This window comes from Folsomia candida, unplaced genomic scaffold (genome assembly GCF_002217175.1).
Source record: "Folsomia candida strain VU population unplaced genomic scaffold, ASM221717v1 Fcan01_Sc041, whole genome shotgun sequence".
Lineage (NCBI taxonomy): Eukaryota > Metazoa > Arthropoda > Collembola > Entomobryomorpha > Isotomidae > Folsomia > Folsomia candida.
In genome coordinates, this window is record NW_019091233.1 from 62,635 (window position 1) to 134,723 (window position 72,089).

General features: G+C 38.2%; 4 protein-coding genes and 2 long non-coding RNA genes across 8 annotated transcripts; 4 read left to right on the forward strand and 2 right to left on the reverse strand.

Moving 5' to 3' along the window:
- The first annotated feature begins 1,493 nt into the window (after positions 1-1,493).
- Positions 1,494-11,080, forward strand: LOC110861366 (myosin heavy chain, muscle-like). Its single transcript, XM_022110470.2, is given in 23 exon segments — positions 1,494-1,524; positions 1,762-1,886; positions 1,965-2,102; positions 2,177-2,320; positions 3,871-4,132; positions 4,135-4,244; positions 4,323-4,386; positions 4,450-4,761; positions 4,820-5,211; positions 5,276-5,495; positions 5,561-5,767; positions 5,876-5,928; positions 6,339-6,544; positions 6,607-6,738; positions 6,798-6,923; positions 7,000-8,223; positions 8,289-8,743; positions 8,811-8,877; positions 8,959-9,334; positions 9,392-9,419; positions 9,494-10,134; positions 10,197-10,637; positions 10,705-11,080. Coding segments are annotated over 22 exon segments (5,820 nt in total). The 5' UTR covers positions 1,494-1,524; positions 1,762-1,817; the 3' UTR covers positions 10,858-11,080.
- Positions 11,081-30,224: 19,144 nt separating this feature from the next.
- Positions 30,225-32,285, forward strand: LOC110861425. Of its 3 annotated transcripts, none has more exons than XR_004833182.1 (6): positions 30,225-30,433; positions 30,703-31,302; positions 31,370-31,579; positions 31,649-31,789; positions 31,906-32,076; positions 32,136-32,285. It is a non-coding gene; the product is annotated as an uncharacterized LOC110861425 (long non-coding RNA). The 3 variants fall into 3 exon arrangements; XR_004833181.1 differs by having other exon boundaries at positions 30,230-30,626; positions 31,652-31,789; XR_002549053.2 differs by having other exon boundaries at positions 30,232-30,433; positions 31,652-31,789.
- A 1,125-nt stretch (positions 32,286-33,410) lies between these two features.
- On the reverse strand, positions 33,411-35,087 carry LOC118433115. The gene is made up of 4 exons (XM_035844716.1): positions 34,813-35,087; positions 34,627-34,734; positions 34,453-34,578; positions 33,411-34,387 (listed from the first exon to the last, which is right to left on the reverse strand). Exons 1-4 carry the CDS (start codon positions 35,075-35,077, stop codon positions 33,429-33,431), a joined length of 1,458 nt encoding a protein of 485 aa, XP_035700609.1. The 5' UTR covers positions 35,078-35,087; the 3' UTR covers positions 33,411-33,428.
- Positions 35,088-41,555: 6,468 nt separating this feature from the next.
- Positions 41,556-43,236, forward strand: LOC118433102 (protein Shroom4-like). Its single transcript, XM_035844702.1, has 5 exons — positions 41,556-41,832; positions 41,974-42,056; positions 42,384-42,821; positions 42,897-43,026; positions 43,126-43,236. The coding sequence occupies exons 2-5, from the start codon at positions 42,054-42,056 to the stop codon at positions 43,200-43,202; spliced, it is 648 nt and encodes a 215-aa protein (XP_035700595.1). The 5' UTR covers positions 41,556-41,832; positions 41,974-42,053; the 3' UTR covers positions 43,203-43,236.
- An 18,866-nt stretch (positions 43,237-62,102) lies between these two features.
- On the forward strand, positions 62,103-62,829 carry LOC118433092. The gene is made up of 2 exons (XR_004833173.1): positions 62,103-62,276; positions 62,341-62,829. It is a non-coding gene; the product is annotated as an uncharacterized LOC118433092 (long non-coding RNA).
- Positions 62,830-64,674: 1,845 nt separating this feature from the next.
- On the reverse strand, positions 64,675-65,503 carry LOC118433093. The gene is made up of 3 exons (XM_035844689.1): positions 65,360-65,503; positions 64,946-65,279; positions 64,675-64,840 (listed from the first exon to the last, which is right to left on the reverse strand). Exons 1-3 carry the CDS (start codon positions 65,455-65,457, stop codon positions 64,709-64,711), a joined length of 564 nt encoding a protein of 187 aa, XP_035700582.1. The 5' UTR covers positions 65,458-65,503; the 3' UTR covers positions 64,675-64,708.
- Positions 65,504-72,089: the final 6,586 nt, after the last annotated feature.

Genomic DNA, 72,089 nt, shown 5'->3' on the forward strand with positions numbered 1-72,089 from the left:
CCCGATAGTTCCCAGCCAATTGAGCAAAAACGAAAAGATTTGAAATTTTTTAAATATCTCGCCTGATTTAGGCATTAAAAATGCTTGAGAGAGGCCAGCCCCATGAGAAAACGGTCACTCAACCTCCGTGCCGCTTCTGGGGGCGCAGGGACCTCCCCTCTACACGATTTGAATCGTGGGTGGTCCTTCCCGGTCAGCACAGGTCGAAAAACCACCAGAAACGGAAGAAAAAGGGCCTTAGCAACCGTTGCGAAGGGGGTCGGGGCGACGTGATCCGTGTTGGGAAGTACGGGCACACAAAAAAAATTGCCGAAAAATCCCGGGTGTGGTTCCCGGCGACGAAAGACACTTCACTACCCACTAGGGGCCTAAAGGGACTAGCTCGGTGAAAATTTTAAAATGGGGGTGACCCTGGTCGTCAGATTTTTTTAAAATTTCAAAATATTATAAATGGAGGAGAAGCAGATGATGTGTGCTCTCCTCGAGCGCCCTCTCTCGATTACGAATGAAACCATCGTAACCATGGCAACCAAAAATATAAAATAATCAATATAAAATTGTAGATAAATTAAAAAAATCTGGAGAAAATCAAAATTATCATCAAATGAGGTAAAGATTGCACAAAAGATGGCACAAAAGGCGGATATTGCGTGAAAGACAATCACATTCCTTGTCTCGTCAATATTACGCCACGACTTACTACCTTGAAAACCCAAAGATTATAGCCACGATTTAAAATATTTTAGCTGCCATAATAGAAAAACATAATGACTACAATTTATCTCCCTTTGGAAGAAAGGACAGCTCTACTTGAATTGAGACTTATCCTCTCTGCCAATTTTAGCCTCAAGGCAGTAGCATGCCATAATTTGAAAATTACATCTTTTTGTGACCTCTGTTCTCCTCAGTTATGGATTTTGTGTATATTCAGTACGCATTGCTTTCTGAATATAAAACTAGTAAATGTCTACTCGTGTGCAAAGTTGGATGCACATCCACAAAATTCAAGCACAGATTTGTACAATTTAATGAATTTAAATGTGAGTTTAATGTGGAAAGATATTTGATGGAAATAAGTATGTCTTTATATAAACTCTAATCTAAATATAATTAATTGGAGACTCATTAGAGCACTTTACAACTTTTATTCATTCTCACTCTCATTAAGTTACCCAGTTTTACTTGAGTATATGTACAGACTTTTAGTTCCCTATGACATGGTCGGATGCGAGTTCCCCTTATGTAGAAGATGTGCTCAAAGTGGAAACGAATGAGACATTTTCTCCATACATGCACCGCGTTCATAGTTATCAGTTCCAGATCAAGATTTTATTGTGCTTCGAGCTAATTAAAGAACAAAGCTCCATAGTCAAATTAAACTCGGGATTTTTATTCGGGAAGAGTTAATTTTAACTCAGATTAACTGTAAGAAAACCGACCCAGGCCAAAACCCGGATCAATCTTATCATTCCATGCAGTAGCTAATTCTACGAGCCCAGTCTGCAGGTCAGCTTCAGCCCGAAGGTTTGATTCCACTCTTCTTCTCCTTCCAATTTTTCTAAATTTCTGCAGGATTGTTTTTTTTAGTTTCTGCAGAAATTTAAAATAATAATTTACTCTCCTTTTTACGTGATCGTGTTCTCCCATCCTAATTTTGTAATCTAGTTTGGTTTCTCAAAATATATTTTGCTGCGCAAATTTACATTTACATAATTGAGTAAAATTCCACAATGTGTTTTAATTATTGAATTTTTGCAGCAGTTGTCCACGGCAAAAGAAAAGTTCCGCAGCTCCAGTTCAGCGAGAAGTCGAGCAAAATGGTTGTTGAGAAGAAATTTGCGATCGGGCAGGAGCCCGATCCCTCCGAATTTCTTTTTATTTCTATGGTAATTAATTAACTGATAATTTAATTATGAAATAAATAAATACAATTCTAGCCAATTTAAAAACTTTCTCTTTAACAGGAAATGAGAATGAAGGACGAGTCGGTCCCTTACGATGCCAAAACGTCCTGCTGGGTCCCCGATCCGGCGGATTGTTACACGAGAGGAGATATTCGCAGTACTGAGGGAGACTTTGTCATGGTTTGGACTGGGTCAGAGGTAACATTTGTTGCGAAATAGTTGATATTTTTTATTTATATCATCATCATCATTTATATTTTTGCAAATGATAGGAGAAGAAATTCAAGAAGGACCTAGTAGGTCAGGTGAACCCCCCAAAGTACGAGAAATGCGAGGACATGTCCAACCTAACCTTTTTGAATGACGCATCCGTCCTTTGGAATTTGAAGAACCGGTATCAAGCCAAGCTGATTTATGTACGTGAGAGTTGGGGAGATTTGAGGAGAAATTATTATCCTCGTCTCCCCAAATTAAGGATAAATTGTTTGGGTTTTTTATCCCGTTCCATCGAGGAAAATGAGCCCAGGGCATTCCCTACCCGGGTTGATAGGATTTAACTGAAGTCAGGATATGAAATAATTAGGACAGGATTGAACTCAATCAATGAAAGTAGGTTGGTTTGGTTTTGGCCACGGCTCAATTTTGTTTGGCTGATGAGAAGAGAAGGATGAGGAAATGGCATAAGAAACCAAGTCATAGTACAATAGTTATGCAAATCATGATCAAAATGAGTTTCGGAAAATTAACCGTTTCAATTAATGATTCAGTAGTGAGGAATATTGCATAATAATAATAACTAGCTAATCCAACCCCCTCGTTGGGCCCGCATAGTTTACTGTTACCGAGGCTTTAAGAGTAGGAAAAACCTGCGTCTTGTGAACTATAACTTTTGAACCGGAGGTCACACGGTCATGGTTGAGGGCTCATTAGAAAGCCTAGGGTATTTGGCGTACACCCCGGCACAACCAAATGACCTACGCCACACCCCCTCGGCACCACACCCCCTCAAAATCTAAGTTCGCGTCTGGGAGCGTCACCCCATCGAGTGGGGTGGCGTTTTAAAGCTCTTAAGATAGACCAACCAGCCCCGCTGACAGTAATTAAAATGGTCCCCAGCCACACCTACCGGGAATCACACCCCCCCAAGATCGGCATTTTTTTGTTTATTTTTTACCCCATCGAGTGGGGTGTGGTTAGAAAGCTATTGAGACGGGCAACCCAACCTCGTTGACATCAGTGACCTCCAACCACACCCACTATGAACTATAATGGAAATCTTCTTAAACTCAGAACATTGGTAAATACTTATCGCTTCAAATAAACAATCCACAATTTACCTATCATGTCGCCACACATTACACCTCCCCCACGTGTTGGGGGTGTGGGTTTCGGCGCTTTTCCTATTTCTAATGCGAAATACGGCATGCTGCACCAATTTTTAACCAGCGGAGCAAGACATTTTCAAGTGTTGTTAAAAGTCATCTAAAACCCCACCCATTGTGGGTGTGGCCATCGACGCTTTTGCCCGTTTTCAAGCAAACTATGACAAATCATACATATTTCTTGTCAGAAATCAAGGCAAATTTAATTACAATTTCGAAATTTCGACCACTCCCCTAGTGAGTGTGACCCTCAGCGGTTTTGCTAATTTTCGAGAAAAGTAAGACATGTTTCTTCTCAGGAAGGGGAGCCTAGTTGAATAGAAATTATGATATTGCGACCACGCCCGATTAAATTGTTATCAATTATTTACTCTTAAGTATAAGTAAGGGTAAATAATTAACAAACTTAACTCAATCGCCCCAGCTGCTTATGGGTGATAAATATGGTCGTTCTGACACTGTTTTGGGGCAACCAAGAATGTGGTCGTTCACGAAGCTTTAGTGCTTAATATATTATTATTATAAACTATTATTATTTGTGATGATGAATTATTCTAATTGGTGTTTTTTCCAAATTTATTCAGACCTACTCCGGCCTCTTCTGCATCGCCGTTAACCCCTATGTCCGTTACCCAATCTACACGGTCCGGGCCATGAAAATCTACACCAACAAGCGGCGTAACGAGTGCCCTCCCCACATCTTCGCCATTGCGGAGGGTGCCTACCAAAACATGATTCAGGACCACGAAAATCAATCCATCCTAATCACTGGAGAGTCCGGGGCTGGAAAGACGGAAAACACAAAGAAAGTTATCGCTTACTTTGCCAACGTGGGTGCCTCATCTAAAGCTCTGAAACGAAGAAGGTTTCCCTTGAGGATCAGATCGTCCAAACTAATCCCGTCCTCGAGTCTTTCGGAAATGCCAAGACTACCAGGAATGACAATTCGTCGCGATTCGTGAGTGGAATTTCAGAAATATATTTAGGATTGCAAGATATTCATAATATTGGAAATTGATGATGGTAAATTTATTAGGGTAAATTCATCCGCATCCATTTTGGACCAACGGGAAAATTGGCTGGTGCTGATATCGAGTCTTGTACGTAGTAATAATTTTGCCCTCCGAGAAATTTTAATCCAACTGTATCCGTCCTCTTCCTAGATCTGCTGGAGAAGGCTCGTGTCATCTCCCAAATGCCGCTGGAGCGATGCTACCACATCTTTTATCAGGTGATGGGAACGGCGGCTAAAGAGCTCGGGATTAAAGACATGTGCTTGCTCGGCGACGACATCTACTACTACCATTACGTCTCCCAAGGAAAAATTACCGTGCCCAGTATCGACGACAATGAAGAAATGCACGCCACCCATGAAGCCTTCGAAATCCTCCTCTTCACCAAAACGGAGCGGGAAGACTGCTACAAGGTCACGGCAGCCGTCATGCACATGGGAGAGATGAAGTTTGAGCAGAAAGGTGTTTATTTATTTTCTCGAAATAGTAGCTCATTAATAATATTGAACTTACTACTCAGGTCGGGAAGAGCAAGCCGAGCCGGACGGTCTCGTTGATGGAACCAACTGCGCCAAATTGCTCGGTGTGGATGGGGAACAGATGTACACAAACATTTGCAAGCCACGCATCAAGGTCGGAACCGAGTTCGTGACCAAGGGAATGAATGTGAACCAGTGCTCCTACACTTTGGGGGCCATGGCGAAATCCATTTTCGACAGGATGTTCAAATGGCTCGTGAAAAAGTGTAACGACACGTTGGACACAAAACAGAAACGACAATCGTTTTCGGGAGTGTTGGACATTGCCGGGTTCGAGATTTTCGACGAGAACGGTTTCGATCAGCTCTGTATCAACTTTACGAACGAGAAACTGCAACAATTCTTCAACCATCACATGTTCGTCCTGGAACAGGTGAGAAATATCTCGTTATTTATTTATTCCAGTTAACCGTCCTGAACTAATTTTGGAACTGTAGGAAGAATACAAGAAGGAAGGTCTTGATTGGATTTTTGAGGACTTCGGGATGGATTTGCAAGCTTGTATCGAACTCTTTGAGAAACCTATGGGGATCTTTGCCATTCTGGAAGAGCAGACCATGTTCCCCAAATCCACCGATAAATCCTTTGAAGACATGTTGAAGGCCAATTTGCTGGGAAAGTATAACTGCTTAATGAAGCCCAAACCCCCAAAGCCCGGTTAGGTACGCAAATCTACGCCCATTACGTCGTTACCAAATTTCAAAAACTTTGTGAATACACAGGACAAAAAGAAGCACATTTCACTGTTGGTCATTACGCGGGCAATGTGGCGTACAACATTGCTGGATGGTTGGAGAAGAACAAGGATCCCTTGAACGACTCTGTGGTCGATCAATGGAAAAAGGGAAGCAACGATTTGGTAGTTTACTTGTATCTTGACAACCCGGGGCAATCCGCCGAAGTTAGCAAGGATGCCGGTGGCGGAAAAGGTAAATGAGAACGGTTCACTTAAAAAGTAGGAAATTTGTCAAAATTTACAATTGATTTGATGTACTGCCCATTATGCAATGTTTTCCTTTAATCAACTCCTTCATTAGGTGGAGGCAAAAAGAAGGGTGGTGGAATGAGCAGTGTATCTTCGTCGTACAGAGTTAATTCCATTATGTGTTAAATCGGGTGCCACCTTTTGAATTTTCTAGCCCTACCCAAATATTGCCCTTATACGGGTACTGGATTTATTTTCCCTCTAAAGTTGGCAAACCTGTAAAATATTGTCTGTGCACGCACAACTGCAGTGCACAGTAACTGACCATCCTACTATCACCCTATATTCAATCCACAACGTTACTGTTTCAAATACTCGTTTTAAACGTGGAGACAATTCGCATCCGTCAAGTGTCTGTAAACTATCCCTGCATTGTTTGAACCCGATTTCACTTGATGGATGATTGCAGCACGAAAAAAAAAAACCTGACTTGCTCTGACTGAACGTGTTCCCCTGAAAGTGAAAATATGTTTTTTTTGTTCAAATTCTAAAATGAAATTCACCCCTCCATTCAGGAGCAACTGAACAATTTGATGACCACTTTGAAAGCGACACATCCCCATTTCATCCGATGTATTGTGCCGAACGAGGTCAAGACACCGGGACTCGTGGACGCTCACTTGGTCATGCACCAGCTGACCTGTAATGGTGTACTTGAAGGAATCCGTATTTGCCGAAAGGGATTCCCCAACAGGACCAATTACCCGGATTTCATGCACAGGTGAGCCCATCACGAGAGAAAAAAATTTTCAGCACACTCTCCTACCCTAGACATTGTTTTAGGTATGTCATCTTAGCGGCGGAAGCGATGAAGGCGGCAGGGTCAGATGACAAAAAGATGGCTATTGCTTGTTTTGATGCAATCAAACTGGATCCTGACCGATACCGGGTTGGGCACACTAAAGTCTTCTTCCGGTTAGTTACATATTTCCCGCACATGGAATTTAAATAATTGAGCCTTATTTATTTGATAGTGCCGGAACTTTGGGTTTTCTGGAGGAGGTGCGTGACGAAAAGGTCGGCCAAGTCATCACATGGATGCAAAGTAGAATCCGAACATTCCTACAGCTGAAGGAATTCAAGCGCCTCCAGGAGCAGCGGTACATTTAAAATTTGTGCAAGGATAGTCAAATGATTAAAAGGGTTTATTTAACTATGTATTTTTTTTGGTTTCAGTATTGCTCTCCAAGTCGTCCAGAGAAACTTGAGGACTTACGTGAAAATGAAGAAATGGCCGTGGTTCGACGTAATGCTAAAGCTCAAACCCATGATTGCTGCCTCCAAAATCGGTGACGAGCTCAATAAGCTTGAAGAGAAAGCTGAGAAGCTCGAAGCTCATGTTAAAAACGAACAAAAACTGAGGGCTGAAGCCATCGAGCGTGAAGCCAAGGCGGCCGCTGAGCGAGACGAAGTTCAAAAGACGCTTGAAGCCGAGCGCGGGAAAGGCGGCGACTACGGTGTTCGTCTCACAAAGATGCAGACCCAGAAGGAGGATTTAGAAAGGCAAATTAAGGACGCCCAGGAAAAACTCGTCCGTGAGGAGGAGGCTCGTGCAAAACTTGCCCAAGAAAAGAAAAGGATGGAGCAGGAAGTCCTCGGCATGCGGAAGGATTTTGAAGATTTGGCCATAGCTGTGAACAAGGTGGAAGGGGACAAGAACACGCGGGACCACCAGATGAGGACTCTCAATGACGAAATCTCTCGCCAAGACGATCTGATCAATAAGCTCAACAAGGAGAAGAAGCACATGCAGGAGCTCACTTCAAAGACTGGGGAAGAGCTGCAAGGTGCCGAGGACAGGGTGAACCATCTCAACAAGGTCAAGTCCAAACTGGAACAAACCCTGAATGAACTGGAGGAAAATCTCGATCGGGAGAAGAAGATGAGGGCCGATTTTGAAAAAACTAAAAGGAAGGTTGAAGGAGATCTTAAGTTGACCCAGGAATCTGTCCACGATCTTGAACGAAACAAGCGTGAGCTGGAACAATGTATTCAGCGCAAGGATAAGGAGGTTCAAGCCTTGACCGCGAAGCTAGAGGACGAGCAGAGTGTTGTTTGCAAGCTCCAAAAACAGATTAAGGAACTTCAAGGAAGAATTGAAGAGTTGGAAGAGGAGCTTGAGTCTGAGCGTCAAGCCCGCGCCAAGGCTGAGAAACAACGAGCCGATCTCGCCCGAGACTTGGAAGAGCTCACGGAACGCTTATATGAAGCTGGAGGTGCTACTGCGGCACAGATCGAGTTGAACAGAAAGAGGGAAAGTGAGCTTACCAAGTTGCGGAACGACGTCGAGGAGGCCAACATTCACCACGAGGCTGCCATGGCGGGTGTAAGGAAGAAGCATAATGACGCCGTTGCTGAGATGGGAGAGCAAATTGATACTTTAAACAAGCTAAAGGCTAGGTAAGATCTGCTTATAATAGGTGCACAGTTTGTTGCAGACAAATACATTAATTTGCAACACTCAGGGCCGAAAAGGACCGTCAATCCATGTCCTCTGAATTGAACGACATTCGTTCGGCCATGGACCGAGTCGGCAATGAGAAAGCTGGTCAGGAAAAACTTAATAAGCAATGGCAAGCGCAGCTGGGAGATATCCAGACAAAATATGAGGAGGCTGCCCGAACCTTTGAGGAAATGGAGGGATCCAAGAAGAAACTGGCTATTGAGAATTCAGAACTTTCCCGCCAATTGGAGGACGCTGACACACAAATTTCTACCCTTAACAAACTCAAAATCTCTCTAGCTCAACAGCTCGAGGATATTAAGCGGGTGGCGGATGAAGAAAGTCGGGAGAGGGCGGTTCTCTTGGCCAAGTTCAGGACGGTGGAGCATGACCAGGATGGGCTGAGGGAACAGTTGGATGGCGAAGGACAAGGGAAGGCCGACCTTGTGAGGCAGTTGGCTAAGGGCAATGCGGAAGGTAGAAACTTAATTTAGATAACTAGTATACATAAATATTATAACTGACCATTCAATTCCTATTTTAGCGCAACTTTGGCGTGCAAAGTTTGAGTCTGAAAGAGTTGCTCGAGCTGAGGAGTTGGAGGAAACCAAGTAAGAAGGTTTCCTAAATGTGCAAAACTTGTGTTGCAAAAAACAATACTAAATTGCAAAATTATTCTGGTCCTTCTCCAGGCGCAAATTGCAAGCTCGTCTCTCGGAATCTGAAGAAGCAATTGAGTCAATGAACCAGAAAGTGATGGGCTTGGATAAAAGCAAGCAGCGCCTCTCAACCGAGCTGGAAGATATGCAGCTGGAAGTCGAGCGGTCAAAGAGCATGGCCAGCGCGATGGAGAAGCGGGCAAAGGCTTTCGACAAATCGGTTGCGGAATGGAAGACACGTGTCGACGAATTGGCTGGCGAATTGGACAATTCTCAAAAGGAATGTAGGAACTATTCAACGGAACTCTTCCGTCTGAGATCTGTGTATGATGAGAGTCACGAACAGTTGGACTCAGTCCGAAGGGAGAATAAGAGCCTTGTCGAGGAGATTAAGGACCTCATGGATCAGGTAAAAAGTTTGACACAATTTACTGCGAAATTACTCATTAAACGGTATGATTCACAGATTGGAGACGGAGGACGCGCGATTCACGGTATGCTTAATTATAATCAAAACTGAAGGTAGAGCAGGTTAAACTTATTGGAATTTTATATTTCTTCCGTTTAGAATTGGACAAAGCTCGCCGACGTCTCGAAGTTGAGAAGGATGAACTCCAAGCCGCTTGTGAAGAAGCGGAGTCAGCTCTCGAACAAGAGGAAAGCAAACTTCTCCGTGGACAACTCGAGCTTTCCACTGTTCGACAAGAAATCGACCGCCGCATTCAAGAGAAAGAGGACGAATTCGAGAATACGCGCAAGAACCATATGCGTGCCCTTGACTCGCTCCAATCCAGTCTTGAAGCCGAAGCCAAGGCCAAGGCTGAGGCCCTCAGACAAAAAAAGAAATTGGAAACCGACATCAACGAGCTGGAGATTGGACTTGACCAAGCTTCCAAAGCGGCTCAGGAGGCGCAAAAGAATATCAAGCGGTACCAACAGACCCTGAAGGATACGCAGATGACGCTTGAGGAGGAACAAAGGATGCGGGATGAGGCGAGAGAGGCCCTGGGAAGTGCGGAGCGGCGATCAAACGCACTGTTCAATGAATTGGAGAATTCTCGAAACCTTCTTGAACAGGCGGACCATGCCCGACGTAGCGCTGAGCAGGAACTGACGGACGCTAATGAAGAAATTAGCAATCTTGACAGTCAAGCTGCTAGTCTGGCCAGTGCCAGGAGGAAGTTGGAAAGCGAGCTAGGAACTCTTCATGTAAGAAGGCAATTCACAGTTGGCAAAAAAACTCACTGTTTTAACACTTTCAAATATTTCAGACCGACTTGGAGGAGATTCTCAACGAAGCCAAGATGTCTGACGAGAAGGCAAAGAAAGCCATGATTGATGCTGCCCGCCTCGCCGACGAACTCCGGGCCGAACAGGAGCACGCCCATGGCCAAGAGAAGCTCCGCAAACAGCTTGAGCTCCAAGCTAAGGACCTCCAGAACCGGTTGAATGAGGCCGAAGCTTTAGCCCTTAAGGGTGGAAAGAAGGCCATCGCCAAGTTGGAAGAACGTATCCGACAAGCCGAAGGCGAACTTGATGGTGAACAACGACGACATGCCGAAGCGCAGAAGTCTAGTCGCAAAAATGAACGCCGTATCAAAGAAATGAGTTTCCAGGCTGACGAAGACCGCAAGAATCATGAGCGCATGCAAGACCTTGTAGACGCGCTGCAACAGAAAATTAAGACGTTCAAGAGGCAGATTGAAGAGGCAGTAAGGCTGTCTTATTCAATAAGGTACCATTAATTTATTTCTAAACTAATCATTCCTTTACTCACAGGAGGAGATTGCCGCCCTCAACCTTGCCAAATACAGAAAGGCCCAAACGGACTTGGAGGATGCCGAAGAGCGAGCCGAAGTCAATTCGGGCGCTCTCACCAAGCTTCGTGGGCGACGAGCCGGATCCATGGCCCGTCTTGCCGCTCAGCAATAATTGGGGTCACCTATGCTCTATTGATTTCGTAGTTTCTTTTACCTCTTTCCCTTCACGGAGTGTCGCCTCGGCCTCTTATTTATCCTATACATTTCTTGACGTCTGTTGTCATTTTTCCCGCCTTTTTTGACACTTGTCCACTGATCTGATCGTTGGTGCTGTGCAAAAGTAGAGTAATTAAATAAACCCGCAAATCATAGAACCGGTGGAGACTTTCATTTTCTTTACAATTCAGCATATCCTATTTTTTTAATTTCTTCGCATCTTTGGATTAAAGCCAAAAGGTTAGAAATCATTCCATACCACACAGGAAAACAGGGACTTCACATAAGCTTTTGAATAAAATCGGCAATAAATATAAATATTACCAAAACTGCTTCGACATGCAATCAATGTGCAAAAATGTTGATGTAATTTTTAATCAGGCCCACTATCAATGTGACAAATTATTACCGTTTAAGACACTTTGTTGTCAGTTGAATCCTGCCTATATAAAGTTGAACCTATCTCATTCGTACAAGTCACCATGGAAATAATTCTTTGAAAAAATTCCCATGCTCTTCTTCTCCTATCAAGTAACAATTGTCCTCAACCTTGCCAAGTTTTAGAATAATTAGCGTTAGTTGTTTGCTTCCACGTTTCATACGACAAGTCCGGTCCAGAGTCGTAATGTCATGGCCTGTGACGTAATTTTTAAATTTTTTGATTCGTAATAAAATTTCTTAGCCAATAAAAAAATTTTAAAAATAAATACGTCACAGGGCATGCCATTACGACTCTGCGGCAGGCTACATGGCACAAATCATCACACAGGCGCTTTTGCAGTAGAGAGTTGTTAAGTGCTTAGACATGCGAAAAGTACATACTATTATACATTACTGCTTTGCTATTACAACATGTGAATGAACTGTTTGTGATTGTGACATGGTCAACGTAGGACATGGTTGAGATTAAAACTTAATTTATTCGATTACAACAATTATTATTACTTATTTATTTATGTATTATTACAACGTGATGTCGTTGCATCACAAGGTTCATTACATATTCATATAAAAATACATTTTAAAAATAATAGTGGAGTATTAAAAATAGTATTTTATATAAAATAAATTTACTTATTATTAAATTGGGAAAATTGTTTAGTACTAAAAATCATAGGAACACCTTACATATTATCACATTCATCACTCATATATAAATTGTTTAAGCTCACCTCCTTTTGCACATTATAAAGATCAATCTGCATTTTTAATAAATGGTCATGTACGTTTCTTTTAAATATTACAAAACTCGTTAATTTCCTAAGTTGTTCTGGTAGTTCTAGCCATAATTTCCAACCATTATATTTTATTGATTTATTTACCTTAGATTTATCATGACATACCATAAACACTGAGTCTCTTGTTTGCTTTTTGACAAACATTGCATCTGTAAAGTATTCCATGAAATATTTAGGGGCAGTGTTATTTACAACAGAGAATACAAATTTTAATTCTTCAAATTTTAACTTATTTTCAACACTAAGCCATTTAAGTTCAGGATAAGTAAATCATATTCGTAATTGATTCACCATACTTTTTACCGTAAATAAATCTCGCTCCTTTTTTTATAACCCATTAATACTTTCAGTGTTAGATTTAGACGACCCCATCCAGCCCGATGAAGCATAGTTTATGGTTGATAAGATAAAGTCATTTACAAACATTTTCTTCGATATACAGTTAAATATGTCCTTAATTGGAAACAAATTTGCTAATATTGCATTACATTTTCTTCTTACATTGACATATAAATATTATTATTATTATTATTTACATGAATTCCAAGTTGGACTTCCCAACGAACAATCTTATCATTTACAAGTAACGGCAAGTGCCGTCCATACATCAACAATGTATGGGACGTACACATATTTAAATTGATATTGTCGATAGCGTGGGAATTGAGTTAGTAAAGTTTGCAGAGGGACAGAGGCTAAAAAGCATTGTGTTCTTTTTGACACCACACCAAACTCCACAAGTATTATTACATGAAAGAATCAGACCACTTCTTTGTCTCTACAAACCTACAATCTTTCTTTACAACTTTTGCTAGTCTTGATTATGTGGCAAAGATCACAATTATTGTGATTTCCCACCACAACCGCATAAATAATAAACCACTGTCTGATCCATACGAGGAAAGCAAGACGAGAAAGCTACCAGAATATTTAGTAGGATTTCAAGTCCTACCCGTCACACACGACCAATTGCACCTGCCAAAGACGACTACCACACTTCAAAAATATGAAGGTAGACAAAAGAAAATAATTCATAAAATTTCAACTAACTTCAAAAAGTACAATATTCTTGTGACAGGTTGATTCAAGTGAAATTGATCAAGATTCGTCATCCCCCACCAGTCAGGGAGAAATGATACTATTTTACCGCATCCTATCCGTATCTGGGATAACCCTGTGCCTATACCTTGTCCAATATCTCTCCCTATATATTGCAAATCGTCCCAGCAAGAAGAAGAGCAAGAATATAATATACTGGGATTCATTTAAATACGGACAAATCTCTTCGTCACATGTGTCCGATCACTACTCTATTTTCAACCTACTGGCCGGTATTGGTCTGCACTACTTCACCTCAGCCCTGCTGGGTCCAACACGCGAGCAAAAGTTCCTCCTCGCCTTAATCACCCAGATTGTTTTGGAGTCCGCGGTAAACAACCCGTTTTTTCTTGACTCCTTCGGGAGCAAGTTATTTGACACGAGTTACTCTGGCGACACTGTTCTGAACTCGGTAATGGACACGGTCTGGTTTATGACGGGGAATTTGTTCGCCGTAAAACTGCCTTACCCCGTTCTTTTGGGTATGCTTGGTGTCCTCGAACTCTACAGGGGGGTGTACTTGAGGGAAAACGTGTTTAGTATTGTTCTAAAAATGAAAAATACTCTGCTTGGGTTGGAATAGGAAGAGATTGGGCATGTTGTTAAAATGAGACCAAAAGGAGACGAGGATGGTGGTGGTGGTCAAAGTGGCAAAAAAAATTGAGTTTTGAGGAAGATTTGGGTTGCTTATGAACCATTAAGATGGGCAGTATTTATGTATTTATGTGGGAATAAATAATTTGCGGTTGAGATGCAAAGCCCTGTCTTAACATTCGTGTTATTTTATTATTGCTATGCGTTCTAATGTAGGAAAAGTTTGCAAATTAATTTTATTGGATATTTGATATTGGAATATTTCATACTTACTTATGTCAGACGCATCAAAAGATATAAGGGAGCGTCCATAAATCACGTGATCGATCGAAGGGGGGGGGGAGGGGTCTGAAATTTGTCACTTAATATCACCAATGGGGGGGGGGTAATCCTAAGAAGTCACGTGACAAGTAAATTTTATTAATGCTAAGAGTAATGTTAATCGGTCGTCGGGTGTGAATTTTGCCCCTGACTGACTTCCTGTATCTCCACAACTTAATGATTATTCGAGCAATTTTAAATTTGCTCGAACGACTTGTTACTCGCTTTCTCCCTCTTCTAAAATTGCGTGGAAGTTGGTTTGGTTTTTTGCACACGAAGATAAGTGTTTGGTTTGAGGAACATGGTCTGAAAAATAACAAAAACGTTTCAATACTACGTTTTACGGGGTGTACGGGGGGAAGATTTTTTAGTGTTCTTGGAAACTTTACATGTACATGTGCATAATTTCTTGATATGTAGGCTTCGTAATTTATCGTATTGCATTTAAGGTTTTCAAATGTTCTATTTTGTGAAAACCGCGGTTTTCAAGCCTTTCACTGCATTTTTTGCTGGGATCTGTTTTCGAGCACTTTCAAATTTATTGCTGCAATGTGTATTGTTTCCTTCAATAAGTACAATTAATGTTACATGGCAAGGATAATATCATAAATATGTGACACCTATTTCCTCCATAGCATTTAAAATGCTATCATTGTGCTATGATAGCATTTTGAAATCTGACAGTTTCGACAGATTTTTAATTTTGGAAACCATGTGTTCCCCATGTTGTTAACCCAGGAAATTGAAAAATCACAATTTTCTAAATGTGTGAGGTTTGTTTTCATGCAAAATTTTTGATTAGAATCAGTTTGCTTCCTGGTTTTTCTAGCTATTTAGTGTTCTTTTATTTAGTGTGTAAAAATCAATAACTCGAGTGGTTTGGCGCACTTACCGGAGTTATGAATTACAAACAGTGCTCGTGCGACCCTAAGTATTTACCCGGGCAAAATATATTTTGGCGCCTCTAATTTTATTTCTATATCCGGATAATTTTTGTATGGATAAAGATAGGGATTAATATATAATATTTCCTACTCGACTGAAAATAAATTATCTTATAGTTTGACCAGTAATTCCGGAGACAAACCAGGTGGTGGATTTTTCCGCGTTTTTGGTTACAAATATTTGGCTAAATTTGGTTCGCTTACCATGTTTTTTTTATCTTTTAGGCCTGGTTGAAATAAAATTCTTCAAATTCAATATCTGGCAATGAATATGTGTGAATGAAATTTAAATATTTCACGCATAAAAACAAGCGAACGATTATTTTTGTATTTTCTTGAATACACGTGTTTTCACCTTTGCCAGATTTTTTAAATGTGCAGCCAAATTCAGGATATTGTACAACACTGTAACTTTACGAACAGGGTTGCTCAAACTCCCCGAAATTATCAAAAGGCATTTCCAACAATCTTGAAGAATTGCAACTTTAAATCAAAATTCCAGACTTTGTAGAATTTCAAAATTTCAAAACTGCAAACAACTTTAAAGCTTTGTAAGTTAAAAGTCTTCGAAAAGTTGAATTTTTAAAAATTACTCGATACAATTCTTAGAATTGGTATGTTGCTTAGTTTTTTAGACAGGATTAAAATTCAAAAAGTCTCAACGTTTCGCAGCACTATAATTTTGGCTGAAAATGTACCTAAAGTTAAAGGTCCGCCGCAGGCGAAAGCACGCGCATTTAAGATAACACGGAAATACATAAAGAGCCGCTTATTTATGTGCGTCAACAAATCAAAATTATATACTATGCGTAGGCTTGAAGAGGGTTCTCTGATTTCGACCAGACTAATTTTGAATTATTCAAACCAAAATTAAAAGACCCGGATTTCGTGCCTCTTGAAACGCTGTAAGTTTTCTTTTGAAATTATGGCCTAATTTCAAAAATTGAAAATCAAATTTGCTCAGAATGACATTCCTGTGATTATGAAAACACACTTTCAAAAATTTCAAAAATAAGAAATTTTGACCTGGAAGACAATGTTTCAAATTACTATCAGTCATTCCTAGCAAAAATGTTTTCGAATTTTAAGTATGAGATAATAGTTGAAAAAGTTACAGCGTCTCGAAAAATGTTAGGTTTGGCCTTAATTTTTTTAAAATTCTGTCACGGGCCAACGCGCAGGTTCGGAAGAACGCAAAAATACGGGTCTTCCAATTTTTAATGCGAACAATTGTAAATTAGTTCTGTCGATATCGGAGAAAACATTGCTACTTGGGTCCTAAGATATAAACCCTCACACCTTTACATTGTTAGTAAATCTCATTTAGCATCCTAATTCAGCATAAAACGTTAAGAATTTTCCTATCATTTGTACTTTCTCGGATTTATATGCTAATGAGTTGGAAATTCAAGTCGCGCATTAAAATGCTCTTCCTGCTGAATCTGAAAATTTCGTTCGCATTAAAATTAACTGGTACTGGAGTTCTAGTTTAAGAAGGGTGTTTAAATTCGCCTCAAAACTTTAAAAATACTCCTACAAAAATACCCGCAGAAGCTCCATTAAGCATTGATGTTTTCTTGGATTTGATACCCAGTAGGTATGTATCACCTACAAAAATTCTCATCACAATAATCTTCATAAGCAAGAAAATCGGAGAATGGAAGAAATGACACCGTAGTTCGGTACGAGGGGTACACAAGTAGTCCGGTACGAGGGGTACACAAGTAGTTCGATATCTTGGGGTCCATACGAGTAGTTCGATATCTTGTGGTCCGTACGAATGCCGTGCTTGATATTATTGGAAGAGATTCTTCTATCGGCAATGGATTTGATATTCCCTTATCCCAGCAGCACCTCCAGTGATCAATTTATTCCACCAAAGGCACAACAAACTCACATGCATTTTACCAATGACGATCGGCCGACACCGCCGATCATACGTCGCCGAACCCCGGTAGTATTTTACATGCCGCCGTCCCAGATAAATTTGATTCCCCATTCCTTCAACATTAGGAAGCCGTAAAATTAATAAAAATTGACGCGACCTCCGCTGAAAATTTGTCGGGGTCGATCTCTGATTTGAAGAAACGAAAGGAAATTTCTGGGGATGCAGCTGGAGATGTTTGAAAAGTTGAAAAAACGAACGAAAGCATTGCGATTAGATAAATTAAAAAACATGTAAATTCACAAAACTTGAATAAATGCATGCATACATACACAAGTGCCAATAGTAGCAATAACATTCCAATTAACAACTATTACTATTACCGAAGAAATGCATGCTTTTGTTTCTTAAGAATAAGCATTAAATAGTATCATTGTACTACGTAATTTAATTAAGAAATTTAATTTAATTATATAATTAATAAGTACTTAATTAATTTATGCAAATTTAAGTTGAATCAAGGTAATAAAATAAAATTACCTTGATTAATTGAGAATTTTCACGACGAAATCAACCTCGACAGGAGAAAATATCCGTGTCAACTTGTAAATACAATTTGACAGTTTTTTGTCAAATTGATTTTTATGCAACAAACTTTTGAGATTTTCTTGACAATTTTATGTCATGACAGCAAAATAATTCCTGTCGCTGTCAATTGTCAATGTAAATTATATGCAACCGAAAATCCTGACAATTTTGAAAATTGTCATGACATTTCGACAATTGTCGTCATTGTCATGTTTATGCAACAGGCCCCAGGTCGTTTACAAGTCTCTGTATACTTTAGTTTGATAGAATTTGGTTACTCTTTTTTTAAACTCCTTCCTTTCAATCCAACTTTTCGTACCTTTAGCCATTTTGAAATAATATGTGTGATACACCGTTGGAAAGCTCTTGAATTGGACAACCGGAAATTAAAATTATTTTTGGAAAATTATCAACAGTTTTTAAAATTCCGCTTCAGCTCGTTGTCTCATCCTATCGTGATAACCCTTTATAATTTGACCCTAAATTTTTTCACCAGAAACCAATGGTATTGACACATTTCAGTCTTCTACCACACTTTTGCAATTTTGGTTAATAATACTTCACCCCGTTCGATGATCGCCACCGGCCAATGACCGCCACTTGGCCGGTGGCTGATTTGGCCCGATTTGGACCGATTTGGCCCCTCCTCGAACTTAAGACCTGATTTACCCCATACTACATGTGTATAAAATTCCAAGTCGATATGATAAGTTTATCATATTATTCATTCATTGGCGTATTCATTGAAAAACACGTACCGACAAACAACATCAGGGGCACATAAGTCGGAATAATTTATTCCATGGTTTGATATAAGCCGTTAGTCTTACTATCACGTGACGATGAGGGGGGGGGGGGTAATGAATTTATCACCATTGATCACCAAGGGAGGGGATGGGGTAAAAATCGTCCCAAAATCGATCACGTGATTTATGGACGCTCCCTAAATGGATTGATAAAGATGCATATAAAATTTGTTTGCCATTTTAATTGTGCCCATATAGATATACTGGGAATTACAATCGAGAAGAATTTATGTGTTTCAATAACCAAAATTTACTTGAAATTTTAAATTAACAGTTCAAATTTACATCTCGTGCGTAACATAAGGAGAACAAATCCATCCAAACGCTGCGTTAAGCCAACATTCTGCGCAACAATGGCCGACGTTAACAATTGGAAAACATGAAACAATTCCAACACTGCAGATGGGTTGCACCTGTAAAAATAATGATTGAAATAAATAAGTTATTTGCAAAAGATTTTTAAGTTGTAATTATCGGATTCGCCTCCAGGTTGCCCCCAACCCCAATACTTGCCGCGGTAATCACCGAAAGTAGGAAAGGATTGTAAAAGGAAAGGATCGTAAATATCTATTTCTTTGAATGGATCATTAATTAATGAAAATGGAAACCGTGCTGTGTCCCCTCCATTTTTACCAGCATGGCTTTTGCCTTTTCAGAAAAAGTGCACCAATCCTCAAGCCACACTCATATCCTTACGGGCTACCAAGGTCGACACTAACAATAGCTAGGGTTTGCCAAACCCGTACCAACACTGGAAACATATGGAAACCTAGTCTCCAGGCCGTACGGCCTGAAGGGCCGTACCGTGCAAGAATGTGCACTATAGTCTGCTTGAGTCTTCTATGTACTGTGCGGGTGGAGCCTAATAGGGCGAAAGCAGCCTTGGGCCTCAGCCTAACAAGGAAAACTGAGGTGAAGGAACTGTTTTCTTACTATTAAGCTCCACACGCACAGTATATATCGTTCTCAACACAAGTATAGATAGAATTGAATTTCCGAGACCTTTCAGATCTTATGTACAAAAATTTGTTGAATCTGCATAATTTACTTTTAATTTAGAATGCAAACCTTGTGTTTCATAATGAGATAAGTAGACGTTGCTTATCTTTCAAGAGAGTCAGAGCATATAAAATTGTTGCATATTGTGCGAAAAAACTGGGGTAAGTTCGAATCCACGCCGACTAAAACTTTAAGAGCAAAACATACATCAACTTGAGATCCCTCGGAAATTAGGAATAATACGCATTCTTTAACATGGTTTTTATTTTATAACTGTGGTGAAAATCGACAAGTCAAAAATTACAAATAAGAAACCAATGATATAAAAAAATTATATATTAAGTGTCCAGCGCTAAAAAACAGTTATCGGACGAACGTTTAATAAACTATCAATCAATCAATGATGAGTGTTTTCGTCGCGTATTTTGCAAATTGTATTTTCTATAAATCTCATTGTAAGGATATATTAATATAGCTGCTTGTTGCAAAACATGTAATTACTAATTAAGAATCCGAGAATCAAACATTAGGGGTACTCAGATTCTTTAAACAAGGCATAATCGGTAATAATATAAAAAACATATGCATGGAAATGCTCGATGGTCTCCCGGGGAAAGGTAAACGAAATTAGGAACATAACGGCTTGATTCTCAGCGAGAGCTAATCAGAGCAGCCAGCACATCTCGCTCGATTAAAATAATTGCGTCAGCATCCGTTTTGGCTACAAAGAATTTGACCCCCATTATTTATTTTATTCACTCAAAATAAGCTAACTTTTTAACTTGCAGGACAATTTCTCTGACATAGAATTGTATTTCCTCCCAATAACACCTAGCTTTAAACGTTATAAGACAAACTTACGTTTCCCTTGAAATATTATGTATGTATGTAGGTACTACGACAATTTTAATGCACTTAAATAACTACGTAGGAATTATTCAAATCAGACACAAATAGTACTACTATTATTGTGTTAAATTTTTCTTAATGAAGAATTAGTGAAAGTTTCCATTTTTAACTTTGTTTAAAAAGGCGGTACTTTTATGAAAGTTTCCAGGCCGTACCAGATCACGGTACGCCTCTGGGGTTTGGGTCCAATATTGGCTTTTTTTGCTCAGTATCACCACATCTTCATTGGTGGGCTGGGTGGAACCTTAATATATTTGCGCAATGCTATCTTAGCAGTAATTTTTTATCAGGAAGATCAGTTTGTAAAAAATTTTCAGTTTTAATTTTGTTCAGAATACGAGGGAACATTGAAAAGTCATTGGAATTGTTTTTTATCTAAATGGATTTGAAAGTTTATTCTAAATCAAACTGTGGTTTTTCTACGTAATCACCTTCTAGTTCAATACATTTTTCGATTCTATGCTTAAACTGTTTCATTCCATCAGAAAAAAAATTTTTAGGAAATGATTTTAATACGTTTTGCACGGCCTGAATTAACTCAATGTCACTTGAAAATCTGCGTCCCTTGATATTTTTTTAAAAATTACGGAACAGAAAAAAATCACATGGGACCAAGTCAGGAGAATATGGTTGGTGGTCGATTCCTAACAACCAGGATTTGTCCAAACTTGCTTTCACGATCTTCGCTGTGTGGGACGAAGCGTTGTCGTGAAGCAAATAAAAACCATCTCGTAATGCCCCACGCCGTTTATTCCGAATGTTGTATCTCAGTCCATCCAAAACTTCCACCTAATGTTTCGAATTCATTGTGCTTCCTGTAGGTATGTAGTCTTCCATGAGCACTCCTTTCGAATCCCAGAAAATTGTAGCCAAAACTTTGCCCGCCGATCTGCTTGATTTGGCCTTGATTGGACCGCTTCCTCCTTTCGGTATCCACTGCATCGACTGAATTTTTGACTCAGGGTCATAGTGATGAATCCATGACTCATCACCAGTTACAATTTTGGTATGGAAGTTTTCGGGATCCTCATTCCACAGTTGTAGTAAATTACGACAACACGCTACACGCTTGGCTTTTTGAGACGCCGTAAGCAGACGAGGTACCCAACGGGCAGATAACTTGGACAGCCCCAACTTCTTATGTAATACGTAGTTGACTCTTTCAGTTGAAATTCCCATTTCCTTGGCTATTTGAAAAACAGTAACACGGCGATCTTGTTCCACAAACACTTTGATTTTTTCACGCATGAACTCATCAGCTACAGAAATTGGTCGCCCTGGTCGTGGTTCATCTTCAACACTCTGTCCACCAGCAATTGTGCTATACGGTGGGGTGCTTTTACCGTAAAGTCTCTGCAATTTTTCACGAATTTCCGTTGCGGATTCGCCCTGCAGGGCAAAAACCCGAATTGTGGATCGGATCTCAATTTTGCTAAAATCCATTTTTGCTTGTGATGTTTGGGTTGTAGGATTTTTGGAAAAAGAATGGGTAGACGGATCGTCTTGATTTTTCGTACACGAGATATATGATGTACAACGTCTGAAGAGATAAAATTCCAATGCCCTATCTTATCTTTGAAGATAAGATTCCAATGACTTATCAACGTTCCCTCGTATACCAGATAACAATTCCCTAAAATAGCAACTTGTTCCGCTTTGACGCCACCCGCCTTAATTTCTTCAACTTTTATGATGGCAGCGTTTTCTATTTCTCCCGCTTTTTCCACCGCTGTCACCTCCGCCCTTGGGTCCGCAGCTTCCTTTATGGCCTCCACTTTGACAGTGAGAGCATTCAGCGTGCTTGCTCCCCACACCTTTATTTTCGACACCCGTATTTGCTGTAACCACTTAAAAAAGTATATTAAAATCCTTTGGTGACAAGTTAAAGGGAGGTGTTGTTTAATAAATATGTGATGTTAACATAATCCATTAAATCATAATTGGAAACCCAGCTCACCTTTTAATTTACATTAATTTAAGAACCAGCCACGAGATTTTAATTTTTCTGTGATTTCAAGTCGCAAAGACTGTAAGGTTTTTGTAAATGTTTTATAATTGCTTACAAAATAATTGCCCATAAAAGCTTTATGCCTTATTACAATTTAAAACTTTTTAGAATTGAGCTAAGGTGCTGTTCATAAAGTACGTAAGGCCAAAATCATAGAGTTTGTTTCCTACACACAACTATTAACACGTATCAACTTAGCCTCCCCCCTTTTTTGCGTTACATATGTTATGAACAGCACCTAACTCTTAGATGAACAAATTGCGTAAGCTGCTGGCCTTCTGTATTCAAGCTGAGTAAACAAAATGAGTAAATTCATGATCCCCAGAATGAATCCGCAATACATACGTCGTATAGTTGCGGAGTTAAATCATTACTGAGTTTCATACCTATGAAACGAAGTGAATGGAAGGAAAGTTTTTTATTCCTGAGAATGTGCAAAGTTCAACTAAAGAAGAGATTTCTTTGGCTTTATGGTTAACTGAGTGCATACTCGTGTTGGAGTAACTCTTGCAAAAAAGTGCAACTTTGCTATTCCCCATGTAACTTATGCTAATAATAACGTCGTGTTTTGAACTTGAACTTGCTGATGAGGGTACAAAGAAACCCTGTGTTGTTTTATCTATGCTTTCATTGTAATGAAATTTAATGCCAAATTATAGATCGATTAAAATTAATGTATTATTGGGAAGCAAATTCAATTAAGTGCGATCAACATGTTATTGTCATGTACAACCTGGATCTATTTATTCTGTTTCTTAAGGATTGGGTAATTGGGATTGTCAATAAGGAAGATGGCAACATTTATTCAACTGAAATATTTGAACAACAAGACAAAATATTTGCATGAAAGAGAGAAACAGGGACTTTAGGAGGAGCAGCAAAGAGAAAAATAAAAAGTACATGGTTTGAATATCTTGCTATAATACAGTTGACATAGCTGGCCATTTGTAAAAGAAATATTTGCATAATGCGTTCTCCATTTTATTCATGATTTATTCGACTCTGTAGGATCAGCACTGGGCTAAAATTGGGTCATAAATATTTTACAAAGCACAAATGAAGTAATGGGGCTCTTCCGACGTATAAAAAGTATCATGCAATGTTAATACAAAAATGTGTATGTCTAATCAAATGCTGTCTGCTCACCACACATTTTCCATACATTTTCATCTCTGCAAAGGTTGCATGCATGCATTTGCTTCCATACGCACATATTCTACAGCCCCACGCACTTTCCATGCCGGAGGTCAGCACAATACCCCTGGATGGGAATTTAATCTATTTTACTTTGTTTAATTAAAATAAACATAACACAAAGTTGACAAATGACAGATGGAATTGAGTAAATTTCACTCACCACCGTCACCTTGTGTTAACGCACCATAGCAAGGAATGCGCATGGGCAGTACTGCCCAATTTGGTAACTACTGACCACTTTTCTCCACTGCCCACTGCCCATTTCTTTCCCCACTGCCCACTGCCCACTGCCCATTTTTTCCCCACTGCCCACTGCCCACTGCCCATTTTTTCCCCACTGCCCACTGACCACGGCCCACTGCCCATTTTTTTCCCCACTGACCACTGCCCACTGACCACTGCCCATTCCTTGCTATGCAAGGCACACTTATTAACACTTCCACCCACCGCTTATCTCTTTCTATTTTGAATTTTCTCCTCCTCCACAGCTTTTGCTCTTTGTGACCCAAGAGTGAAAGCTGTGGAAAGTGGAGGAGAAAGTCGACCAAAGAGAAAGATGTGGGAAGAGTGCATAATAGTTGCTTACATAAGTTCTTCCGTAGCACTCGTCCAGCCTAACCAGTACCATAATCAGTGTTGCAAGTGGAATCAAATGTTGAGTTGACACTTAAAAAAGGTTGGTTTATGAATGGATGAAATTGCAACTTGATTATGGAGAGAGGGACGTGACTCAGAACTTTATGACTGCAAAACGAATACCCATTCCGATGAGGGCAGAAACGCTTTGTTTTCCTCCTTAAATTTTGGCATTTTCAACTAGGATGGATGGAATATTAAATCATTAACACTACGATTTCCTTACATCTGTAAGTTACAGATGTAAGACTTACATTTATTTACAAATACCTACTTAGTAATGTAAAATGTAATTTATTTGTGCAAAAATGTCCAGATCTCACATCTGCTTTTGTGGTGGGTATCAAGTTGCATGAAAATCTGGTCACGTGCGCGAAAGTGAGTAATATTTATGATTATGATGATGCTGCATTAAGTGAAATAATATTAACAATTTACAGACCTTATGTAATTTTATATTATTACTTGTTTCATTACTTGTACAACATTCTCACAATCCCTTGAATTGAATCTGAGAAGAATTAACGTTTTGCTAATCAAGTAATTTAAGAGCTTACTTTCAAATATTGTAATTCTCTCGGCAGAGTGCATAGCCACCGTTATTGTAATGGTAAAGGTTTGTGCATAAATCTGCTTCGGTTATAACTTCTTCACTCAGCTAGCTTTTCTGGGGACAGTAATTGTTAGAATATTATCCAGGTTTACCTCCCACTTTAACCCGGCCCCCTCCATGCCTTCAGGTATTGCAATTTTACGAGTGAAAGACCTCAGCGCTGCATCTTTTGCATGATTTTCTTTCCTCTGTTTCCCCACCACCAGTATCTGCCCGTCTTCTGTTCGAATGGAGAGTTCTTCCAGGTCGTAATTCTCAACACTCATTTTTACCTGACAAAAACTGTATACATACTTCTGACCAATGTACATAGGTTAGGAAAATTCCTCATCCTCACCAACAATTTATCCTTTCTATGCGTAACTTCTGCAAGGCCGCTTGAAATTGCGGCCGATGAGGAACGTCGCCTCCCTGTGGGAACGGGGCCTTCCGGTTTGAGAGAATGGGGCGAGCTCATTTATCTTATTTTTCTCAGGATGGAATGAATCACTAAAGAAAGGAATGAATGTTGCGTATCGTGCAGAATAGGTTTAGAAGAATACAATATTTTTGGCCACCACTCTCCCGGCCCTCGAATTTTGTCAGGGTTTCTTGCCATATTTGACATTAGGCGGTCGTGTTTAGTTGATTTCCATGACCACACCCCCATCGCGACGTGAAATTAACTGCATTCGATAGCTTTTGGTCTTATTTACACCAAAAGCCTGCCAAATTTAAACTCGAAATTCGGAACCGTTCCCGACCAAAGATCCAAAAAATGACCGTTTTTGGCGTACTTTGAGGCCTTGCCGTTCGGTGGAGCCAGGTCATGGAAATCAACGAAACCTGACCCCCTAATGTCAACCAAGAAACCCGGCAACAAAATTCCAGGGGGGGGAGATACGTGGCCAAAAATATTGTATTGTTCTAAACCTATCTGATACCCGTCCGAAGTGAGGAGATGTCAAGTTCGAAATGAAATGCAGGAAGGAAAAAACTGTATTCATAACCTAACCAGATTCCCTCTATCACTTTAATGTATCCCATTTTCATGCCAAATCCTATCACTGTTTGAGTAGTGAGGGGACAAGTGGTCTCAAAATGATACTAATAGCATAAATGTGGGTCGTGTAAAACATTCGCCTCTCTCTATTCGGTTTGTTTCTGTAATCTGGGTAGTTTAAAGGAATGTATCTACTTGGAGGATATCATAATTGAGGAGGCAGTATCGTGCAGTGAAATCAAGTTGTATTTTTGGCTTCGTTTCCTCATCTTTTTAAAATATGACTCAGATCAGTCCCATCACAGCCAACATTATGCTCCCATCCCACCTGTCATCTGCCAACGTAATTTCTTTGCCCATAAAAACGGAAGTATATAATATTTATGTGTAATGCAATGGACATGTGGTTAATTGCAGATAAAGAATGATGGAAATTGTATTTTTAACTTTTTCAAATGATTCATATCTTAAATAAAGTCAAGTAAAATGATTCTATCCACTTTTAAATTCATATAAACTCGAGCCTTCTGCCATGGAGTTTTACAATGGAAAACGTTAATTAATTACGATCGGATTCGGTATGTAAATAACCTTTACAACTTACACTCATACAGGTGCATCTGTCACCTTCGAAATTGAGAATGTATGCTTTTTCATCACAACATGTACTCGGACATAGATCGTCTTGCAAGAACTTGAAGCAAGTTAAAGGATATATAAATACAGTGCAAGTAAATAAATATGATAATTACTTAAACATCACTGTAAGCATGGTATCAAAAGTATGTGTACTGTTTCTTTCTAATTCGAAAAATGAAATGCGTTATAACGTATTGACATTCGTGTAGGGTTAAGTTACGAAATTTAATAATATTGACCCAATTGTTCAATAACGTTAATAGTATTGATCAGAGATTCTTTCAAATTTCATCCAGTAAGTTTCTTCTCAAGTGGTTCTCTTATGATCGAAAGCTTCATCATCTTCAATTAGGATGAGAGGCTCACCACTGGGCCGACTTGGATCTTGATGCCCTTTGCATACCAACCCCAACTCATTTGTGTGTCAACACAATATATAATATTGTCAATTGCAAAGGAAAGCGACGACAATCAGTTGCATCCGGCCAAGGTGTACCACGAAATTCATACCCCTCAAAAAAGAATTCTGCCATCCTGAAGAAAATTGACCGTCTCACCGATAAGGAGAATCCCCCGCCCCAAAGAGAGATCGCAAAGCAATGCCAGATATCCATGTCGTATGTTAATATAATCATCCTTCAAGATTTTGGAAAAACCGTGCAAAAGAAAGCAAAACTCCACGCATTAAAACCATGTCATATTGCAAACAGAAAAACAAACAGTAGGAAGCTCTATGAGGGTCATCTTGCGGGTAAAAGGTCCGAGTATGTCGTCACATTGGATGAGGCACTCTTCTTCGTCGAAGACTGAAACAGGTTATGAGGAATTTGTTACTCAAAGGACCGGAACCGAGTATCAAAATATGTGTTCAGAAAAAAAGTACAGAAAGTACAGAAAAAGTACAGAAGTACAAAAGTACAGAAAAAAGGAAAGTTCTCTGATCGATTCATGGTAGTTGGTGCAATGACGGGCCGTGGGGTGATAAAATTAATACCTGTCAGGTCAAATGCTAAAATTAACTCCAAGTATTATGTGGACAATGTTTTACGACAGTTAGAAGTCGAAATTCCAAAAAAGTACCCTGGGGAGTTGGACAAAGTTTTCATCCATCACGACGCGGCATCGTCACATACTGCGAAGTTTACCCAGCAGTACGCCCAAGATTTAAAAGCAAGAACCGGAATGACCTTGATATCTAACTCGGAAATCCCTATTAAGTCACCTGACACAAGTCCGATGGATTTTTTGTTTAACAAACTCTGAAACATTTAATATGCATAGCAACAATAACAGCGACAACAATTACAGCCATATCAACAATTACAGCCATATCAACAATTACAGCCATATCAACAATTACAGCCATTCTCATAATTTCAATTTCATAAACAAGTTAATTGTCATAGTCACATTGTAAAGTCATATTCATAGTTTAAAGTTATATTGAAGAACTTAAAGTTGGAGGCGGAGCTACTATTCTCTCGACCAATCAGAACACTGGAATATCACAGATAATTTCAACGGGACCAACTTATGTAAATTATAATATAGATGGTAGATTCATAATTTTGGCTGCAACTGCAACTTACATAAGCTTGAGATACGGCACTAAATTTGCAAGGTAAATAAGAATTGTATGCTGTGATTTGACACGAAATGGATTTATGTCAGTTGTGAGTTTGCACATCATTGGCAAAATAAGTATATCAATATTATCTTGTAGTAACTTAAAAAATTGCAATCCTTCAATAAGATGGTGATACTTACATGCAAAAAATATACACGACAAAATTGATCTACTTGCAAAATCGAAAATACACATTCGTTTATTATCAAAGTGTAAATTGTATCACCGAAATAATAATAGATGGTTATTTTATCGATCCCGATCTGAAAATCTAACACTTTGAAATTTTCCATTACAAGATTTCAAATTTTTTTGAACAATTTCTAAAAACTTTTTGATTAGAATCGATAAAACAATCTTCTAGAAGTGTGTCAGTGGAAAAAGTTTTAAATTCCAGAATTAAAAAAAACGGGTTTAAATAATTTAACCCCATTCCAAATTCAATAAGTGAGTTTCGCAGTTAAGTTAAGGCTAATTCTTGAATTCATTTCTGTTCAATGTGGAAATCACGATACGAATTCATATTAAAACTCTATGCCTTCCGTAATGGTCAAGATAAGGAGGATAATTATCATGATAAATTATGTGGCACAAAACACGTCCATGAGCAATCTCCACCGATAACAATAATAATCAATCCTCTCCTTCAACAATAATACGTCACTAATACAAATTAAGTTTCATATGGTTATCACAAATCATTCCAGCAAACAATTGCAGAATTGAATCCATGTACGCAATGATGTATAATATGCTTCACTACGGGTTGTTAGGTTTTTCTTTAACTAACAAATAAGTGTCACATATAATCATAATATTCATCAAAATATATCACATTTAATTGCATGTGTAATAACGATGATTGAATAATTGGTCTCGTGCCCCACATTTTCTGAATTTGTAGATAGTTCATTTTACTAATAGGAGTAAGAAGAAATACACTAGAGTTATAATCTGCGGATTTTACTCTGAATTTATTTAGGTATAGAGGTAGATTTGTTTACGGGTTACTTGTTAATTGTAAGACGTGACGTTGAATGGATTTGGAGAAGGGTCTTTTTACTGCATCGAAATATTAGGTTTTGGCCCGAACCAGGGCTTATGTAATCGTCGTGTCCGTCGGTATGACTCGCGATAAGTTTCTTTTAATTGATCTAATCGACTTGAACTTGAGCACACATGTGTATTTTGCGAATAGAATTTATGAGTTTGAAGATGCACCATCTTATTAGACCTGTGGGGGTCGAAAATATTTTTACCGATGTACTTAGAGAAGAGATTTTGATGGAAGTGAAGTTGGTGGCATATAGAAAGACATTTTCCTAATTAAATGAAGTGCATTACTACATTTTTGTCAGAATTAGTTCACCAAATGTAAATGCTATTTCGCATATATAATTCGTGTGCAGAAAAGTATTACGTCCACGCAAATTTCACATCGTCTTAATTTGTAATACAATTTTAAATGTTATCCTCCCGGTAGACATTCAAATTAAAAATAATTTCCTCTAGCAGAAATAGTTTTGTCCAATAATTCTTTATACGAACAGATAACATAATCTTCCAGAGTGAAAATAAGATGTGGTTCGATGAAGGAAAGCATAATACCCCTTCTTACAATTTATCATGTTTTTGATGCTGGATCGATGGAATCGTGCTCTATATCGATTTGATATATCGTGTCATGTATTTTTCATTTGGAGCGGGAGCGAGGAAAATATACCTACAAGTATGTTTCTAGAAGTTTAAATGCATGACTCCCATAATTGTTATACTGGAAATTAGTGAACTTACTAATATATTAAAGTAACAATGTAATAAGTATATTGCTTGAAGGTGGAGAATGGGAGAAAGACAAAACTGATTCTTAATTAAATTAAACATATTCAACGTGGTAAATTGATAAAAACGATCCAATTTGATTTTCTTGGTGTAATATTTATTTTGTATTTTACTACCCTTATCGGCCCTTATGACATAAAATATCGTTAAAATTATTGGTCGGTTACTGCAAATGTGACATTTGAACCTGTAATAGTATTAATATTAATATAATTATTGATTACGTTTTAATATAATTATTGATTACGTTTTAACATAATTTATTATTATATACGCTTATGTATATCTTATTTAATTGAATTAATGTACACAACAAGTGAAATATTATTAGTGATGAGAATTCTCATGAACTGTTTCATGCATATCTATACATACCCAGACCGAGCATGCCCAAACAAAGGGAATGATGATGGACACCGGGAAGCGATCCGCTACTCTCAGTAGTGAAAGTAAACAGATGAGAGTATCTGATTTAATTCAAACAAGTTCAAGTACAAAAAACTGCAACTTCATCAACAATTAATTATGGCACGAAGGAAGAGAAAACTACTACTCAAAGCTGGTGTGAAGGGGGACGAAAATCCCCCATCATCCTTTGAGGAAGAAGTGAGAATTTGGGGGCAAACGTTTTATTTGGAATTTATTTACGTGTTTATATTTTTAATATTTTGACATTTATTATCTTGAATTTAATATGTAGTGATGTATGCGGCATACATTATAAATTATTCGTGAATTATTCATACTTGGATTTGAGTAAATAAATAATACATGATTATGTTATAACCTGTAACTGTATGTATGTGACATGAGTTTGTAAGGATTATTATTAAAATAAATTATTACTATTATTATATTTATTAAATTGTATTTAGGTACCCCCACCTGGTTGGGATGATGGGTCGTCGTCACCTTTTTTATCGTCATCTGTACCTCGAGTTTCTCTGTCCACTGCAAGATCCAAACCAAAAACAAAACGTGGAGGACGGCCTGCTAAAACAAAATTAGATGAAACAACAAGCAGCTTGATCTCTGTCCCCTCTTCCAATAAGAATGATTCAAAAACATCACAATCTTTCGCCACTGGATCTGATTGCAGGAGTTCCTCTCCAAAGTGTATCATTTGTAAAATTGACATTTCTAGTATGAAGATGCATCGTGAGAGATTGTACCAGAAACAGGTTCAAGATTGGAAACATATAATGCTAACGAATGAAGGAGTATCGAGCACCATCAACACCAACAGTGCTGAACCTTGTGAATCATGTTTCAAGGAATTTGTACTTGAATCTTGGAATATTTCGGAACAAATTAACAATTTGCAACTTATACTGAAAGAGCTAACTAAAAGAGTGATAGATAATCAGGATAGATGTGTGTATTACTTATATATTTTGCAGTTATTCCTATTTTTTGCAGGGAAGAGAAAATCGAAACAATTCAAAGTTGGAAAAATGTGGGGTGGAGGACGAGGAGTAAGTTGGTTTATTAAGTACAATCTTTAATTTTTTACGACAGTATTATTAATTCTTGTGTTTCTAGTCAAGCTTTAGATTCGTCATCTTCTGACACAGAGTACTCATCAGACTCGGAATACGATCCGTTGGAAGACTTGAAAGCAAGAAAGTCGAAAAATAGGAGAATTAGACAACCAAAAATTCTGACTAAACCCAAAACCAAATTCAACAGAACTGTTGGCAGTGGAGGGATCAATAATAAAAACTCCACACAAAATAATATTATCAAGCTGGAGTAAGTACTAGAATTATTTAAGCATGATGTCCGTCCCGTGTTGGGTTTAATTTTAAATTTGGTATTAAGCAGACCAGTAATGTCGGACAGGAAAGGAGAGAATTCACCATCAGTTGAAGTTACCGAACCACTTAATCTCACTAAATTTCTGGTTGGTCAAAGTCAAAAGTCAAGTTGGAGGAAACCACAAATGTTGACGTAACTTTCAAGGTTGAAAATAATTATGACTTTTTGTCCCTACAATTTCGGAAGAATTAATAGGATGCTTTCATAATTATCACATTTTGAGTAAAGGATTGTGTACATAATTTTCTTCTATTTTATAGATGCCACTCATAATACCTGGATACGAAGCAGTTTGCTCCCACTGCGGTACCATCAGCCGAAATCTTGAACATTGTGAATTTTGTCGAACTTTACTTTTGAAAAATGCCAAAATTCTAAAAGTTGGGACACGAGTTTGTCATTTGAAATCTGACTTGGATTTGAAATCAATGGTAGGTAAATAGGGTGGTTAGTCTTGTACTTGTAAATAAAAAAAACTATCGTGTTTCAGAAATTCCCAGAAGATTCTCCCCCATCTGAAAATGTGCCATCTCTTAATATCCGAATTAAGGACGAATTGGCTAATGATAGCTCTGACGACGAGAACTCAGCAGAAATGCCCTTGATCCAAATAAGAAAAATTGAATCATTATTAGACAAAGATTTCCAGATTTGCAAAGATTTGTAGGCTTATAGGCCTTCATAATAATAATAATAATAAATTAATAATTAATAATTAACACACCCTGATACAATCAGCATATAAGTATTTACATACTGGAGTTTGAAATTCTTCATAACTTTGTAAACCTAATTATTTCTTGGAGGTTGAGAGCCCCTATTGCATGCACGCAGGCTGCGTTGAGTCCAGGTTTACACGCTATGATCAATCATACAGCGAATCCTGTTCTACGTGACTTTTCTGCTCTTGATTTTCATATACTCAAAATAATTGGGTAACAAAATTGCCGCCGGGGGTACTATCCAATCCTACCGTAGGTAATAATTATGGTTACAATGTGTCATCTCAGAGTAACAAATTACTAACAATGTTGGTGAAATTTTTATTACCGCTGGGGAGACATTTGGTCCGTGTTTAGAATTATTCCTTATAAATTGTGAATTTAAACAATCATCTGTGACTACCTAAGTCAATATTTGAGTGAGAATAAACTTGTACAATTCTTTCAACCATTGTTGGCTAATTATGTATGGTTAATTATTCATGTATTTAAGTTTCGCACGAAGGATTTTATATCCAAAGAAAAATATCTATAGCTCTCAAATTTCATTGCAGATTGTCGGTAGTTGAGATGGCAAAAAATAGTCGATTAATGGGTCCAGAGCTTATGAATGCTTACATAGATGCAGGGGGTGGATTACATTTTGTAAATCGGATTCATTATAACTAGGAAATTAATTCATTCGTCCTTTATTCAATGTTTCTTAAAAACATCAGTTTCCAAACTCTCAAGAATTAACAAATTAATCATACTTAACCATCATACATCATAATTAACCAGCAGTCGGTGTAAAATGATGCTTCAAAAACAGAGAACAAAAAAGTGGATCTAACTTTTTTAGGCGAGGCAAATCGTATTGTTTAAAAAAACTTAATTGATATAAATTTACCGCGGAAAATATAATTATCTCATTTTTATAATATTGGTAAACATGAAATAAGGTACCGTAAACTTTTAATGTGACCAAAATCGGTAAAGTGAAATGTAGGTGGAACTAAGATTTCGAGACGGAGTGTATATTTTTAAATTGTACACATTTTATGTCTCATTAATCGATTTATTCAAACCATTCCCAACCCCAGGATACCAGCTTGAACAGCACACTTGAAATTGGTAATTATGTAACCAGAACATTCAAATTCAGTCAAGTAAAATCTAATGCATTCAGTGCATTGAAATTTTGGCGGAAATTTTGCCATGGACACGATATCTTGAAGGAATGCGTTGTCCGTGTCCTTTAGTGATAAGTGATAGACGGGAAGCAATTTCAAATTCGGGAAGGTTAGAGTGGCATTCAGCATCTGGAAGAGCCCAGAACATACAGAGAGCTTGACCAGGGTCAACTGTTCGAGAGAGGGGTACACTTGACGGGAAATTTTTTGAAATGATCCACTCATATCCTGATCCGCCTCACTGCATGTTGCCGACGTTACAAAAGCCAAATTCTCAACGTCTCGGAACAGCTGAGTGATCCTGCTCAGCTGAAATTGTGTTACTTTAACAAATATAGCCAACTGAAAGACATGATCGACACATTGTACATTATTGAAGTCTGAAAGATCATTTTCTAGAAATATTTGAGGGTAGTGCAGCTCAAGGATTATGCGGGTATCACAAAAATCTTTTAGATCAGCAAAACGGAATATTTTGATTCGTTTAACGCCTCTCCTCCAAGACATGTCGCTAGGTTGAGTAAAGGAAGTAAAGGACTGCGTAGAGGTGACTGATTTATATACAGTTTGCGAGGTGGTCACAGAATTGAGGTATTCAGGTCGACGTTTCCTCGTAGTTGATGAAACATCTGAAGTTACTGTGTCATTGATGTTGGAGACAGAATAATCCTGTTTTATGGCAGATGGGGTTCTTTCGATATTGATAATTACAAGTGTGACACCAACCAGGAAAATAATTATTACTCCAAGAACAGATGCAATGATTGGGACACGAGGAGACTGCCACCGGAAAGATGTAACAGCTGTTTCCTGAAAGACGGGACAAGTGTTCTGCTCGGCATTGCTACCTGTTAATATATGTAATATAAATGTTAAACTCCCTCTGCTGAATATATAGATTGCCCTCAGATACCTGGATTTTGAATATCTTGCCGTGTGCACAGTAACTCTGTACGTTCACCACAGGGTTCAAGGTCAGTCGTTACGTAATTCAAACTGACCGGGAAGGGGACCCGACCAGCAACCCTTGGAATTAGTACTACAAATTCATTGCTTGAATATTTTCCTTATTTATAATTTGACATACCCTGATCACGTGATCCTGGCTCCACATCAACATGATCACCGTGGGCACTGTGATTCCCCAACTTTACGGATTTATCATTCCCGCAAATAAGCTGTTCTTGCACTGCATCTGATTACCATGAAATAAATTCCTTATATTTAAACCTAAGAAGGGAGCTAGTTATTTTTTTCAAATATATTCACCTACCCGCCACACTCACGAACTCCTCATCTCGCAAAATTTTAATAAGTTCCAAAACCGTAGCTTCACCTCCAACGCGACCAGCCCAGTCGTGTAGAATCCGGCTGAAATAGTCAGTCGCTGTTATGGTTTTATGAGTGTAAAGCCCTTCCAATGGAATTTTCGTGGCTGGGGCGATGCCAAGGGAGTCAATAAATTGACACCTACCCTCAACCAGATGCACATCTTGGATAAATATTTTAACGAGTTCTTTAATCGGAAGAGGTGGCATGGCAATTGGACTTTGTAATTTTGGCAACTTGATTTTGTACAACCAAACCAGCACCCGACTACTGATTGGGTGCCAACCTTGTTCTCATTTTTTTGGGGGATACATCAATCACCGTAATCTCGGACCGATTAATCTGCCTCTCTTTCTATGTAACTTATCTATCTGAGCTTCAATTTCAACATTGATCCGGCACATTACTATGCAGATAAAAATGGTTTATTTTATACGGTAAACACGTATGTACCAAGTTATCAAGCGTGGCTAACAAAATGAGTAATAATATACATACATAACTACTTACCATTTCATATACCATTCCGTTTTGCTGGTTATTAAGCGAAGGAATCCGAATGCCGGGGACTAATAAAATGAAACTGTAATGTAAACTGTTTTTGCGTAGAACAAAATTGTATCCATATTTTAACACTAAGCATAATTTCTAGAACTGTATTTTTTCTTGGCCGTGCACAATTTATGTCATACTAATGTTCTTTTCGACCGCAAAAGTTATCGACCGCATGAAGTATGGATTGCGCTGATATGAATATGACAGAATAAATTTTTTGTTATCTTCCTTATGGGGTAAAAAATTTTGTCTGATTTTCAACACTAATTTCAAATTCGTAAGTCCTATATGAAGCGAGTTACAATTTATAGTGATGTCAGTCTGCAAGGAGAGTATGCTAGTGCTAACGCTTCCCTAACGTGAGACTACGTATGCATGGAGTACTGCTACCATAATCTTGTTGTCCTTTTTGCTATATTCTTGTTAATTTATCGTTACCTTCGGACCCAAGATGGCAGACGGCTGGGGCTGCTAAAATGTATAAAATTGGTGAAAATTGGGGTGTTTGGGTGTTGTGAGGGAAAAGAGGGGGAACACTGCACTTGAATTTAATTTTCCTAGCTAAGTTAACTAAAATTTTGAGTTTCTTGGGAGAGCTATTATGTATTTTTAAATTTGAATGAAATTTTGAGGGAGTGTAGGTATGACGACGTACACTTTGATGCAAACTGCAACCTCTATTATCAGAGCATTTTCCCAAGGCACGGCTTGCATACACGAAGGATGTGAATTTGTTCATTTCGGGATTGAGGCTACTGGGACAAATTTACAAACTCTGGCATATCCGGCGTTCGAGTGGAGCAGAGAGGGTGGCAGGAAAGTTGCGGAAGAGCATTTCAGGACGAGCATTTCCTGACGTAGGAAATTTCCGGACTTGTGCATTTCCGGCCCTCAAAGAAAGTTGCATATTGTGAAATTGCTATTTTGCTACCATTTATTATTTTAAAATCAAATCAATGAATAAAATCAAGCAGTTCGAATAAGGTGAGAAATTTTCCGCAGGTACTGCATATGTAAAACCTACAGTGCAGACATTATTTAGCCCGAGTCAGGATTTATTAGTAAACTGATTTATCCTGATTTATCCTTTTAAACAGACAAATTGTTATAAACAAAGATTGATTTATTTAAATGATAAACCAAATATACATATACAAGTCAATAAACAATGCCACAGTTCTAGTTGCCAGCAAGGTTTAATGAGAGGGTAATAAATTTATTTCCCCATATATGTGTAAGGAGTTAACTTGTTTCATGCTTACGATAATTACGCCGCATTCTAGGTGGAATTTCACTTGACAATTTCATTGCAAAAGGTAATCACTTATCCATTAGTATGTATATGCAATGGGTTAGGTTAGGTTAGGTTATCCATTAGTATGTATATGCAATATATAAAAAAGGAGGGTTTATAGTCCGCTTCTTAGCTCATGGCTCTTGCAGACGTCGCAGATAGGATAGGGAGATTTTAACTAGGTAGTGGATGATTCCATTTGGACAGGCACAGTGCACAATACTACTTCAATTATCATTAGCGTAAATGCAAATCCCTGTGCTGGAGGAAACAAGTATCGTACAATCATCATGTACCGTATCGGAGTCTATCCAAATAGGAGCCAGCATTTGCCTAATCACGGCGCTGGCTATCCCCAAGCAGACATCCATCCAGTACGATGACGTCGATTTACCAAAAACTCCAGCCATCACCCAGTTTCGACCCGGCTCCTTTTTGTGAAAAGAGATTTGCTCTGTCCAGAGTCCAGAGCCTCTAACCACTTGACCATCGAGCCAGGTCTTTGTATATACAATATTGATGATAATAATGCACGAATGTTTGGGATGCAAAAGAAAACATATTTTATTCACTCAAGCTTTAGAAATCGAAATATTAAATTTGAAGAGAGAAGAGAGAGAGAAAGTGACAAATGCTGACAATTTTTTACATATATTATAATATTGAATCAGATAATAATTGAGCAGTTGACGTTTTCCGGGTAGGTACAGGCAAGTTCCTCGCCGTCGAATAGAAGTGGTGGTGGACACTTTACAAGATTAGTTACCCCTGAGCGACAAATGATGTATAGAGAACAGTCGTGCGGGTGAGGGTATCGCCCATCGGGTCGATCCACACAGGACGTGCCACATTGTAGTTCATCAATAAAATCGCATACTTTTTCTACCGTGTCGAATAGCAAGGGTGGCTGACAGCTGAGAAGATCCATTTCTCCGTCCCGACATCCGATAAACATGGAGCAGTCGCTGGGATGCGGGTAGAAACCTAGGGACGTAAAGAAATACTATTGTAAGGGATATTTAACTACTGGGCTACCACCGTCTGGGGCAATTAATGCCGAATTAGTTTTTGTGTCTATCACTTTAAATGAATGATATCGTTGCTATTTGCTAAATATATTGGTGGCAGGATTTTAAATTTAAAAGCGAGGCAAGTATTTAGTCTTGAAATGATTACTTGCATGTATAAATTTTTGAAACAATTACAAAAATGTGCATACTATTTGCCTTATAAGTGCAAGTGAGGAATACCGGGTTTAGCGTGGTACTGCTTATGGGGAGGTCGGTTGAAGTAGTCGGAGCAGGAGGCTCTGTTGTCGACTCAAGCGGGGACAAATAAATGTAGAAAATGTCATCATGTACACTTCAGGAGGGTATGAGTAACCTCCAAAGCAGTAAATTCTATTCAAACGTGGTACATAAACTGAATTCGGTCCAATATCAAAATATGTGGAAATTCTCCACGGGAATGAAAGTGTTCTCATAAGTAACAGGATCGAATTTGTAAATTCCGTCTGTACGTGCGCTCGAATTGTCGTAACCACCAATAATGAATGCAAACTCTCCACCATAAACGGATGATGATACTCCGTGGAAAAGTGGGAGTGTTGCTGAACCAACCAGTTGCATACTTCGCGTGTCCAAGTCCAACTCTATGCCAGACCCTCTGCCACTGTAAGAAAATATGTAAGCCTTCCAATGCTTCAAGTCTCGAAGACTTCTACATTTACGCGAAAACTAGCAATTTGAGTACGGTACGGGATAAGTCGATCAGAAGTTAATGTTTTTTGAAGACTTGACAATTTATGCGGTTTTCTTCCTCCAGTCCAAACGAGAAGTAATTTTTTCATTGTACCAAGTAAACACAAATGCATGTAATCCAGAGGAATCTGCGAAATCATTCCTATTGACAAACTTTCTAATGGCGAAGGACTGATTAATTTGTGGTGTGACTCGTACCAACGTTCTTTAAATGATTGATCAGTATACAGATCACATTCCTTCTTAAATGGGTACAAAATTCTAGACTTTTATAAGAGCCCCGTCTATAGCACCTCTCACAACCGAAATATGCATTATGAGCGTCAAAAAAACTTCTTCTTGTTTAAAAAAACTTCTTGTCGGGGCATATGCTGCGATGCAACTTATTCGAACACAATAATTAATTTCTCCTATTTTTAAGCCGTTTACCTCCAGATCCTTCATTTCAGTTACAAACGGTGATAAGAATGACTCGATTGATTGCGGTTTTTGACTTCCGTAAAATACACTAATAAGAAATATACTAGACGAAGGATCCTGATCTACTTTACCAAGAATTGGCCAAAATTGTAGGTTTGAACTTGTGGAAATTGGAAGCCCGTCGAGACCAACTTTAATTGAGATTAAATTCTCAATGCCCTTTAACATTGGAGACCCAGTTTTTGATAATTTTACGCGTTGTACTATTTTTCTAATTTGACTAGTTAACCCAAAATGATGAAATAATCCACCTGCTATTTTTACTGCCCTAATATGTCTGTCCGTTTTCAATAAGGTTCGTGGATCCTTTGGAAAGCCTTCGAATGGCATCCAATTCCTACATAGTTCCAAAAGTGGTGACAATGCATTGTGATTAATATTATAATCTGTTGCCCATTTGCCCAGCTGCCATAATTTTGAAATCCTACTCTCCTCAATTTGCAATTCATCTTCATCCTCCCATGAGCTGTCATCACTAATACTACTCAAACTAAGATTATCGCCTATCAATTCAACATCATTTAATTCATAATCCGTGAAAACATCTGCATCTTAGCTATTATCCTTCTGACTCACTGTTAGGTCCGACGACGGTGTTGTCGACTGGGCAAAATCTGTCCGTATCCGTCTCAGCGCTTGTTGAAGCCGTTTCTCTGCTCGTCGTTTCTGAGTTTGGCGTGATGTCAGCTTCATTTTTGTTTGAAGTAAATTTCATGCGAAACCAGCAGCCAATTTGATGATTAATTTGGGAGTCTTTCACAGAAGCGTTTCCGGCTTTTACAGAATCTGTTGTGTATACATACATAAATAATAATTGTTTAATATTGAGATACCTTTAATTAAATAACTATACATAGTAATAACAAACCTCGTACTAGATTAGCTGCTAATCTATGTGCAAACGGGATCTTGCTACTCTTTCCAGTATACCGAATTTTACCACGTAGATCATTCGTAATCATTGAATGAAGCATGTCATACACATCTTTAGACAAAGATGCTCCACCCTTTCGCGCAAGAAGAGCTACCTAAAATAAGAAAATTGTAGTGCAAAAAATTGTCGTTAACGTTATTTGCATGGTTTCTGACTAAAATTTGTGTTATGCAAAAACTTACTTCTTGGTTATAGTATGATTGATCGCCAAGTGTTGCTTCGATCGACTCCAGTTCTTCTAAACTTTTCGCTGGCCAATTGATTTTGGCAATATTCGGAGAATTCGTGCCAATTAGTCGTGTTGATTTTTTCACAAGCTTTTCAAGGTGAAACAATTTGTGATTACTTCTGAACTCTGTTAACAGAGATTCAATTCGTGGGTCCGGTTCTATTTGAAAGACTTGAATCTCTGGCCACTGGTTATAATCTCTTCTTCGGTCGAAGCACCGGTCTCGCCACCTATTTTTCAGACGAAGATAAATTATTTAACGAACACTGCCAAATAAGAAATTTAGTTTTGAATGTCCCATTCGTTTTTAATGACCCCATTTGGACCATGTCAATTTAAAAACTATGATTTGCTTACGTTCACAATGCAAATCAGTACGGGGGGCTGGTAGAATATTCCTCTTAAGCACAGAATTTGTGTCCTCTGCGGATACTTTGCGCCGATGCCGCCGTGGTGCGTCGTTCTCACTTGAATCGATTGGTTTATTTTTGATATACTTTTCCAGTTTCTTGATGGCCTTTTCGTACAAATCTACCAATTTTGTCAAAAAGTTTGCATAAATAAGTTGACATGATCTAAAATTACGTGACATTAACATTATCTAAAATTATGCAAATATAAACAATTACCATAAGTCCCGACATATAGTATGTCATAATGTGTCCAGTCTTTTCCAGGAAGGGCACACGGGTCACTTTGTAGGCAGGAAAACCCTTTGGGGATAGGATTAGGGAACTGGCACTTAGTTTTATCCTTTGAAATCCATTCGGATGGCACAACCTCCACCCCTTTATCCACCTCAAACTCGAACAACACGAAGTTTTTTAAATGGTCTGACATAAGATCGAAATTATCTTTACTATTATCTTGTTACGTGTAAATAAAAAATGGAGAGGAAAATATGGAGCTGATTTCACGGCGTGGCTAATAGAACAACTGACTAAGCATGTTCGAGGAATTGATTATCTAATCGAGAACATAAAAATGATACTAATTTAGTAACAAATTATTGCAGAATAATCAGCACGAATTGTTTGCGAATTTACTAGGGCGAGTTTACTGCGCTTGAATTAGTACAATTTCCCGGTTACGACTTATGCATGAATTTTGTACCAGAAATCTCATGAGACTTCTGCGCCAACAAATACGCACTAAATCTTCACTTATATTATTTGATTGGTTTGCTGCTGATTTATTCGTGATAATTTAGTGGATATCACGTACCAGTTTATTGGCAGTACGCAAATATATATAAATTTTCCGCAAATTTTGTACAAATTAACCATCGCATCTTTTTATGCACAAAATTACACAAACTTGCATTATGATTCGCAGTAAATACTCATTGAGGCTCCTTGGGATGTCTGTTTTTTTTTTTTGTGGAAAAAACGTAACCAGGTAACAAATTATGGTTTCCAGTCAAAAAAATAAAAAACAGACATTGTACAAACTTTTGCAAAATCCTGTGTGCACGTACCCCTGCGAGACGGAAAATTCTAAAAAATCACGTTAAGGAGACCACAGCGATATGTGGTCTATCTGGTGAGGAAGAGGGAACTGTAGGGTTGAATCGGGGCGCGACAGAGGTCGCCTACTCCCTGTTTCTCCCTCAACCACCACGCTGCCTCGTCTCCCCCGTTGCCTCCATTGCTGCCAGTCTCCAAGTAACTGCAGCCTCGCTTCCTCTCGAAACTTTTCCTCTCAAAATCAAGGTAAGTAAGTAGAGAGGGGTAAAATTAATTGTTGGTTACCATGACAACCAATTACTTCCAAAATAATGAATTTGGTTGTCAGGGTAACCTTTTTATTAATTTTAATAACATATTTATTAAATTATTTATTAATTATTGCAGGTGGAAGCAAGTCCCCACCTAGAACGACCCGCACCCCACTGCTCCCAAATAACCCCCACTGTCGACGAAATATTTCTAACATGGTCAGGTTCTACTTTTAGTTCTTTATCCACCAATATAAATAAGTATATTTGTATTTGTTGAGTTCTTTTGCGAAAATTTAAAATTTCCAAAGTTTTTGTTGAATTAGAAGCAATAAGTGGCTATAATTATGTATCGACATTTTAAACTGATATTAATTAGCGTCTTGTTAGGATGTTTTATTTAAGCTATTTTATTTGTGCAAAATGATTTCCACACTGTCTTCACTGAGTCGATATGTTTAATTCAAATTATCTTGTCGAATGATTTGAGCACTTTGATATTTCCAAAGTTTTCTGAATAATAAGCTCACAAATTGCTGTTTCCAGACAAGCTTGACCTGCTCAATGCCGCCACCTCCTCCACCCCCACCCCGGAGACCAAATGAAAACAAAGTTGAACATGTGACAGAAAAAGTGGAAGAAGATGAAGACAAGGAAAAAAAGGAAGGTGAAGACAAGGAAAAGAAGGAAAGTGAAGTCAAGGAAAAGAAGGAAAGTGAAGTCAAGGAAAAGAAGGAAGAACCAGACCGTAGTCAAAGAGGCAGGGACGGTCCAGTAGAGAGGATCAGCGTTGGTGATTCTCCACCACGGCAAATCCGTCCTCGAGGAAGGGCACGCGGGTCGGTTCCAGGGGGATTTGGGCGACGTCAGCCCTACCCCCTTCGTGATGGCCGAAGTGTACGGCCGTACAGGGCACCCACCCCCATCCAACCCAACCAGGCTGTGAACCCTGGCGCTCCCATCCCAGCGAATAATCTCCGGCGGGTAAATTTCTACTTTTTTTAGCATTTTCTTTTTAGATTTATTTTTTTACACTTTGTTTTTTATGATTTTTTGCAGAATGTTTATGCATATCGACATTGTTTTGCCTGCGGGGCAATGGCCCACCCACGGGCCCCTTCATGCAGCCAATGTCGAGTCCGCTTCGCCGATCGACGATGCGGTCTTTGCTTCGCGCCTGTAGGAGCTGGTGGGTCTTTTTTTAAATTCATTTTTTTAAATTCTAACCGTAATATTTCACCCATTATTTATGTATTTATTAATTATTAATTATTTACAAAATTTTCAGACATGGAGATCACGGGGCACATCTGCTTTTTGTGTGGAAGCGTGTACGAGATCGTGGGGGTCTACTCTTCAGTATAAGTTTTTTGGACAATTAAAAATATGAAAATAAACTTTGAAAAAATGATAAATGTTTGTTTAAATTTTCATAATTTTTTTTATTCATTTTCATTCATCAATTTCATTTTTCTTACGCATGCATCCTATTTTCATTTGTTACATTTTTCTTAGGTGCGCAAATCATTTTTTTGTTTTTTATGTGCATACATTATTTTATTCATTTTTCTTAGGTGTGTATTTTTTTCGTTTTTATAGGCATACATTATTTTATTCATTTTTCTTAGGTACGTATTTTTTTCTTTCGTTTTTTATGCGCATAAATTAGTGTATTTCGTTTTTCTTAGGTGCATAATTTTTCTTTTTATGTGCGTAAATATTTTCAGTACATTTTTTACACATGCATGCTATTATGTTTTGAATCAAACAAATCATAAATACTCGTAATACATGAAAAATGGTAAACTACATTATTGTAAAATATAATATACTGCTGCGACTAAAAAATATACGAGGTAAATAAATATGAATTAATGTAAATTAAACTCGTAGTTATGATAGAATATATCAACAGTACAACAATATTTATCTGAAACTGTAAATTTTTATTTTAGAAATCGTTGAAATTAATACAAAATTTTTTGTGATTGAAAAGACTAAAAGTAACTAGTAATTTTTATACGAAATATATTGTTGCGATGTTTGCTTCTTTCCAAACAAAATTCTTACTCCATGGTGGTTGGAACCGATTTTCGGCGACGAGTTTGTTTCTTCTTGGGAGGTTCTCCGGTTGTCGGATTAATTGTATCCTCCGTGGTACTGGCGTGTGACCTTCCAGGTATTTGTGCCGTTGTAATTGTGTTTATCAATTTGTCGGTCTTATTTTTTTGCGCCAATCGGTAGGCTTCTAGCCTGTAGGTCGGTTGACGATAGCCCATATTCCTATGGAACATAGAATCGACTATCTCTGGAGCATAGTCTTCCAAATAAAACTTTTTCAGTTTATCCCGAATTGCATTCCACTTTTGCAAAGTTTCATCACTTCTGTAAACTCTAGTAACATGCATCTCTCGATCAGGATTAATTGGTTTCCCAGTGGTTTCCTCTAATGGACCTTGAGTCCATATAATGAAATCGCACCACTTTCTACCGGTTATGTGTAACTGCGTTACAACCTGCACGTAGTAGTGAGAAGTCTTAGAAAACTCATAGATAGGCTGGGCGGGTGTAGAACTTTTACCTAGTCGTAATGCATAGGATTTCCGTAAAATTACGTCGGTTGGTTTTGTAAACCTTTCCTTGTGTGGACATTTTACTTCGACGATTCCGTCTTCTCCAACTAGTCCATCGGGTGAGGCGCCAATTAGTCCAAACTCCAAAGATTTAAAAAGTCCCGACGGTTGTACAACTACGTTGCATTGTTTTTCATAAAGCTTAATAGCTTTTGCTTCATTTTGTTTACCCCAGATTATAGCTGGATTGGCATTCAGGTTTGGAGGTTCTAATAGGTCGTCAAGCAAAGCCACGTTGGCAGTCTTATCTGCTAAAGAGAGTATCTATACTAGCTGTTATCATGAACTGCCGGTTTTCAACGTACAAAGGATTCAAGAACTGTCCGACAGTTTCCTCATGGATTTTCAATTGCTCTTCACTTGAAGTGATTGAATGTTTAGCAACAAACTCGTCTTCTCTGTCTTTCAAGTTTGAACCGGACAAGCCAACATCCTCAGCATTTCCACCATATGATGGGTCCCCCATCGGTTTCCTCCTCTTACTGAAAAACTCGGGCAACCCTTTTCTTGAAAATTTTGAAAATATTCTTCTCCTAGGTTTTCTGTTTCTCGCATGAGCTCTTGCTCTGCGTTGGATTCCTTGAGTTAATTTTTTTGTCCATTGACCTCCAGTCGGGGTGTTCCTCGATCTCTCGAATGCAGATTTCGTCCAGCCTGCACCAAATTGAAATCCAAAGGTGGCTTCTATAACCTTCAGGTTATATGTACCACGACCAGTACAATTTACTCGTCTACCCTGGGCAAACTTGTTTATTTGTGCTTGGAAGCATTCTGCAATATTGTTGGTTAAACCAAGTAGCAATGATTTTGAATGATTTGCCAGTCTGGCAAATATTTCTTTAAGTTTGTTGTAGAATTTGGGATCCTTGAGTTTCATTCCGTTGGAAACATCAGGATCGTGCACTAGCTTTTGCGTATCCGTCCGCTGACCATCTTCGACGGAATTTGTATTTTGTTCGCTTGATTTGTATTTATCCGGCACTATAATTTTCCCGTCATCACAAAAGTAATTTTTACAATTTCGATGACAACCCAACACATGTAACATAACCGATTTAATGTCGGACCGCAAAGTGTCCTGATTTGTTTGTGGTCGATTGACACGATTATGTTCAATTACATATTGGCAATACTTGCCTATAGAAGACCATCGACTTTGTACGATAGATCTGCAGCTGAGGTCGTAACCTGTATCGCCAACAAGACTGAGTATATTCGTATTGAGTCGCCGTATGGCGTGATTTACACAATTTATTTTTTCAACCTCATAGAATGGAGAAGTGCCTTTGGCATAAATATATTGTATTTCATTGAACACGCTCGAATCTCCGTCCCCAATAAGTTTTTTAAATCGCAACTGATGCATTTCAATGCTCTGTTCAAATCCTTCGCGGATTATATCGGCCTCCATAGCCTGCGGCGATCCTTCCCAATTCTTGTAGCATTTTTCGTGACTTTGTCCATTGTTCCTGGCACAAATCAAACAGTAACTGTTTCGGACACCTACGAATAACGGTAGCTTGGTTAGTGCACCAATAATTACTGCACTTCCAGACTTTGCCTTTCCATTTTGGTTGTAACAACGTTGGCTCCACTCTCCATCAGCGTAGACGTCAGTCCACGCGATACCATCGCTATCAACCTGTCCAAGCGCAACCGCCATCTCTCTCTCTTTCTTTCCATTTTCAAGCAGGAGATCTTTCCAAGCAATTTCAAGATCTTCCATAAATCGTGCTTCGTGCTTATAGTACGTCTTTGACGCCATACAGGGGACATCCAAGCAAGCCAAAAAATGTTCTAATGCTGTGTATCCCATTCCTGTGGAATTAGTTGCCCATATGGAAGCATCGGTCACCTGTGTAGTTTTTTTGCCAGTGTCACTGTCCAACACGAATACTTCGTTGCATTGTTTACACCTAACCACAAAACTGGAACGCATTCCAGTACGTGTCTCTTTTTCAAAGTACAGTTCTCCTGAACATTTTGTCCCATGCTTAGAACTATAGCGCATCAGCCAATCGATTGCATCAGTTGTAAATAACCTCCTGCCCTCAATTTTTGGAGTTTCATTGTCCACTTCTGTGACTTCGTCTTCTGTGAAAGACAGCCTGCGGCCACAAAAACTTTTACTGATGAACCTTCTAGTCTGAGGTGTTGTGACATTTGGGAGAGATTTCGGTGTTACTGTTTTTTTAAGTTTCGAATAGGTTTTTGTCCTACTGGGAGTTACACAGTCCAACCTTTCAGGTATTACACTTCCATAATTTATAGGTGAGACACAGCAAGGTTGATTGACTCTTGGAACATTTTCAACGATTATTGTATTTGTAAAAAGTAGCCCATTTCTTCTGGATGCGGCTCTCTTTCTACTTATGCCTCCCATTGCTGCAAATATAAAGATCCAAAATTAATATTAAGATTTTGTTAACTTTCATGGATTGATCCCTCACCTAAGAATTTTATTTAAAAACCCTCACCTAAGACCTGACAGTGTATGCATAAATCTTTCTAAAAACACCTATTTTCGTGTTGTTTCCTTGGATTTGTGCAATTCTGATAGACTGATAAAGTGTCAAATAATCTTGCTAAATAGCAACATGCCTATTTGCTGGGTAAATTTGCAAAAAAATGGTTGTCTAACAAAAGTGTTTGGAAATCTCAAATTTCGCAAAATTTTGCAAATGTTGACGTGAGTTCGCTCATTATAATTATGCTAAGTTTTTATTGTTGTTACTTATTTTATAATTATACAAATATTGAAAATTAATGACAATGAGCATACACATGTCAGCCTTCGCATATCTCGCATATTTCGCAAATTGAGCATAGCAACATAACTTGCGAAGTTTTGCGAAATTTGTGAGATTTCGCAAAACTTTTGCTGGAAAGGATTTTTCTTCGCAAATTTACCCAGCAATTGGGCATGTTGCAATATTACTTGACGCTTTATCATTCTATACATGTTGCGACAAATGAATTGTTTCCAAAACAAATATTAATTTTGAAGAAATTAAATTTTAATTATGTATTGAAAAAATGGTGTGGGTGGATGGTTGCTAAGTTGGATTGAGATGACCACCAAAAGGTAAAATGCGATTCAAGTGCCCACACCCCATTCAGTGGGGTGTATTACGACCGGTCTGGATCATACGACCATTTTGCTATATTATAGAATTTTGTGAGATAATAATTGGCTATGGTATTCCTGAAAAACTGATATTTTGGAAATCAGAGATTGGAGATTTGGAGATTTGTCTGCCTATTCAAAAGTTATTCAGCGTCAATCGAGTTGTTTCAAATATGACACTTTTGAACCAATGATTTAAAAACCTACAGTGCAGACTTGATATAGCCCGAGTCAGGCCAAGTTGTGGTTATCACTCAATAGGACTTTTTTTGCATGAAATGTTATTGCACACCAATAAATTAAAAAAATACTGATTTTTCCAATCTAAATTCATATTCTTGCATTAGTTTCAATTAGTAGCCTAAATACCAAATTTCAGCTAGATATGATAATTTTGAAAAGTCGGTGCGAATCGCCCGATAGGGTCCCTCCAGACTAAAATTTTTCAGATTTTTATTAACATTCTTCAATTAGGGGTCATTAGCAACCTATGCACCAAATTTCAGCTCGATTGGACCATGTTGAAAAATCGGTGTGGGTCACCCCATAGGGTGCCTCTGGTTAAGAAATTTGACAATTTCACTTAATATTCTTCAGTTACGAACCATTAGCAACCTTTGTGCCAAATTTTAGCTTACTAGCACTAAATGACCCCCACCGGTCAACCACTTTACCGATTTCGCCCATCTTCGAACTTAACTCCTCATTTGCCCCATCCTACATATGTGCCAAATTTCAAGTCGATAGGTTAAGTTTTACGACCGTAATCGATAGACGGACGGACGGACGGACAGACAGACAACATGACGGTTACATAAGCCCTGACTCGGGCAAAAAATGAATATTTTTTCGAAATAATTCATTTGTCGCAACCGTATGTCGCAACCACCCCATAGAAACGGTGTCAATAAATCGTGGGCATGTTCTTATTTCGCAGTTATTTTGCAAACTCATCTTCAGCATTGCCAGAAAGAAATCCATGGAAACAACACCAAAATAGGTGTTTTTAGAAAGATTTGCGAAGGCATAATTTGCGAATCCCCCCACGACCAAGATTCCTAAACTTTTTAGCTTGTTTCCGTGGAGTGAATTGTATCGTATTATGTAATAATCGTGTAATATTATGTAATTATTATGTAATAATCGTGTAATTATTATGTAATAATCGTGTAATTATTATGTAATAATCGTGTAATTATTATGTAATAATCGTGTAATAATCTATGTAATATAATATCGTATTACATAATACGATACAATTCACTCCACGGAAACAAGCTAAAAAGTTTAGGAATCTTGCCCCACGACACAAATTTTGTCAGCTTCTCAAGTTGCGATGCGAAATAAGACGTTGTCGTGAGTACGCCCAATATGTTGAATAACACTTACGTTTTGAAAATAAGTCCAAGTTTTCCAAAGTAAAGTAGAACTTTTATTTTTCTACGGTAAAGTTTTCTACGGTAAAGTTTTGTTTATATTTTTGAATTTCGTGTGACTGATGTGAGCAGGCATGATTTAGCACACGTTCGTGCTAAAAAAACTCCGAGTTTTCGGGAGATTTAGCATAACTAACTTCAAAAATTGATTTTGATGAAATGTAAAATTGCATACGCAAGATTATTAGTTGTACTACAATGGCTAGGGTCGAAAAAGTTAATAACTTATTTGCAACAAAAGATATGAAGCTCAACATCATCATAAATATGTACACGCATTTCCAGCTTCATATCTTTTGTTTCAAATAAGTTATTAACTTTTTCGACCCTAGCCATTGTAGTACAACTAATAATCTTGCGTATGCAATTTTACATTTCATCAAAATCAATTTTTGAAGTTAGTTATGCTAAATCTCCCGAAAAAATCTTGCCATAAGATTAACATTGTGAGGCATTATGAAACAAGGTGTCACCTGTTTCTACACTTCAACCTTAAACTTCTGGTGGTATAGACAGGGCTGTTTGCAGTATAATTGAATTTGAGTTATTCCACGATTAATTTACGTACCTTTATACATATACCTTTATATCCAACAATGTATTGAAATCAACGGATCAATTTTTATCCGTGTATACACAATACAGTAATTTTCTGTGAGTTTGCTAGTCTAATATCAAATACATATGTAGTGATGGGTAATCTGTAATCCGATTACTTAATTTGCTGTAATCTGCCCAAGTATGAAAATTTACGAGTTTTTCAAAATAATTGAATTTTATTAATCTAAGCTTAATTTATGTAACTTTATACATATAATTTTATATCAAAAATTGTATTGAAATCAACGAATCAAAAATATGTTGTACACAATACAGTCATTTTCTGTGAGTTTGCTAGTCTAATATCCAATACATATGTAGTGGTCATATCTCGCGTGCTTTACACTAAACTTGTTAACATGACGAATACAATTTATCCTTGTTGGCTTACTTTGTATCCTGGGGAAATATAAATTCCTTGCGGTATAGAAATTAAGCCCAACTCACATGTGAAATTTAAACTAGATCTATTTGTTTTACCTAATATATATATCTGCAAAACCGTTGTTCGCTCCAGCTTTCCAAACTGAAAACAAGTCCTTAATCCTGTTATCTGACCATATACATGACGAATCTAATAATCCAACGTATTTCCTATCTTATCGTCAAAATCCTGAACCAGCATTATCTCCACAATTTTACCTTTCCACCAGATAAGTTTAATTCACTCTTTGCTACATAACGGAAGGAATTTTATAATATTCAAAATCCGTAGCCAGAAGAATATTTTGAGTATTTTGTGAAGCAGATAACCAACACGACAAGCTGGACATGAATCTTCACCTCATCAGTAAAAATCCACTCCAAGTAGACGTTGTAGGGACATGTAAATTTAACCCGTATCTAAAACAGTAAGTAAATAGCATAATTCATCGTTTGCCAAACAGATATTGCGCAGCGTGTTCAAGTTCTACAACGCTCATCAATTGATGGTCATTGGCGCAGTGTGCAGGCAATGGAGGGACGTGGCGGGGCCACTCCTTTTAAATAAGATTGACCAACTCCAAATAAATTTGGGTCCCCTTGTCCGTAACCGAGATAACGAAAGTGGCCCGTCAGGCATGTTCTACCTATTCAGTTATTTGCACATTCTCTAATCTATAATTTTTGCGAAAGTCTAAATGTAACTTTTGCAAAAAAGTTAAAAAAATAATTTGTAAAAAACAATTTTAGATGAATTTTTTATTGTTATTTTCCACGCTTAAAAGTGCGTAACATATACACTACAAAAAATTTGGTGTACAGTGTGCGCACAAAGTTTCTCCTACACCCCAAAAAGTTGGTTGGCGGGTCACAAAAATTGTCATAATTTTGTGGCTGTTCTGTTTTAAATTCTGAAAATTCGTAATAATGTCATCAACACCAATACCCTCACATGTGGAAACTCGAATAAAAATATAAACACTTTTGGGGGCGCTGGACGGTGTAAGAGAAATTTCTAGAAAATTAAAAGTTGACCTATATGCTGTCATGTTGTAGAAAAACCGTAAGTCAATATCTGCCAAAAAACGAAGTGGACGACTTTCAATACCACCACCAACAACTCGGAACATGATTTAACAAAGAATTTACCGAAATTTGGTAGTTTTACTCGAAAATGTGCAGCGGCCCTAAACCTGACGGATCGGTTCACTCGGATCGCAAAGAATATTGGTCCCACCTGTATTCGGAATAACATGAAGAAAACTGAATGGGGTGACACATCTTACAGAAGTATGAAAAAACCACTTTTGAGCAAAAAAAAATATCGTGGATCATATTAAATTTGGCCAGTTTGTTGGCCAAAACGGCTATTTGACAGTTGATGAAAGAGGGTACGAAAAACCTCTTCACTGATGAAACTTGGATCTGTCTTCACCCTAGGGGGAATGCTCAGAACACAAGATACCGAGCAGAAAAAAGAAGCGAAGCGCCAGCCTTGAAAAGACCCAAAAAAAGACTACAAGTAATGGTTGCTGCTGGGGACTGCAGTGGAGGCGTAACACAATTGCATATCGTTCTTAATGGTCAAAATGTAGATGGGCAGTATTACCGGGATCATATTTTGCCTGTGGACTTCGAAGCTATGGACAACACCGACCCTTCACAATCAAAAAGAAAATAGTTTTTATGCGGGATGGGGCTCCAGCAACGCCACCGCGAACGCCACATGCGTGTTTTGGGGGAGCAGAATATTACCCATTCGCAAAAAGGGGTTTGGCCAGGAAACAACCGAGATTTAAGCCCAATCGAAAATTTAAGGGTATATCTCAAGTCTACAATATACGAGGAACCAATTCCACGGGATCGCGCATCGTTAATTCGTCGTTTCCAAAAAAATTGTAATGACATCTCGACAACCGTTCTGGAGAATCTGTCGCAAAGTTTCGAATTGAGAATTGAGGATGTGCTGGCTGCTTCCGGAGGTTCAACCAAGTTCTAGGGCATAACATATTAAAAGGATTTGGATTTTAAAAAATGTAACTATGCGAAATAACTCGTTCAAAAACAACTAACAAATTGTAGAAACTTTGTGCGCACACCGTAGTCACATATCCACACCGCGTGTGGAGATAATTTGTCACCACGTGTTGTTTAGATGTCACCGTGCGGTGTCAAAAATTATTGGCACCAAGGCGGTTGAGTTATATAACCACCCCGCGCGGTTGTGTTAAATTTTACACAGTGTGGTTTAAATTACAACACCATTTGGGATAAAATTTACACTACACGGGGACAAAATTGACACCAAAATTAACACCATTGAAATTACACCAGCGGATTATTTGCAGTGTACATAGCTTTATTATATACAAGTTTAAAAACAATTTTTAAAAAATAATACAATCGGGATCGTAGATTCGCTAACCTGAAAAATACGAAAAAACCTACTTAGCATAAAAATATCGTGAAGAATTAAATTCTAACTTCTGATGAGATTACTACAGTAATCTTTAATAGTATTTCCACGCAGGTAGAACCGTTCATGATATCACCGACGTCTCCAGCATTATTGCGGATTACCTTGACGACCTCACAATTATTCACACAAACTTTGACCTTTCCAAACTACCCTTCAAGCATGCTTCCGTGCAGGATTTGCTAAACCAACTTGGCCCAAATATTAAAATTCTGAAGGTTGCCGTCTCCGCTCCAGCCAACGATTGCGATCGACCCGTAAGTTATTTTTTTAGTGGACATTACAGAAATATATGTCACAGAAATTATTAAAAATACCAAAATACGCGAAGTACATACATTGTTACAGTTTACTCTTCTATATCTAGACTTTAGGTATTATAGATATAACATGCAAGCAACCTCTGGTTAGAAAATTAAAGAAATTAATGAAGCAGTCGTGGACACACTTGCGAATTTGGTATCCCGGATCTTATTAGGATCGGATCTTGAAAATCTCAATTTTCCCGGGTCGGATCGGATCTTAAAAATTCTTAATTTTCCCCGATCAGATTCGGATCAGATGGTGATCCGATCCGATATTTTCCGAATCTTAAATCGGTCGGATCCCAAATGCGGAAGTGTGGTCGTGAACCGTCATGACGTTTTGAGAATACTCAGAATGAGTGCAAATGAGCTTGGTAACTCGACGGGATTAGTGCAAGCCCAAAAAATTAGACTCGACTTGAATCACTTCAGACTAATATTGAGTATGTATGAGTCCATAAACCAGGACTCTCTGAAAAAATGATTATTTTTGGACTCGGTCTTATTTCGTTTGCCCTAACTCTCCGATTTGACCGAGTTGCAGGGTACGCTACCCCGGGGTATTGGGGTAGTGGGGTTTTCGGGGTTTTCGGGGTATCAAATTTCCGAAAACCCAAAGGTAGTCGGGGTGTTGGGGGTAATCTGATACTGGATAAATACTGCCTACAACATGCGGGCAGTGTTTTTAAATGTAGAGTAATAGTAAAATTGATGTGAAATGCCAGCTTACTGTGATTTACCATCAATATGAGACTCGTAATTATAAATTACAATATTACATATCTGCATCGGATGTCGCGTCGCGTCGCGTCGTGAACTCCTTGTTGATAATTTTCGGTAGAAAAGTAATGGCGGTAAATTGAGCCAAGCGAGTGTGACTCGTTAACAAATACACAGTCATTATTTTCTATTATCGCGAACCAGTGTGATTACTGATTGTAGGTCAAAATCGCGAGTCGTAAGGCCAAGTAAAGTAAAATCACCAGCAGCCACGCGGTAACTAATTTGTTATTCAAAAACTCTCGACCCTCTGATTATTTGAATATTGGATTTAATGGAATAATAGATCTTGTTTTTACTTCCACTATCCAGCCAGTCTCAGACTACCCCCAAAACCCCACTACCCCGACTACCCGTCGAAAACCCCCAAAACCCCGGGGTTTTGCGGTTTTGCCTTCAACTACCCGGGGTTTTCCTTACCCTGCCGAGTTGTAACACCGATTCCACTTTTCACAATTCATATCAAAATTTGGCAACGTTTCTCACCCTCCCCTCGACGTTGCCCTTTTGACTATATGTCTCTGGGAACAATCATGTTTATTAACCTTTTATATTTATCACCATAATCAAAGTATCTCTTGGATGAAGACTCACTCCTACGCCTCCTGGTGCAATGTCCCAATCTCGACGCACTTGAATTTGTGGTGCCGCCTGTTGCAGTATCTGAACCGGATTCAAATTTCTTAACAACTAACGTCAGGAGTGGCAACTTACCACCAATTAAAATTCGAACCCTGACAATACGCTACTTGTCCAAGTCATTGCGTTATCAGCAGATACCAATCGTTGTTCGGAATATTATTACAGTTTGTCCTGATCTTGAGAACATGACATACATTTGTCTCTCGGAGGATGTGGGTAACGTCCCACAGCTACTACTGCGTCACCTTCGAGTTGCAAACCGGTAAATTGTCTTAATCTGAGTGCAGAATACGTCGAACTATGTTTGTTAAAGTAGATAATCCATCCACATTTACTCCTAGGCTTGAGAACCTCGCTAGATTGTTTATCTGCAACCTTTCTCCGGGCACGCTCCATACCCTGGCTGAAATTAGGGACAGTCTGAAGTTGAGGCACTTTGAGACGTCTTCCATCTATCCATGGTCGGCCGAGCGGGACCTACAAAACTTTCTCGAGTCGCAATCGGCCAACCTGGAGACGCTCAGCTTCCTAGAACTGGTCACTCCACGTGGCCTGCACCTTCGAAATGGGCGAATATTGGCCATTGTGGCTATCATGCCAAAACTTAACATGCTCCGGCTCGGATTGGGCTGTCGCTCTGTAATTCAGGTGAGCTAAATTACTCATGTCAACTGGGATTACGATTAGTTCAAAATATGACTTTCAAATAAACTCCCTGCGGTTTTGTGCATTACCCTAACATTTCCGGTTTCGCAGAAAATATGACATACCGATGTTCGTTGTTTTTCAGCTTGGCCGGATTAACCTACCAGAGCAATTTCCATCCCTCACAACCCTAACCATACACCCACCACCTCAAAGGGATCAAGGGAATCTTAACATCGACATAATTTTTTCGTCTACCTTGCCCCATTACAAATTAACCGCGCTCGAAGTCCCGAGTTACCTGGAACCCAGCATTTTCTCTAGACTTGGCAACCTCGTCCCCAACTTGAAACACCTCTCCCTGAATGGTCAGCAAGGTGACGGCATTCGTAACGTCATACTTGGATGTTCAACCTTGCAGGTTCTTTGGATATTTGGAAATCCTCCCGCGTTAGCGCCACCATCCGTACAGGAAACGGGTTTGGAAAGGGACCTCCCTTTTAAAACAATCCTGAACAGATGTCACCATGGGGCTGTGCTGAGCGGTCCGTAATATAATTCACTAAAATGTCTCATTCCTCTGGTCACGATTATAAGCACGTTTCTCGTGTATTTAGAAGTTGGAAGCCGACTAACCGTGTACAATGGTTACACAAAGACGGAGGTGAAGGGACGCATTAGCAGTAGCGGTGAGGACGGGTATCCTCTTACCTTTGGTGTAAAATCGCCCCTGGAATTTATCAAGCTTGCAAATTGTTACATTTGTAAATACTGAGCAAATTACCTGTATGAGATTCTTGCGAACAAATATATACTTATGAAATACTTCCCTTCACCTCGGCTGCTTGCTACTGTGAAAATAGATATCATTGCTAAAGATGCAGCTCTAATTTATTTAGAGACTTTAATTGTTGTTAGTGTTTGCCGTGTGCTTTTCGTCTTATGTGAATACATTGAATATGTTGTTGAATAAAATCAATATTTATTTGCTTCAATAAATTATAATTTCACGATGTATACGATGAATCCTTTTTGATTTTCAAGGCTGCATATGTACATATTCATATAACCTTTAGTGCAGACTTTATTTTGCAATTAAATTTCCAAAAATGCATGGCTCCCTCTTTCACGGAGCAGTCCATAGGTTTCCCAGAGAGTTTGATACTCAACACAGAAAAATAATTCCAATTATGTTATGATATGAGGATAAACGATTAGATAACCACTTAACGTCTGTTTTGCTAATTGGTAACAATAATGGCAATGATGACAAATACGTTTGTTCGCTCACAGCACTTTTACCATTATAGTGATGGATAAAATAAAAAGTAAGTGTATAATTATAATTGGGTTGGGTTAACCAAACATTTTAATCATATATTTATTTTACTTAATTACTCTTGATTTGTAAACTTGGATTAAAGTAAAATTTGCTTTGTCGCATGAACCACGTTTATATACATATTAATGACACCTTATAATTATTTATAAGTAACATTATTACTCTATGGGCCGTATCCTTAGAAGAGTTATGTAGCAAGTACGAGTTAGCAAAGCAGTGGAAGCGACAAAATGCATACATATATTTATATGTTAATGACTAAAATTCTAAATATTTTTGGGGACTTTTGTACCATTATTATTTACTTCCAATACAAGGGCTCTCTGATTTAGTGAATTTTGGATATTATAATAATATTATTTCTAAACTAAAATGGGTTACCACGATGAACTTCTTGGAGTTGAAATCTCCCCATTGTCCAATCAAATACTCATATTGTATTCATTCTGTTATAACATTTATGCCTATACTAGTGAGTAATTTGCAGATTTAGTAGCTAGGTATACAGCTCACATAGATCGGCGTACTCATGAGGTTTGAGGACGAATTTGTCCCCATGAGGACTGAGGACGTCAAACCTCATGAGGTTTGAGGACGTGAGGACGAGGTCGGAAATTTTGTCGTGAGGACGAGGTCGGAAATTTTGTCGTGAGGACTGAGGACGAGGTTCGAATTTTATTGATGAGGACTGAGGACGTGAGGACGAGGTCGGAAATTTTCCCGTGAGGACTGAGGACGTGAGGTTGAGGACAAGTGAGGACTGAGGACGTGAGGTTGAGGTCGGAATTTTTCCCGTGAGGTTGAGGTCGGAATTTTTACCGTGAGGACGTGAGGTTGAGGACATGAGGATGTGAGGTCGCCAATGTGTGCATAGGCGTCCTCATGGACTGAGGACGTAAAACCTCATGAGGACTGAGGGCGTGAGGTTGAGGTCGGATTTTTTCCGTGAGGACTGAGGACGTGAGGTTGAGGTCGGATTTTTTCCCGTGAGGACTGAGGACGTGAGGTCGCCGATCTATAACAGCTCAGCATCAAACTGTTTTCTTACTTTCCAATCAAAAGGAGAGATTCAGTCTGCACGAGACAGAATTCCTGGATTACAAAGGGGGTCATAACTTCCACAAAATTATTTCCAAACCTGACTTTCAGCGGAGGAAAAGATTGTTGCAACTTTTTTTGCAATGCTTTTGAAGCATCTTTTTTGTGCCTTCTCATCCCAGTAACACTGGCCGAATATATATTTCCCCCTGCGGTAAAAATAATCAAGGAGAGTAGAATACAGTCGGTGTAGACCAGGGTGAAGTGTACCACACGAAAATAGTCCGGGCTGTCTGAGTGTGATAGCTTTATTGCTGCAAAACCCAGCAGAACTTGCATACAAGATCCGCAATGGGCCATGACAAGCAGTATTCGTTCTCGGATGCAAAAATTTATCAGTTTCTCGTACACCTGAAGGAACCTGTATTTCTGGTGAGAAGTAGTTCGAACCTTGAGAAGGGTGCTGCATTCCATCCAAAATGAGGCAACGCTTATCATCATTACGGAAATTCCATGTCAAATTTGGAATATTGGAGTTTTTTGTGGGTGGGCAAGATCGCGCGGTTCAAAAAGTAAAATAATTGAAAAACCACTGTTGTCTGCGTCCCGCACCGGAGCATTATTTTTTCGGAGGACTTTTGTCCTCCTCCCGCAGCAATGCTATTTCCAAGAGAACGACAATTGTCCTCCTTCCGCTTTAAATGGTTAAAGAAAAATATACAATTCTAGATTACCTTTCGATGAGAAAATATAGTTGAGTACTGGGACGTGGTCAAATTTCAAATCAAATCTAAATAGTAACGCAGTTATGAACGCCGTCGTTAGAACGGAAGCTTTTATCTGTGTTTCTATAGTGTCTGATTTTTTTGCTGTTGCAACAATTTGACACGTTGTGTAGACGAAATGCAGAATGAGGGAAAACAATACGATTTTCTTTTCTCTTTTAGAATTTAAGGCAAACTTTTCGCCTTCAGAATCCCAAGTGGCGAACACGCAATGATAAAAGTCACCATATTTCAGTGCCGCTGGATACATCCCAATAGCTTTGTTTGACTCATTACGGCATTTTTTGTAGTTTTGTGTTTGAGTCATAGTTGGGAGGCCGTAGAAGAATGACAGAAATTGGAGAATCCCAATGAGATTATTTTAGGAAAATAAGGCTTAGCAAGGTGCGTATTTCATGGGACTTGCTTTCAGTGGGCGTTATTACTCTGTAGTCATGAATATTTTGGTATTGTCTGGATTATTTTAGTTTAAATATAGATCGATTCGAGCTGTCGAAATTCCAACCGTAAATAAATTATAACACTTCTGAAATATATTACAGAGGATGTACATAATATGCAACACGGCTCTAATTAAATAATAATTTAGAATGATAACCAGGAGTAAACAAATGTCAAACCCACAACTTAAAGCAAGATTCATAATATACGAAATAATTCAATATTAATGTGACGGGATTCACGACGACGTCATAACCTGAGCTTCGCAACATAAACTGACAACTTTTACGAAATTTGCTCTACAATTTTGTGTAACATTTGCAAAGTGATTAACTCAATTGGACATTTTGCAGAAATCCTGCACGGATTTTGAAAAAAAGAGATTTTGATCTTAACCAAATATTTAATATTTGTGGCCGATCCGCATCAATTTTACATACTTTTGTCCACCAATTGTCCTTGTTGGACTTCTCTCACATGTATAACGATGTCAGCATATCCATCATCAGAATGAATTATTCAACGGAACCACTCCCTCTGCATACTGTGACCATATCATTTTATACAAAACTGTCAACTTCGATGGACATGAGTTAAACACATGTGTAAAAATTCATACAAGTAAAACTAACATTATTTCAAACAAAACTTTTCGCGAAATATTGAAAGTATTTCCAAAGAATAAAAATTCGTAAAAAAATTTATTCATTTTACTAATAAAATAAAAGTTTTTTTTATAAATATTTGTTTTGCTCTTTGCTTTCCGACAAGTTCCAATCCAATCATCTTCGCACTATTGTATTGCTAATATTTCTCATAAAGGTCATGCTAAAGATTTATTGTGATGTGGCAGATATTTTATTATCACATATTTATATTGCATAGACAGTGTAATGTAGGTTAGATAAATATACCCTCTACAATATTCGGATTGGTATAGGTAACCCCTACATTTTCCAAAATAGAATAGAATGTCCATGAATTCCAAAAGTTCATCTCTCTCTCTCTCACTGACCTTATCCCTTCTTGAACTTCGAAGGTTGCCCAAGAATATAAATGGTGCGGTAAAACCGCTGAAAATACTATTTTCTCAATGGTAGAGAGATTAAAAGTAATAAACAAGGCGTGTGTAGAACCTTTTGCATCGGCATAATATTTCTGGGGCAAAAATAGGGGCAAGTGCCACCTCGACCTCATAGTTTCAAATTTGGATATGGACTTTAAATTACACTTCCACAATACAGTATCTGTTTTGCAGAACAAAATTGCCCCTATTTTTGCCCCATAAATATTATGCCGATGCAAAAGGTTCTACATACGCCTTGTTTATTACTTTTAATCTCTACCATTAAAAAAATAGTATTTTCAGCGGTTTTACCGCACCACTTATTTGATACTTTTCACCTTTTGAAACATTAAATTTAACAATTATATCTAATTCATGCCAAAAACGGGCAAATATGAGCTTTTTGACCTATACTTTTCAAACGGTCATGAGTCACCCCAGGTAAAAATCACCTTCGGCATCGGGTAGCTCTTCGAGAATACCATTAATTTGATACCCCGTATGACATGGTCATTAAAAAATTTTCATGACCTGTGACCTCGACCCGTGACCTTAAATTGGAAGACTTATGAGTAACTTAATTAGTAGTCCAGTGTGGGTGGTCAGTTTATTAATGATAGACGTCGTAGCATCACAATCGGATGACAAAGTCAAAAGTTATATGGGTAAACATTCAAGGTTCAAAAATCGCGCCAAAACTCAAAAACTAAGACAGATTTCGAAAAAGTAGGTCCTCTGAGGATTTTAAGTTGGACCCTCCCCTACATAATCCCAATTTGGTTCATGTCGCTGAAATGTAAGGTGTGAGCTCTAGCTTTGTGCACTTTTTGATATACGAAATTTCGATAAAAATTTCGATAAAATAATTCGAACTTTGCGCCTCACGGAAGACTTTATTCGAAAAACATATTCAGATAACTATTGAAGGTAGAGTATTTCCGGATATAATTGTAATTACATGTATGTGTCTATCATGCACCCAACTCATTTGGGGTAACATTTGAGATTTTTGATGAGAAAAAGCGATTAATCTCGATTTAACGAAAATGCTTCGAGATATCCACAATCCCAGAAAATTCATTTTAAAGCTCAGGGAGTGCATCTAACGCACTTGACCGCATCCCCCTAAGTCATACCGTTTCGCTGTACGAGCGCCCGAAAGCCGCCATAAGCGTGAGTGACAACATACTATATGTTCCCATATAGCGCGAACTGTCTCACATTGCCCCAAAATGTGAAACAGTACGGCTTTAAGGAAAAAAATAGAAAAATTTGCCCTCGAAAGGATTCATCACCTTAGCCTCGTACCATTGCAACTGCACATTTCTGTGAAATTCAAGTACACATCATTCATCCTCATCATTTTCAAAAAACCCTTCACCAGTGCAGATTGTAGTCACATTTAAAGTTAAAAACACAAAGTAACACTTACACAATACCTAAAAGGTCCACTTTTTTGTACGTAAGGAACTTAATGCATTATTGAATAAATAGATAAACAGTTTTAAGTGTCATTTTGAAACTCATTTTGGCATTTGTGCAGAAAATGAGGAACATCGGAGCCCAGTCCTATTTGGGAACAGCCCTGTTTCTGGTCCACTTATCCCTTTGCTGTCATCCCCCACCTCCCAACCGTCCAGGCCGCCACTCGTCCTCCTCAGTGCCCATTCACTCGCTCCCAATCCAGGCTGGGGATGTCATAACATGCGAATTAAATGCTTATGCAGATCACGTCATGGTGGCCACCTCATCCGAAGATGTAGTCCATGTTACGGGAGGGGTCTTTAGAAGTGTTGCGTCCCTGAGAGAAGAACCTTTTTTTACGAAGGCATCCCTCAAATACAGATCATGCCAAGTGGACACTGCCAAATTTGATGGGATGATCACCACTGAAATGGCGACGGTCAGCTACCCGCCGCACGAGGCGATAAGAAGGGCCAGACATAGTTTGGATATCTTTGATAACGGAAACGTGTACTATGACTTGATGGCCTGCAATTGGGTCAACTTTTGGAAATATGGGAGGCCATGGAGCCTCCAAGCTGAGACGGAGAGTAATCAAATGTGTCATGTTTAATTAAATACAATTAATTAACACCCATATTAATTATTTTACTACATAAATCCGTATGGTTAAATAAAAATAAAAATTTTACAAGTGTTCCTGCTTTCTTTTTGGGCAGCAACTGCACCACCGAATTGACAAATTAGTCGCATTATATGGAATATAAATATGATCTCCATTTGAAAGATTTCACCAATTGCAGATATACCCGGTGTATGAATTTCCCAGACTTGGCAAGTTCCACCAGTGCAGGCGTCAGTTACGTCGCATGAAATATGGGTTGGGTGTGCCTGGTCACCTTTTTTCAAATATTCAATATTCAATTGTGACCTGGAGGAGAAGACCCTTACGTGCATTTATATGGGGTGTCTTAATTAGTCAAATTTACTAGATATGAAAAAAAATACTCTACACGAGCATGCGGCATGTGGTACTTTGCATATTTTGAGGGTAACGTTCTCCAAAATAATCGCAATGCATTAATAAATATTCATATATAATTTTCTTGATATTGTCCTTAACACAGTTGTCAATTAATTAATATATAATCACAACCTAAAGCCTGTACAATAACTCTCCCATTTCTAACCAAACCTCTGTTAGAGCAGAACATATATCTCGATACTCGGAACAAGGTAACCTAACTTGGTGCTTATATCAACCATCGGTATAAACTAAATAATAGCATAAAATTTGCAGAAAATGATCCCTAAAGTGTTCCTCCTACTCGTAATTTTGACTACTCTCCAGGATGTCTCGTGCAGCTGCAAATTTGCTCTCGGCGAAAAAATCGTAATGGGCTACCAATGCAAAGTGCCAGTTGCGAAACTAGTTTTCCAAACAGATGGAAACTTTATCATTTACGATAACCGGGGAAAGGCCACTTGGTCGGCAAAGAGTTTTGAAAATGCTGTGTTGCAGGAAGATGGAAACTTTGTAATTTATGATGTTGACGGGAATGCAATATTTGCGTCAGGTACGGCCGGAAAGGGACAGACCATGGAGTTTCGGGACAATGGTAATCTCGTGATTCTTGATGCTGAAGGAAATTCGGTTTGGAACTCGTGGAGTTTGAGTAATTTCTGAGAATTTTCTAACAAATGGTAACAAATTGATACTTTATGAAAGGACATTTGTATGACAATTATGTAAAATGCATAAAGTGACCTACTACTTCTAAATTAAAAACCACCTAATCTGTGAATCGTCGCCCACATTATTGCCACCAGCCACAGACATTACACGACGCCGCATAGAGTTTTACGTAGTTTCAACTACAATTACTATAAAATTGCAAGAATGTATGTACATTTTCAAAGTTGTGCACATTGATGAAATTTATTTAGTCGGGATAATGTAATGAGAATTCTGCTGACTTATTATTTAAACTAGCTGAGAAGCCCGTCTTCATGACGGTCGCGCAAGAGTGTTTTACCTACTTTAACCTTTACTTACTTGTTATTTCCACCAAACCCAATTTTATTGCCGAAAATTTACAAAATCATGACAAAAAATACCAATAGTACAGATAAAGTGCGAAATGCAATAAAGTTATTTCCATAGTTCGGGGTAGAAGTTGGAGGGGTGGAAGTTGTAATAATAGTTGGGGTTGTTGTATCAATGTCATAAATAAATTCCCATAATGCCGCGTTTTGAAGAACAGTTGTCGAATTCAGGATCGTGACTGGACCCATAGTTACATATGTTGCTGTTGCGTAGTTACCCGAAAAATCATATTTTTCTTTAAATTATGTTTGAGTCCCAAATGAAGATAAAAAGTTCTGATAAAACCATTTTGCGACTAATTAATTGTTCGTTAGTTTAAAAAATACCCTGATTTTTTCCAAATTCCAGAGGTTCGCTAAATAATGAATTTTTCAAGACATGGGTGACGTACTAATTTTTTTTCACGATGAAGTGTGTCATCGATAATAAACAAAATTAAAGTTTATTATGTAAACGACAACCATACACATACAGTGCAAAAAATCCGGTGTAAATATCGTCCGGTGTAGTCACATATGCTAACCGCGTGGTGTAAATCCGGTCGATTTATGTATAGTTTTAACAAACGAGGGCTACTACATTCTCTCCGAGAAATCTATTGTGTGACCTAAATCCAACAGCGATCATAATTTCATGATACTTTGCGCACATTCAAAATATGGTTTATTGTTGCAAGACGAAGCAGATTTAACCAGAAGTTTGAATTTTCTTTCCTTTATATACTCTGCCAAAAAAAACCTCTGATACAGTTAAAACCGGTTATTTTCAACTTTGTCGATTGAAACTGACATACGGGGCAAGGAAATAGTTAAACTGGTTAACTGACCATGTAGATTAAAAGGTCAAGGCACCAGCCCAAATATCACTAATTTTTACATGTTAATTCAGTGGTACTTTTCAAGAGCCGTCTGCCATTTATATCTGCGACGGTCCCGTCACCTTGTCGACACAGTGACGGTTCAAAATTGTCAAAAATAAAATTACGTCGATTTTAAACATTATTTTGGGTGGGTAATCCGAACCATAAGTTTGACCTGCGATGACGCCGTGAAAGTGTTGATGCTGTCAGATCTCAAACATGCCGACATTCGATTTTGACATTTTTCGTCATATTTTTGACATTTTTAACAAAATTCTGTATTTTTTAAAAACAATGTAACGGGATAGGTATTTAGGTTTGAACAGTTTATGGTACCAATTTTAGCCCCCAAATAACGGCGTGCCGCCGCCGCCGAAGATTTTTGAGCCTCACGCCGCCGCCGCCGCCAAATATTGCTCGGCGTCGGGCTCTGAAGAGAGTTGAATGGATTTAATATCCCGCACGTGTCAGAAATAAAAGTATTTCAGAATATGACGAGGAGTCAATTAATTCAGGCAGTATTTACACTAATTCGGATGGTGATGCTGATCTAAATGATGAAAATTACGTCTCCGAAAATGAAGAAATCGAAGACGAGGAGGAAGAATTATTAAATGCAGGTAATTAAAATGAATAGACACGTACACATTTTTTTGAGGCTAAGATTACGACGGTAATTTTATTTCTCTCTTAAGATCAGAATTAGATGACTGAGAAGTGAATATCCTTTAATTGGCCACTTCCGATCAGAGTGTGGAACATCAATTTCGACTCTGGGTGCCAAATTGTAGTTCGGTTTTTATCCTCTTTTTTAAGTCGTTCAGTGGGTGGCCCCTATAAATCAATACCTTGCATAATAATTTTATGTAAAATACTTATGTAATAATAATTGTTGTATGTCCTTTGATTAAATAAGAAAATAATAAAAATTTGTATTACGTCCAACTGGAACCGAATGTGAATCCATTCACCTGCTGGCAGCTCCACCCTCTTTCCCAGCATAATTGTGATGGGGTTCTTTGCATCTTCTTCCTTGACGGTAACTTTCCAAACAGATTCGGACATGTAAAATCCATCTAAAATGGAGGTGTGTGGCACGGTCCCCGTCCAAATGCCCCAGAGGTAATCAGACCACGTTCTTGCTCGTGGTACCTCCTTATCCATTCGTATTTGTGCGAAATACGAAACCGATCCCCCCGAAAAAGGAACTGCATACTGTGGTCCAAAGAACGTCAATCCGTGAAGGCGGATGTCATTACTGGGACACATGAAACTGGAATTTTTGTTTAATTATTTAGTTATTTCAATTTGGAGGTTAAGCTGAAATTTAATTAATTTAACCGAATAATGTACCTGAACGAGTAATGCACACCGCCGTAGTCTCTGCCATTAATGTGACCCACTTTATCATCAACATTTACCTTTCGGCTGAGAATATAAATTGTTTCCATTTTGGGTATGTTTAAGTTGCTGGATAAGAAGGGAGGAAATGGTGACTGAGACAGTGACTCATTCACGAAAAGAAAACGGAAAGTATTCTGGACTCGGAGACTGACGTGAGACAAGTGCTATGCATGGAAATTTGACACCGTCTGAATGTGATCTTTGTTAACTACTTTAAGCTTACAACTCTTGCATGTATGATTTTTTACGATGAACGCTGATGAAGAATTCAGTGTTTGGCATTAAGATTCGCGTATGATTTATATTTACTTTACACTGTTTTCAGTATGTATGCATTTATGTACTGCATAGCATGTATGAAATATGATGTTTAGTTTGTTTCACTTTTATCCAAATCGTCTTCTTTAAACAATCAGATTATTTTAGAATTACTTGTGGGATGCAGAACATTTTAGAATTCACTATTTATTAAGTACCTTTTATTTTTCTGTATTTTTTATCAAATTATTTATTTTCATTGTTTATGTTCTTGTCTACTTATCTATTTATTTTATTAATAGACTTGTATATTTATCATTTATTTTTTAAATGTTCTGCATACCAAACAAGAAATTTACATGTTCTGTTTGTGAAAGATATATTTCGTATCTTGAAAGAACGCTCCCTAAAAATATAAATGTGTGTACTCCCAAAGAACGCTGTCAACAAAAAAAACTGTTCTTTTGTATGTGATAAGTACTTAATGTTCTTCTGGAATTTACACATATTAGTTTGAATTTTTTTTCGAAAATCGTGCACTTTTGAGATTCAGAACATCTTGGATTATTTGTATCGGATTTGTATGTACGTATTTAGTATGTATACGCAGTACACTAAATACATAATTGTTCTGCGGAAGCAGAACACGAAAAAACGTTCCGCATCCAAAAACAACACAAAAGTTGAACGTTCTGTCTCAAGATTTTTAAGTGTTCTTCTGGAGTATACACATTTGACATATTTTGCGAGTCTTCGCTTGGGACACGAAGAACGTTTTTTTGCTAAAATTTTTAGTCATTTATGTTACTTTTAAAATATTTCTGTTCATATAAAACAAATATTTCAAATATTTCTGTAAATTACGTTCTGCCGTGCAGCAAGCTGCACGGCTGAAGTGTTCTGCGCCCTGGGGGACCAAGGGATGTAACCTTTTCTAGGGTTTTATACGGTATAGCTAAGCATGACCCTCATGTAAAATTTTCAAAGAGAGAAAGCGATCATCAGGAAAATCATGCAAGTTTATCATGTGTTAATAATAATAAGGGATGGTGCATAAAGTATGTTGTGTTTGGGGCTACCCATCCCCTTAAAGTTGATATAGGAAGAGAGAGAATGTATTCCTTTACACTTCCACTTCACCTCACGCACTCGGCCGACAAGTTTAACACATTAGTATTGAACGGCCCCTAAAGCCGGTTTTTATTGCTGTCGGTGAAAGCATGATTACAATTGCGACTTACACATAATAAAACTTGGTTTGTAACCGGTGATGCACAAAATGTTGGTAGGACGTTTGACAAAAAAAATAGGTACGGTGCACATAAAACTTGAAATTAAATTTTGAAAATGAAATAACTACATACGGTTGAAAATACAGGGGTATAAGTTGGATATGATGGATTTTATTTCTAATTTTTTCCCTTATAAACGACGCTTCTTAATTTGTTTGACCACCTCAATATGTTGTATGGACCATTTTAAGAGCAAGATTGAAGGTTGTTTTTCAAATTTCAAACAGTACTCCGACAACCATGAAACTTACCAAGTTAGGGACGACCTTATTTGATGGAATTTTTAATCCTCTCTTCTCTAACCGTTTTCTGCTTTTTCGGTGGCATTTTCCAATATAAACCCATGCTTCATCTAATGTCACTACAAATTTGGACCTTCTTCCAGCTCAATATATTCCATAAAGTTTTCTTAAAAGTTATGGCGAGGATATAGTTTAGAGGGTGTAGTCATTCCAAGGGCAGCAGCAGAACATCTGAGCCCGATTTGTTGGATTTGGGACCCTTGGCTCTGAATTATTTAGGTTCTTTCTATTTCAATCCTTCTTTGGAAGAGGCCCGATTATAAGGATCAGGAGCTCCCCTCAAGGGCGACAAAAGTTCTTAACTGTAAGAACTCCGGATCAGAACATTTAATGGTGATTATGGATGTGAAAACCAGATCGAACTCGACCTACGAAATAGTTAAACGAGGAATCACTTTGAAGGAAGTAATTGAAATTGACTAGAACAGGAACCGCGTTCGCTTGCTATAGATGAACAAGAACGATCTATAGATATATGTTTGGAAAACCTTGGAAACCTTTAGAGGCTTTTAGTTTACGTAAAATTATATAATGCAGGAAAACGGCTGACTGCATATGTATAACATTGATTTTTGAAAAGGTATGAACCCATCTTTATGGTGAAAAGTACCTGACTGTAGAGTATAAAGAAAAACAGCTTCAAAATTTTTACAACGTGTGCAATGTTGCCACAGAGACTCTTGTTGGACCATACTAAATAGCTGCTAACTTCCGAAGAACTAACCTAACTTCTTCTCTCCTGTCCAGCTCACATCAATCATCAACGTCTCAGGCTTCCATCACATCCTTCTTCTCTCATCTATACATACAATTTAACTTATATATGCACTAGTACTATATATTTCAGACCAAGTAGGCTATACTCATGTCCTTAATTTTTGGGAGATACGTTGTCTCCCCACATATTGCGGGTTGATACCATCCTAAATTTTCTAAGCATTCATACCCGGATATTAAATTGAAAAATATAAGATCGATCAGCTAGTTCAATCGGTAAGAAATTGTATTACAATCAATTATTCTTTTCCATCCGGCCTTAATATTGAATAATTTATTACTCTCCACAAGCCAATATGGATTATTAACGACCCATCCATCCATGTTGTCTGACTGCGCTCTAACTCCCGAACGGTGTGACTTGCCATTTTTTAACATAAGCTCCTCTAGCTCGTAGAGAAGAATAAGTTTGAAAATGGTCTCCGTCAAGCACGAATTGTTGACCACTGTGCTAATCGTGTGTTCTTGTGTTTCCTTTGTGATTTCTGTTTTTCTTGCCACGGTCATATTCGACAAACCTTACACCAATAATGGCACTGGTCTGTTTCGTGATCCGGAAATCGAGATGGTAAATATGAATAAATTGTAGTCAAGGTTCCTCTCAATTTTATTTGTATTTAGGGAACAGCAGTACAAATTTCGGATCAACGTATCGAAGTATTCATGGATGCCGTTCTTCTCACTCAGGTCAATGTGGACATCAATTCAATTCAATTCAATTTACCTTTATTCAAGTGTTAGTCACATTCAGTCGGTTGGACTGGTTTACAAGTTATAACACACTAAAAAAAATATATATTCTCCATACGGTAGTTAAGGGGTGCCGAAGAGCGGTGCACCTCTGAGTATTTTATGCGAAAATTTGTCGGCGTCGACCCCTGGTTCAGCCCAGATTATTATAGGGTGAAACCCTATAATGTTAATTTCTTGTCTGTCTGTCCGTCCGTCCGTCCGCCTGTCCATATCCACGATAACTTCAGAACAGATTCGAATTTCGACATGCGGTTTTCGCAACGTGCTTCTAATTTTTAAAGTACAGATGAGTTCGAAGATGGGCATTGTAGGTCGTAAGGTCACGGCGCCAGGACAACGACGCCAACCGTCAAAGATGTCGAATTTTTTGTTTTGGTCGTTTTAGGCGTATTTTTGGACGGGAGTTTAAAAAATCGACATGGTTTTGACGTGTGATGACCGAGTGACCGTGTAGACGGGACTACGACTTGGCTTCACCCTATTGCTACATTTCGTTCGCAACGGTTTATTCTTTGAGCATTTTAACTTGAGATACCAACTCTTTATAACAACATTTAGTGCGGCATTTGAGCAGTTCAGTTCAGCCGCTTATGTGCTGTAATTCCTCACGGCATTTTCTTTCGATATGTAAATCCCTGCATTTTAATATACGGTGCATAATGACGTTTTCGCAAAATATTTTTTGAGGTCAATTTATTTTCGTTTTCATGAAAAAGCTGCAAATTTCATTCATTGAAAATTTTTCGAAATCTTTTGCAGTACGAAAAATTTGTAGTTTATTTATTCAAATTTTCGAGGGATTACAAAAATTGCAATTCGCAAAAAAATGACAAATTTTCACGTCCCATTTTATTTTTTATCGATAGGCCAACTCATCCTGAATAATTTGATGTATCATGCACCTCGGTACGATTTTTTTGGACAAAATTAGAATTTTTTTTAAAACGTGGTTTTGGTCAAATTTTCAACTTTCGCCCATAAGCCCCATGTTATAACTTTTTCAATTTGTCATTTGAAAAAAATTCTATAATAATGCGATCGATTTGTGGGGGTAGTGGCCAGAAAACTGTAAGTGGTCAATAATTTGCACCTATCTTTCCGGTTATTTTGCATCAAACTTGGTGATAAATATCCTGGCGTAGAAGACTTATCTTCATCTATATCAAGTATGACTTCCTTACCTAGATTTGCTAAAGCATTATTGAATATTAAAGAAAATTCGTTTCTATGTATGTATAAAAGGCTGGGTAGATGTCATTTTCAAGTTCAAGGCGCCCTAATTTACGAAGGTTAATTTCCAGATAATTGAAATGAAATACGAACATAACCTTTACCACAACCAAGAGCCATTCTTTTGTAAATTGCATAAATTACATACAATTACCTCTCCTGCTCATTAGAGAAAGTTAAATAATTATAGATAATATACCATTTATTGATATTCCCAACATTTCAGGGAATAAACTATATTTATCATGTATTATTTTATTAGGAAAATTCAAATTATTAATGGGTAAACGGCTCTTTCTGTAATAGGCGAAAGGTATTAAGGGCAAAAATATTTTATTTAATGGGTAAAATGAATATAGATGATGGATGTGTAAATTACACGCCAATTTAAATGATTGACTAGAAAACTATATTCCGTGGAATTTTGTGTAAACGTTATGCGATTATTTTTAATTACTTATTCCACCACAGCTTACCCAATTAGTACATATGTGTGTAATCTTTGACGTTGGCGTATGTTATTTTCAATTCGAGCCAATCTCCACAAACTGGCATAATATAATTGTCATAATTTTCCCGTTATGGAGGAGTAAGATAATTGACACGTGGCGTCTTATATGATCCAATTTCTCCATTGAATAACGTTCGCCGTTCATATGCAGTTTTATAAAACTTGCTTTACGTCAGTGAGTAGTTCTTAATTCAGTAATAAACAGATTTGTTGGGTTACCAGCTCGCCGGCAATTAGCCTTCAGTGAGCTACCGCCGCTGGTCTGGCTATCTCTTTCTATCGGGTAGTCTTACCAACCCCACAAAGTACATGGGTTACCAGCTCATTCACAACGTGGCATCGAGTCTAGTCCGGCACATCAAATATGCTTTCCACAATATATTTCCCGTTTTTGCGAAAGCATTTAAAAGTATGCAACCTTCTTTACGCGTCTCCCTTCTTTTTCGTTGACGTGGAAGGATTCGGAATCAAAATGGTGTTAACGGAGAGCAAAAGGAGAAAAATCTGGTACAAGATTTTCCTCCTCATCCAAGCATGTTACACTTATAACATGTTTAGATGGGTTATCTTCGGAAAGGAGCCTTTCACCAGGAAGGCACAACTGTTGGGAATGATCCTTGCATATTTCGGGCTCCATTCGGTCGGATGGAATTGGGGCATTCGGAATAATGTGTCCCAAATTTGGAATACGATGGTCCAGTGGGAGAGACAGTTTTTGAAGGGTGAGTTAGAAATTGACCAGGTATAGGTATACTTGTTTGCATTGCTGGTAGAGATGAAGGAAAATAACAGAATCTTCAAAACTATGTCACAAGGAGACAAAGTGTCGACAAACACTCATGCATAATTTTAGAGAAATCATGGAATGGCCAAGTTTCGGAGTTTTTTAAATTTTTAAATACCATTTCGAAAAATATGGGTTTTAAATCTACTCTTGCTCACGAAGGTATCCAAAAAGCGATACGGGACTGTTAAACTCTGTATTAGTATTATTACGAAACCTTATAATCCAAGATTTTTATATTTGTAGATAAACCATTGAATAAAGTGAAGGAATCTGCAAATCAGATGGCTGTCCAGTTCCTCCGTCTCGTGTGTACTATTCTGTTGTATTTTACGGTTCCCAACTATGCCCTGTTCAATATGGTTCTGGTCTACTTTGACTGGTGCCAGCGACCCTATTTTGGGGCAAGTACACTCTTCTGCACTGACAAAGGGGACTGGATCGGGCCCAGTTTGCCCTATTGGTTGCCCGTCCTGGCTGCAGAAACGTTTCTGAACTACGCGTTGACATTCGGCGGGGTAGTTTGGCTCTTCAATCTTTATATTCCTGGAATTGGATGCTTTCTGGAGTATATTTATTTACTGAAATTGTACGTAAACTTTATTCGAAATAATTATTTGGCTATAATGTTACCGGTGGAGATATTATGCAATTAAACTGCTTTGGTAAAAAATTTTCATGAAGAGAGAGGCTAAATCATGCCCATGTCACCAAACCTAAAGCAAGGTTTTACTGGTATCAATTGACAAATCGATTTAAAAATTGTAATCTC

Bases quoted from the DNA above. Each gene is read 5' to 3' on its own strand.
- LOC118433115 (XM_035844716.1), bottom strand. From the start codon at position 35,077: ATGCCACCTCTTCCGATTAAAGAACTCGTTAAAATATTTATCCAAGAT. The intron at 34,735-34,812 runs GTAGGTGAATAT...CATGGTAATCAG, and splicing joins GGAGTTCGTGAGTGTGGCGG to ATGCAGTGCAAGAACAGCTT. The intron at 34,579-34,626 runs GTATGTCAAATT...ATGAATTTGTAG, and splicing joins GCCAGGATCACGTGATCAGG to TACTAATTCCAAGGGTTGCT.
- LOC118433102 (XM_035844702.1), top strand. The intron at 42,822-42,896 runs GTAAATTTCTAC...GATTTTTTGCAG, and splicing joins CAGCGAATAATCTCCGGCGG to AATGTTTATGCATATCGACA. The intron at 43,027-43,125 runs GTGGGTCTTTTT...CAAAATTTTCAG, and splicing joins CTTCGCGCCTGTAGGAGCTG to ACATGGAGATCACGGGGCAC.
- LOC118433093 (XM_035844689.1), bottom strand. From the start codon at position 65,457: ATGGAAACAATTTATATTCTCAGCCGAAAGGTAAATGTTGATGATAAA. The intron at 65,280-65,359 runs GTACATTATTCG...CAAAAATTCCAG, and splicing joins GGTGTGCATTACTCGTTCAG to TTTCATGTGTCCCAGTAATG. The intron at 64,841-64,945 runs GTAATACAAATT...ATTGATTTATAG, and splicing joins ACATTCGGTTCCAGTTGGAC to GGGCCACCCACTGAACGACT.